The following is a 56,414-nucleotide window of genomic DNA, read 5'->3' on the forward strand; positions in this document are numbered from 1 at the left end:
TGGAGAAAGAGGCCAGGTCATGGTCAGAGCAGAGTTGTCCCTGGTGGCCTGCAGTTTGGTGACAAGGAGATCATTGGTGGGCTTCTCCAGAGCCCTTCCAGGGGAGGGTGGAGAAACGGATTTTTCTAATGTTAAGGGTGGGAGGTATTGGTAAAAGTTTCGAGATAGTATCTGTCAGAGTTCCTGGTTTTCTTAAGCAGCAAAAGAACCCATTGAAAGGTTGTCCGGACCTGCCAGGAGGAGGCAGGACCAGATTTGGAAAATGGGCAGGAAGCGGGCGCCAAGGAGCAGGAAGTACAATTGTCTTCTAACTGGAACTGCCTGGGAGGCTGCCACCGGGGACACGCTGCCAATGCGTGTGCAGTTGGGCATAGAGTCTGGACGCGGGCACTGCTGAAGGGCAGAACGTGCTCCACCTGCAGTGGTCCTGAGTCTGGGATGCAGGGGGATCACCTTCTCCTTCTCACAAAGGACTCTGTCTGGTTGACAAGTCACCCACGTGGTACTGTGTCTGCACTGAAGGACCGCCCTCTTCTAGTTCACATAAGGGTGCTGGTGAGCCTGGGGTGGGGGGCGGGGCTAGCTATAGAAGAGTCAAGGATGCTTTTAAGGTTTTCAGCCTGAGGAGCTGGAAGATTGGATTTGCCACTTACTGAGGTGGGGAAGATGGCCGGAGAAATGGGATTTAAAAGGGAACTGGCAGCTCAGTTTGGGCTCTGATGGTTTTGAGATCTAGCAGACATCTAAATGGAAGTGTCAAGATGTCAGTTGGACTTGCTGCTCTGGTGTTCATGGCGTTCTGGGCTGGAGATGGGGATTTGGCAGTCATGCGCACGGCTGGCATTTAAAGCCACGAGATGACAGGAGATGACCAGGGGAGTGAGTGTAGGAAGGGAAGAGAAGAGGACCAAGGACTGAGGGCCAAGCCCTTCAGAGGGGAGAGAGGAGGGGGAGCCAGCAACACAGGCTGAGAAAGAGGGCCAGTGAGGTAGGAAGGAGAGTGTGGCCTCGGGACAAAGCCAGGAGGAAACGTCAAATGCTTCTGGGGACCAAGTAAGAGGACAGAGCCTTGGCCACGGTGTTGATCAGCGTGAGGTCTTTGGTGACCTTGACAAGAGCAGTTTGGGTTGAGGTTAGGGCAAAAGCCAACTGGAAGGGGTTTAGGACGATCAGAGGAGGGAATTTGGAGTCAGTGACTAGACAGTGTAGCTGTTAAGGAAGACAGAGAGATGAGGCACTAGCTGGAGGAAGAAGACGGCCAAAGGCTTTTTTTTTTTTTTTTTTTTTGCGGTACGTGGGCCTCTCACTGCTGTGGCCTCTCCCGTTGCGGAGCACAGGCTATGGACGTGCAGGCTCAGCGGCCATGGCTCATGGGCCCAGCCACTCTGTGGCATGTGGGATCTTCCTGGACCGGGGCACGAACCCATGTCCCCTGCATCAGCAGGCAGACTCTCAACCGCTGTGCCACCAGGGAAGCCCGAGGGCCAAAGGCTTTTAAAAATTATTATTATTATATTCATTTCACTATTTAATTTTTTTAAACATCTTTATTGGAGTATAACTGCTTTACAATGGTGTGTTAGTTTCTGCTTTATAACAAAGAGAATCAGTTATACATATACATATATCCCCATATCTCCTCCCTCTTACGTCTCCCTTCCTCCCACCCTCCCTATCCCAGCCCTCTAGGTGGTCACAGAGCACCAAGCTGATCTCCCTGTGCCATGCGGTTACTTCCCGCTAGCTATCGATTTTACATTTGGTAGTGTATATATGTCCACGCCACTCTCTCGCTTTGCCCCATCTTACCCTTCCCCCTCCCCATATCCTCAAGTCCATTCTCTAGTAGGTCTGTGTCTTTATTCCCGTCTTGCCCCTAGGTTCTTCATGACCATTTTTGTTTGTTTGTTTCTTAGATTCCATATATATGTGTTAGCACACGGTATTTGTTTTTCTCTTTCTGACTTAATTCACTCTGTATGACAGACTCTAGGTCCATCCACCTCACTACAAATAACTCAATTTCATTTCTTTTTATGGCTGAGTAATATTCCATTGTATATATGTGCAACATCTTCTTTATCCATTCATCTGTCGATGGACACTTAGGTTGCTTCCATGTCCTGGCTAATGTAAATAGTGCTGCAATGAACATTGTGGTACATGACTCTTTTTTTTTTTTAATATATTAAATTTTATTTAAAGGTAGTTTGGTGAATATTCATATCCAATGATTTTGTTGCAGGAAGGAAGACCTCTTCCAGGGCCCGAGAGTGGGCTCTTGTGTAACACTCAGAAATGAATTGTCCGAGGAGACACATGGCTGACAAAGCAAAAAACTTTACTGGGAAGGGGCGCTGGGGCGGAGCTCAGCAGGGTAAGGGACCGCAGGGGAACTGCTCCCCATGACGCTTTGAATTATGGTTTTCTCAGGGCATATGCCCAGTAGTGGGATTGCTGGGTCGTATGGTAGTTCTATTTTTAGTTTTTAAGGAACCTCCATACTGTTCTCCATAGTGGCTGTATCAATTTACATTCCCACCAACAGTGCAAGAGGGTTCCCTTTACTCCACACTCTCTCCAGGTGTGTTTGTTTGTAGATTTTTGGATGATGGCCATTCTGACTGGTGTGAGGTGATACCTCATGTAGTTTTGATTTGCATTTCTCTAATGATTAGTGACGTTGAGCAACCTTTCACGTATTTGTTGGCCATCTGTATATCTTCTTTGGAGAAATGTCTATTTAGGTCTTCCGCCCATTTTTGGATTGGGTTGTTTGTTTTTTGGATATTGAGCTGCATGAGCTGCTTGTAAATTTTGGAGATTAATCCTTTGTCAGTTGCTTCATTGGCAAATATTTTCTCCCATTCTGAGGGTTGTCTTTTGGTCTTGTTTATGGTTTCCTTTGCTGTGCAAAAGCTTTGAAGTTTCATTAGGTCCCATTTGTTTATTTTTGGTTTTATTTCCATTTCTCTAGGAGGTGGGTCCAAAAGGATCTGCTGTGATTTATGTCATAGAGTGTTCTGCCTATGTTTTCCTCTAAGAGTTTTATAGTGTCTGGCCTTACATTTAGGTCTTTAATCCATTTTGAGTTTATTTTTGTGTATGGTGTTAGGGAGTGTTGTAATTTCATTCTTTTACATGTAGCTGTCCAGTTTTCCCAGCACCCCTTATTGAAGAGGCTGTCTTTTCTCCATTGTATTCTCTTGCCTCCTTTATCAAAGATAAGGTGACCATATGTGCTTAATTTTTACTTTATCTTTTAATTGCAATATAATTGACATAAAACATACCAATTTGATATTTTTTGTATATATTGGGCAGTGATCATCTCTCATCTCTAGTTAACATCTCTCATCAAACATAGTTAAGAGTTTTTTTTTTTCTTGTGATGAGAACTTTTAAGATGTACTTTCTTAGCAACTTTCAAATATGCAACACAAGGCTTTTTATTTATTTATTTAAGATGGGTGCAATCACAGCATTTGTGCTTCAGTGGAGAGGGGAAAATGCTGGAGAGAGGAGCCTTGCTGGATGGATGCCTTTGGGGTCCGGAGAGCGGGTGGGATCTAGCGTGGGGATGGGGTGGGGCTGGCCTTTACTGGGAGCTGGTCACAGAGAAGGTGGAGTAGCAAGTTTAGAGTTGGTGGGTAGATGGGGCAGGGGTGGGGTGGGGGGTGGAGTTTGTGGAATTCCACCGCACATTGCTTTGATTTTTCTCAGCCAAACAGGAAACACAGTCAATAGCTGAGAGTTCAGACTGGGGCCTCCTAAGTGTTGGAGGTTTGAGGAGGGGGAGGAAGTATGAATAAATATCCAGGACACTATTCACAGTGTCTGTTTGGGACTAAGTACATCATCTACTTGTTGGAAATGCAGAATCGCAGGTCCACCCCGACCTCTTTTTTTTTTTTGGCCGCACCATTCAGCTTGTGGGATCTCAGCTCCCTGGCCAGGGGTTGAACCCAGGCCATGGCGGTGAAAGCCTGGGATCCTAACCACTACACCATCAGACAACTCCCCTACCCCAGACCCCTTGAATCGGAATCTGAATCTGCATTTTAGTGCCAGATGACTCATGCACACTGGAGTTGGACTGGCCCTGATGGAGTGGAATGGTAGGGCCACTGTCTGAGGGAAATGTAGATGGATTGCCAGGCAGTGTGAACAGTCTGCTTCAGACCTGACTTTGTTTCTCTTGGTGCTAACTAATGGAATTTCAGCACTTGGCCTTGAAAACTCCAGGCCCCTTAACAGGGTGGCAAAAAAAAAAAAAAAAAAAAGAAAAGAAAAGAAAAAAATCTCAGTATGATAAGGAGAAGATGTTCCTCCGTCTTCTTCTGAAGCAGCAGAAATAAAAGTAGATTCTTTTCTGAATCATAAGACCAACCTTGCAAATATTATTTCTAACAAGGGAGTCTTGTCAAACAATGAATTTAAGAGGCTGTTGCTTTGTCCTGTGAAAGTAACCTTTAACTTTTAAACAGCTTGTACTTCTGATTGCTTGTCTTCCTTAATAATGTGTTGCCCTGGCAATAATATTTAAATTCACATCTCTGTTTTGTAAAAGGTATAAATACCTGGGAGTTTTTCGTGAAGCCAGAAGGGGGGCACTGGCACATGCCTACCCTCCCACGTGTGGGAGGTAAAACAATTGTTGCAGTGACTGCAAGATTTCTTAAACAGAGTTTGAGCGTTAGCTCATTTAAATGAACACAAAGGAGGCAAGGTCACTTGTGAGCACGGAGGGTAGGGAAAGAGGAGAGGAGAATGAGGAGAGAAGGGGAAAGCTGAGAGCACCTTTGGGAATAAGGCAAGGGAGCTGACTGAGGACAAGTACCAGGGTGGTTAGACGGCACCGTGAGGCCCATTGGCTGAGGTCAGGAACCCTGCACTGATTCTGGTGCCAATCTGCAAGGTGGCAGGACTTTTTCCCCAGCAGTGCTTGACTGCCCCTGGGTAGGACCAGGGAAGATGGATGGCTGGTGGCGTTGGTCCAGGGTGGTGAGTGTGCGGTGGAAGCCAGGGGCTGGGGGATCGCGGATATTTGTGGTGTGGATGAAAGAGGGCACGGTTCAAGGAAAAGCCATGGCAGGGGAGAGGGTTGAAGGACTGGGAGAAAAAGGACAGGGCCCGGCGGGGGCAGGGCGCAGGAGTGAGGGTGCTGGAGGTTAAGCTCTGGAAGAGGGGGCAGCTGAGGACTGGGTGTGGCTGATGTGAAGTGGAAAATGAGGTCCCTGGGGCTGAAGAGATCATGCCAACGGCGCTGATGAGTGAGTTACCCAGGTGGGGTGGCAGTCAGGGTTAAGAGGAGGAGAGCATAGCTTTGAAGGTCATCTGGGGGATGGACTCCTCGCTCTATCCAGATGAAACATCTTAACCTCAGTTTTCTCATTTGTGATATAGTCTGAACTGTTTTTACACAACACTTCTGACACCACGCGCGTGTGTTTGTGTGTGTTTATGTGTTGTTTTTTCCCCCTCACTCCAACCAATTCTCTGGACACTAACTGGGGGTCCTACAATTCAATTCAACTCTGACACTAGCTACCAGGAGTTAGCACAGATACTACGAGTGAAGGGCTTGTTCCCCCAAGACTTGTCCCCATTTGAGGTGCCAGTTGCAGGTCCCAGGTTGTCACAGGTCCTGTAAATTCAGAGTGTTCCCACAACTCCCTCCTCAGGTCCAGTTATTCTTTAGGATAACTAGAGACAACCAGGACAACTCAACTCAGGAAAGTGCTTTACTTAGTACTACCAGTGTATTAGAAAGGATACAACTCAGGAACAGCCAGACAGAAGAGATGCACGGGGCAAGGTGTGGGGGAGGGAAGGTGTGGGGAGCTCCTATGCCCTCCCTGTGCGAGTCACCCTCCCAGCACCTTGCTGTGTACACCGACCTGGAAGCTCTCTGAACTCTGCTGTTCAGTGGCTTTTACAGAGGTTCCATTGCCTAGGCGTGATTGAAGACATCATTGCCCATTAGTGATCAACTCAGTCTCCGTGGAGGTCAGTGATGGGGCTGAAAATTCCAGCCCTCTATTCACATAGTGGATTCCTCTGGTAACCAGCCCCCATCCTGAAGCTATCTAGCTCCCCGCCCCTGGAATGCCCTCATTAAGCACAAACTCAGGTAAGGTTGAAATGGGCTCATTGTGAATAACCAAAGACACTCCTCTCACCTCTGTCGCTCAGGAAATTCCAAGGGTTTTAAGAAGCTCTGCGTCAGGAACTGGGGACAAAGACCTAATACATATTCTTTCCCTGGTGGTCCAGTGGTTAACAATCCGCCTTCCAGTGCAGGGGATGCGGGTTCAATCCCCGGTTGGGGAACTAAGATCCCACATGTCGTGGAGCAACTAAGCCTGCGCGCCACAACTAGAGAAGCCCGCGTGCCGCCACAAAGACCCAGAGCAGCCAAAAAATAAAAATAAAAAGAGAGTTTGTTCACATGTCAGAGGGGAAGAATGCTAATAGGAGTCATAGAAACCTATGGGCTTCCTGTCTGGTTCCCAGTCGTCTAAGGCAAAATATAATAATAAGGAAAAATATAATGTACTAATGATCATTTATTGTCTACTGTGTCACAGACAATGTGTCCAGTACTTTACTGATCCTGAGGGGCTGTGGTGTAACGTGTGTCCCCCCGCCCCGCATCCCCCCTCCCCCGCTCCCCGCCACCTGGCTGGGCAGAGGCAGAGGAGCGTGAGAAAGGGAAAGTGAAATGCTTTCACCCACTGCAGGCATGGGGAGAAATTCCTGAGTGTTTCATGTGCGACAGGCCCAGCATGACTATACGCCTTTTACAGATGAGGAGGGGATTGGATTAATAAAGCGATTTGTCCAAGTTCACAAACTCTGGCTCCCAAACTCTTGCCTTGTAATTTCCTGAGTGAGAGGGGTGCTAGGAGCACCTTTTGTTTTTTTCTTTTTTGCGGGACGCGGGCCTCTCACTGTTGTGGCCTCTCCCGTCGTGGAGCACAGGCTCCGGACGCGCAGGCTCAGTGGTCATGGCTCACGGGCCCAGCCGCTCCGCGGCATGTGGGATCTTCCTGGACCGGGGAACGAACCCGTGTCCTCTGCATCGGCAGGCAGACTCTCAACCACTGTGCCACCAGGGAAGCCCTAGGAGCATCTTTTGTTCTAGTATTTGGTTTTCGATCCTGGTTCCTGACACAGAACTCCTAAATCCCTCAGAGCTTCCTGGGTGATAAGGAGGAATGTCTTTTGTTCTATTGAGGTGACTCTAGACAAGCCCTGGATGGCTCTAGGAAGGGGCCTGCTCATCAGAAAGACCAAGCTGTGATTAGATGCTTGGAACTTTCTGCCCCACACCTCATCCTCCAGGGAGGGGAGAGGGGCTAGAGATTGAGTTAATTAACAATCGATCACACCTACATGGTGAAGCCTCCATAAAAATCCCTAAAATCTGGGGTTCAGAGAGCTTCTGGGTTGGTGAACACATTCATGTGCTGGGAGGGTGGTGTATCCCAACTCCACAGATACAGATGCTCCCACACTTGGGACCCTTTGGACCTCGCCCTTTGTAACTCTTCACCTGGCTCTTCATCTGTATCCTTTATCATATCCTTTATTATATAACTGGTACATGTAAGTGTTTCCCTGAGTTCTGTGAACAGCACAGCAAATTCTTAAACCTGAAGTGGGATCACGGAACCTCCGATTTATAGCCAAAGCAGAGAGAAGTGTGGGTAACCTTGGGACTCACTACTTGGGACTGGGGTCTGAAGCGTGAGCTGTCTTGTGGGACTGAGTCCTTAACTTGTAGGATCTGATGTAAATTTCAGGTAGATATTTTCGGAATTGAATCATAGGACACCCCCCGGCTCATGTTGGAGAATTGGTTCGTGTGGGAAAAAAACCCCCACATATTTAGTGTCACAAGGTTTGTGAGTAGAGTGTAAAGGAAACAGAACTTTTTCCTTTTTAGGGTGAGAATACTCCAAGCAGAGGAGTAAACACATGGAATGAGCTAGAAGCCTGTGTGAGTACCAGGAGAATTGCAGAGGCTGGGAGTAGGGTCTGTGTGGTGAGGTGTCACAGACAGAAGAGGCTGAGGAAGGAAGCAGGTCTTAATGTGAAGGTTGTTGGAGGCTAAGGAGCTTGCTTTTTTTTTTTTTTTTTGCGGAGCACAGGCTCCAGACGCGCAGGCTCAGCGACCATGGCTTACAGGCCTAGCAGCTCTGCATCATGTGGGATCTTCCCGGACCGGGGCACGAACCCGTGTCCTCTGCATCAGCAGGCGGACTCGCAACCACTGTGCCACCAGGGAAGCCCGGAGCTTGGTTTTTAATCTCAAGCTGTTGGGACTTCCCTGGTGGTGCAGTGGTTAAGAATCCGCCTGCTAATGGAGGGGACATGGGTTCGAGCTCTGGTCCGGGAAGATCCCACATGCCACGGAGCAACTAAGCCTGTGAGCCACAACTACTGAGCCTGTGTGCCACAACTACTGAAGCCCACATGCCTAGAGCCCGTGCTCCGCAACAAGAGAAGCCACCACAACGAGAAGCACGCACAACGCAACGAAGAGTAGCCCCCGCTGGCCACAACTAGAGAAAGCCCATGCGCAGCAACGAAGACCCAACGAAGCCAAAAAAAAAAACCACAAAAAACAAAAAAAGTCTCAAGCTGTTTTTGGCTAGCTGTTAGCAAGGAATTGACAGCGTCAGATCTGTGTGTTGGCAAAAGCCCTTTGGCTGAAGCATGGCGAATGGATGGGGGTGGGACCGATTTAGGCAGGGGTGGGCAAACTATGGCCTGTGGGTCTGTATCCCCTGTGAGCTAAGAATGGATTTTGCATTTTTAAATAACTGAGAAGCAAATCAAAAGAAGAGTAATATTTTGTGTCATAGGAAAACTATATGAAATTCAAATCTCAGTGAAATTCAAATCAAGTTTTACTGGAACACAGTCATGTTCGTTTACTTATGTGCTGTTCATGGCTGCTTTTTGACCCTAATGGCAGAGTTGCGACAGAGACTGTATAATATACAAGTACCTAAAAAATGTCCTTCATTTTACCGCTTGGCTCACAGAGCCTCAAATACTTACTATCTGGCCTTTTATGGAAAAAATTTGCTCACCCTTGAAGTAAGAGATTATTAGCAAGAGGCCTGCATTAGGATAGTGACAGAGGGGAGTGGGGGGATGGAGAAAACTGAATGAATTTGGGAAATATTCAGATTTCTGGGTTGAGCACTGCATGAATGGTGGTGCTAGTCAGGCCAGAAATACCAAGATGAGGAGAAGTACAGGGGCCAGGAGGGAAGAGTGAGAACAGTTCTCAGGCCTCCTTTGTGTGACAGTCTGATTCCTGGAGTTACATAGTGTGTGTGTGTCACCAAAGATGCTAAGAACAAAGGCATCACCTCAAACAGCTGGAGGCTGGTGTGGGGCGCCTGGCATTCAAAAGGCTTTTGTGCTATAAAGGTGAGCAGGGGACTTCCCTGGTGGCGCAGTGGTTGGGAATCCGCCTATCAATGCAGGGGACACGGGTTCGAGCCCTGGTCCGGGAAGATCCCACATGCCATGGAGCAACTATGCCTGTGCGCCACAACTACTGAGCCTGCGCCCTAGAGCCCGAGAGCCACAACTACTGAGCCCGCACGCCACAACTACTGAAGTTCACGCGCCTAGAGCCCATGGTCCACAACAAGAGAAGCCACCGCAATGAGAAGCCTGTGCACCGCAACGAAGAGTAGCCCCCGCTCTCCACAACTAGAGAAAACCCGTGCGTAGCAATGAAGACCCAATGCAGCCAAAAAGAATTAAAAAAAAAAAAAAAAAAAAGGTGAGCAGCTACCTGGGAGAATTTACAGTTTGGTCAGCACCAGTTCTGGGAGAGGCCCAGGAGAATATGGCGTTGTCCGTAGATGCCAGTCTCCCCTCATCCATCTCCTAGTTGTCTGGTGAGGTTGGCATACTGGACGGAGGCAGGGCCTGCCTCAGCGTAGTATCAGCCAAGTGAGCTGATCTTTCGGGGACCTAGGGTTCCTGCTGAAGTGTGGAGGTAGGAGCTGAGGTGGCCAAGACGATCTACTCTATCATTTGTCCTGTTTTCCTTCCTATTCTCTGGGAAGCAGTCCAGGCCGGTTCTAAGGGCCTCCTTTCTTGACAGGGCTATTCCCTTGACTGCCTGCAGATGGCGCTAAAGCGACACGATGGGAATGGAGGGGTGGGGGCCGGCGGGAGGAGAAATACTCCTAAGTCACCCGCTTCTCTAGGTCTGCTCCTGCCCGGAGGAGGTGGCATTCACAAAACCACCCCATTCTTTCCCTACTTCCTGCTCTGGCACAAAACGCCCTTGTTTCTGGGGCAGAGAAGTATTCCCTCAAGGCGGGAGGGGGTGCAGTGTCTGGGGTGGACGATGCCATGTCCAGCCATCCTCTCCTGTCGGGCTCCAGCCATCTTCTCCAACTTCTGGCAGCTGGCTCTGCAGGAATCTCGCTTCAGTGGTTTTCAGGGCACAGATGCCATCTCTGGGAAGGCTTCTTGGATTGCACACTCTCCCCCACCCCTATTCCTTTCTCCAAGCCCTGTTTCTTCTCCCTGGGCTGGGGCGATGGGACTCTGGACTCTTTTAGAAGCCCAGGCTGGAGGAGAAGGGAAAGGTGTGGGCCTGAAAATGGACTTGGTGTCTGGCCTTCACCTGCGAGCAGCCTGGTCCTATGGTAAAAGTCACTCAGGTGCTTTTCCTACAGCCTGTCTCATCCTCTTAAGGCTCCTGGAGGGCTCCTTCCCCTTTCAGAGCTGAGGACCCGGAAAGTAAGAGACATGCCTGAGGGGAGGGGGCACGGGCCTGTGCCTGGGACAAGGGACACGTGACCTGCTAGCCCCATTCCTCACCCGAATACCAGCTTTGACCGCCTCCCCCCACCCCCAACTCCTGGCCTCCAGTAGAGGTCAAGCCAGTCTGATTCCAACACCCCCGCTCTCCCAATACTGCTTGGCTTCCTCAGTCTCCCCTGCAACCCCTCATCCGTGTCCCAGGACCAATGCCTTCAACACAGGGCAGGGCATTTAACACGAAAGGGGGCTCAGGGCTAAGCGGTGGCCAGGGAGGGACCCTCTCAAGGTCTTGATCTGACAACCCAGGAAGCTGTGCTGTGGGAGAGGGGGATGGGCTTTGTGTCCTACAGTCATTCTCCACAGTGCAGTGCCCCTGGCAGCCCTGGGCTGGGCTGTCCTGTCCGCCTCCTGAGTGGATTGCCCCTGCCCATAGCGTCGGAAGCTTCCTTTTCTAAGGTTTCTGGGAGTCCTGACAGCTGTGTGTGGGGTGAATCCTCACTCTCTTTCTCTGTAAGGGTTTAGCCCCACCTGGGACCTCATTCCTCTAGGCCAGCATTTCTCAAACTTTAGGCTTCATCACAATCACCTGGACGGCTTGCTGAACCAGATGGCTCCGACCCACCCCTAGAGTTTCTGATTCAGTAAATCTGGGGTGACCCTGAGAACTTGTACATCTAATAAGCTCCCAGGTGATACTGATGCTGCTGGACAGGAGCACTGTGCACTGAAGGATTAACTCAGCAGGTCCGGGTTGTCCAAACGCCACACATTCCGAAGAAAGGTTTGCCCCTTGCCTGGCTCCTGGGAGACGGCCCCTAAACCCTTGGAATATCTTGCCTGGTAAGAGTGTCTCTGCTTATCTGGGGGCCATGGGCCTCTTCGTATCAGTTTAGCCTCTGGAGGGGCCGGAGACTAAGTAAGGGCAGCTATGTGGGTGGTCAGGAGCCTCCGTTAAACGCTGGACACCAAGACTTGGCTCGGCTTTGCTGGCTGGCAGTACTTCGTACAGCTGGAAACTGTGTTTCCTGGCTGGTGACTCATTGTTGCTGGGAGAATTAAGTGCTGTCCCCATAACTCCACTGGGAGAGGACAGTAGAAGCTTGCAGCTGGTCTCTCCTGGACGCTGCCTGTGCACCTTCATCCTTTGCTGACTCTAATTTGCATCTTTCACTGTAGCAAAATATAACCGCTCAGCAACTTTGCTTCCGGGAGACGGCTCTGCCCACTACAGCCCTACTCACCTGAGCCGGGGACCCTAGGTGCTGGGCCCACAGCTTTCAGTAGATCCAGCCACTCTGTGCTGCCCCTCCTGAGACCACTCTCAGGGCAGTGACCCAGTTCTTATGGTGCTTGGACCCTCCCTGCCCCATCCTGCCCTGGCTTCAGACCAGGTCCTAGAGGGAATTCCCGGGTGGTCCAGTGGTTAGGACTCCTCGCTTCCACTGCAGGGGGCATGAGTTCCATCCCTGTGGGGAACTAAGATCCCGCAGGCTTCGAGGTGTGGCCAAATTAAAAAAAAAAAAAAAAAAAAAGAGCCAACACAGGGAAGAAGGCCCCTTAGCGCCCGCTGGTTATGTGGCTTTATTCACAGACTCAGCACTTGCTGAGGTCAGGAGGAAAGAACATTTGGGACCTGGGCCTGGAGATAAGGGTGGCTGGGAGGCCATGCATGGGTCGGATTGGGGAGCTCACAGCAGAGAACCTGTTGGCTGGGCCAGGCCGGTGTGGGGTGGGGCCGGAGGCAGGCAGCATGCGGGAGGCCTGGCTAGATCTGATGGAACAGATCTCTCCAGGTGGCGTCTGTGAGCCAGGGAGGGTGGGACTGAGGGTTTCTCTGGGGCAGGGGGTATAGGTGTGGGGCTGGACAGCAGGCACCCCTGCCCCTCACTCCCAGGGAAATGACACAGTGGGACAGGTGGGACACCTGGCGCCTGGTCCTGATGCTGCCTCGGGACTTGGACGGGGTGACTAACCATGCTGGTCCCCTCTGGTGTCATTGTCCTGCTGATGCTTGGACATGTGCCTTGGGGGTGACCCACCTAGGGACACTCTGGGGACATGTGTAGGGAGGCTGGATAATCCCAGAGAGTGTGCCTAGGGCCCAGCAGAGTGGGCTGTGCCTGGGGAGGGAGGGGGTCCCCGGGGAGGGCGGGGGATGCTCCCTTTGAGCCACGCTTCTGTCTCAGTGGTTGGTGTCAGTTCCCTGCTGGCAGGGGGTGCCGTCTCCCGCTCAATCCAGGCCAGCCCCTGGGCCAAGGATGACTGCACAGCTAAATCTCCTTTCTCCTGGCCCGCACTGCTGGCCCTGGATGGACTTCCTGTCTAAACACAAACAAGGAAGCCAAAGCCCGGACCCTCCTCCTGGGCCTTCTTCCTGGTGAAGGGCCCATTCCCACCCAGCAGGGAACAGAAAAACCAGTTCCCCGGGTGCCCCTCCCTGCCTGGGAACAGCAAAATTTGGAAAGTTGGCAGGGTCTCCCTGGGCTGTGCAGGAAGGTGACCTAGGGGCCCGGGAAGGCTGGTGGGGCCCGAGCAGGGCCCTGGCTCTGAGGTCACAGCGCCTGCCCGCTTTCCACCGGGGCCTGGGGTGGAGGGACGCAGGCGAGGGGCCCTCAGCATTGGCGGGAGGGGGTGCGGTGCACAGAGCCGGGGCGCTTGGGGATCTTGCGCCAGCGACGCTTGTCCCAGCGGCAGAGCAGCAGCAGGCGGAAGGTGTCCCGGAAGGCCTTGTTGCAGAGCGCGTAGCACATGGGGTTAATGGTGCTGTTGACGTAGCACAGCCAGTAGCCCAGCTCCCACAGGGTCTCGGGGACACAGTCCTTGCAGAAAGTGGACACCAGCACCATGATGTTGTACGGTGTCCAGGTGAGGATGAAGGCCAGCAGGATGGCGCTCAGGGTCCGAGCCGCCTTCTTCTCCTTGACCAGCGAGAAGGTCTTCCGCTTGGCCAGCTGCCCCTTCCCACGGGGCTTCTGGCCCTTGCCCGCTCGCTCACGCCCCTTCCGGGTCGGCCTCTTGACCGTATTCGGGGAGCTCCGGGGCGGCTGCTTGGGGGGGGCCTGTGCCCCGGGGTCCACCATGGGCATCTTGATCACCACCTCAGAGCCGGGCTCCTCACCCTCCGAGGACGTGAGTGACTCCATGGAGGCTTCATCCTCCTCCTCCTCTTTCCAGCTGTAGGCCTGGAGCAGCCGGGGGGCCCGGCAGCAGCGGCAGCAGCGCCCTGGAGGGGTCTCCGGGGAGCCCTCAGCCCCTGGCTGGGACCTCTCTGAGCTGCTGCTGCTGCCGCCCCCCTTCCCCGGCGTCTCGGAGCCCTGCAGGGCTGCCAGCTCCCGGGCCCGGTTCTCTGTCTCCCGGTAGATGCGCCAGTAGAGCGTGCACATGACCGTGACGGGGAGGTAGAAGGCAGCCATGGCTGTGCCAAAGGTGATGATGGGCTGGGACAGGAACTGGATATAGCACTGCCCGGCCAGCACCGTCCGCTCCCCTACCAGGTACTGCCAGAAGAGGATGGCTGGGGCCCAGAGGACGAAAGAAACCAGCCAGGCCAGGCCGATCATCAGGGCCGCCCGGCGGGGTGTGCGCTTGGCGCGGTAGCTCAGGGGCCGGGTCACGGAGAAGTAGCGGTCAAAACTGATGAGCAGCAGGTTCATGACCGAGGCGTTGCTGGCCACGTAGTCCAGGGCCAGCCAGAGGTCACAGGCCAGCGTGCCCAGAGCCCAGTGGCCCATGAGCAGATACGTGGTGTAGAGGTTCATGGAGAAGGTGCCAATGATGAGGTCGGCACAGGCCAGGCTCAGCAGGAAGTAGTTGTTGACCGTCTTGAGCTCCGTGTTGACCTTGAAGGAGATGAGTACCAGCAGGTTGCCGGTCACCGTGGCCAGTGACAGGAGGCCCGTGGTGATCCCGATGAAGGCCACTTGCCAGGGACCCTTTCCCGGTGCCAGGACGGTGATGTTGGGGCTGACGGCGGGTGGGGCTGAGGTATTCATGGTGGCTGGGCGGGGTCGATGGGGGACAGCCCCTTCCTCTAGTCACAGTACAGGCCTTCCTCGGGGGCGGTCATCACCTGAAAAGAGAGGACACGGGCTTGGGTTGGGCTGCTGGACGTCTCCCAGAGTCCAGAGTGGAAGGTGCCGGCAGTGAAGCCTCTGCCTTCTCGGAGCTGCAGGCCAGACAGCGTCACACCCCCCTTACTGGTGCCCACACCAGGTCACTTTTAATGCACTTTCCCAGCCTTGAATGGATTTACCAGCAGCGCAGGGGGAGGGGGATGGCTTTGGAATCCAGAGATCTGAGTCCTCATTCCCACTCCACCATTCAGACGCGGAGCCTCAATTTTCTCATCGGGAAATCGCTACTAACGCTTGTCTTGATCACGTGGCAGGAGTGGGGAGACTCGCTTTGTATACGGGACTGCCAAATTTTCAAAGCATTTCACTCAATTTTATTAAAGCTCTCATTTACTGAGTAGTTACTACATGCCAGAAACAGTGCTAAGCACTTAACTGAATTACCTAATTTAATTGTTGAACATTTGTAGGAGGAAGGTCTCTTACGGTCCCCATTTCACTGAGGCGACCGTGGCTCCGAGCAACTCCAAGACCTGGCCGTGGCGACACAGGTGGTGCATGTGATCAGAACCCACCTCCCTCGCTCACTCTCGGAGCACGTGAAGACCCGGTGGGATTCTTCCATCAAATAAGGAGAGATGGGAAGGCGGGGGAGGGCTCCAGAGAAGACAGGGGGAAGAGGTGGGAGCAGAGGGGTGCTGCGTGTGTGCGCCTGAGTGTGTGTGCTTGTGCGCAGTTTGGGGCTGGATCGGACCCTCAGTGGGGGCAGCGGGGGACGTTGTGCTGGGCCTGGACACTTGCCGGTGGTTGACGATCCGGAGTAAAAGCAGGCAGCAGGCGCGAGGGCCTCAGCTCCCAGATAAGCGGGGGTCTGGCCCTAGAGGAGGTGTGGGAGGACTCCTCTACCTCCCCACTCGGTTCCTGGGCCCCAGCTGAGTAGAGGGCAGCAAGGGGAACCAGAAGATGCCCCAGACTTTTCCTGAAGCTGGAGTGCAGCTCGGGCACTCAGGGTGGGACGAGAGAAAAGCCACAGCTCTTAGTGACCACTGGCCGGGCAGAGGCCTCGACCGCTCAGCCACGGCCTCGCTGCTGTATGTGTTGACTGCTTCCTTCCTGTTCTGGGCTTCAGGCATCCTTCCGTGTGTTGAAGAGATTGGGGTCTCCTCCTACCTGCAGCTGCGGCTTCAGGGGCTGTATTGTTGGAAAAATTCCAAGGGAGAGACGTTGGGCCCGGCAAGCCCTGATGTTTCTTGGGACCTGGTCTGTGACAGAGAGTCTGTGGGGGGGTCGCCGCATGACGGATGCCTCGGCGGTGTGTGACTTGGGTGTACTGTCAGTGTGTGTGACAGCGACTCTCAGCATGAATTCAGAGTGTGACAGAACAAGCACGAAAAGCTGTGGCTGTCAGTGCTTGTGTGTCTGGGACAATTTGCACGTGAGGGGGCACAGGTGACGTCCCGGATGAAGGACCCAGACTCTGGAGTCAGACTGTCCGCATCTGAATCCAGGCTACACCACATACTGGGTGTGTGGTCTCCGCTAGCGATGTAACTGTTATGTGCCTCGGTTTCCTCAACTGACAAACGGGGATAATGTTAGTCCCTAGCTAATACATCGAGGAATTATCGCGAGGCTTAAAGAGTCAATAGATATAAAGTACTTAGAACAGCCCTGGTCCATGGTAAGCACTAAGTTCCCGTTGACTCTTAGCACGGGTAGTAGCGAGGGCTCCCTCCTGCCTAGAAGTGTCTGCTTCTTTTTTTTTTTTTTTTTTTTTTTGCGGTACGCGGGCCTCTCACTGCTGTGGCCCCTCCCGCTGCGGAGCACAGGCTCCGGACGCGCAGGCTCAGCGGCCATGGCTCACGGTCCCAGCCGCTCCGCAGCATGTGGGATCTTCCCGGACCGGGGCACGAACCCGCGTCCCCTGCATCGGCAGGCGGACTCTCAACTACTGTGCCACCAGGGAAGCCCAGTGTCTGCTTCTTTGATTAAAAATTTCTAATACTATGGGGAATTCCCTGGCGGTCCAGTGCTTAGGGCTCTGAACTTCCACTGCAGGGGCCATGGGTTCAATCCCCGGTCGGGGAACTAAGATCCCGCATGCCAAGTGGCACAGCCAGAAGAAAAAAAAAAATCTAATACTGGGACAACAGCAACAAATAATAACGGTCATTGCTATTATTTAGCATCCCTGAGGGCCAGTCGCCGCTCAGAGCACTTATGTGCCCTATCTCACTTAACCTTAATGGGGAACCTATGACCTAGGGGTTGTTTTTCTCTCCATCTTACAGATGAAGAAACTGAGGCTGAGAAAAGCATGAGAATATGCACAAGGTCACACAGCTAAGGTAGGAACCAGGATTGGAGCCCAGGCAGTCTGTTCCTATGAAACTTTATTTATAAAAACTGATGGTCGGCCTGGGGGCCATAGTTTGCCAATTTGAACTAAGAAATATTACATTAAAATATGATTTATCTTGCTTACTGAGTTTTGTTGTATCCTCCGCCTTTAACCAAAGTCAGGCGCTGGGCGGGAGGCTGAGATCAGACTGCGGGTGCTGGGCCTTTTCCCCGTGAGGCCGCTGGTGGGAACCACCCTTGACAAGGTGACTCTGAACAACTCTTGTCCCTTTGATCTTCTGGTCTCAGTGCTGTTTGTGCCCATTGCAGAAATCGAGCAACTGAGGCCCAGAGAAGAAAGGGAAGAAGGCATTGTGTAGCTCAAGGCCTCCCGATTCCTAGACTGGGTGCTGCCTCACCCCCCAGCCCCTGGGTGCCCCGGAGCAGCTCTGTAGCCCCCAGAGGCTTCCTGGGCCAAGATGTGCAAAGGCTGGGTCAGAAGAGGAGCTTTAGGGCGTGAGAGGCTGTACCCTCCACAGCCGTAGGGGCCTCCCGTCTGTCTGGGCGCGTTGTGGCCAAGTGTTCTGCCATTGTACATGGCCCTTATGCCACAGCAGGGCTAGGACTAGGGCGGGGGGAGTGAGGCACTTGTCTTAGGTGCAAAATTTAAGGAGATGCCCCAAACTCAGTCAATCAAGAAAATAACATTTTAATGAAATATTTAAAGAATAGAAATCAATGCAAAACATCCATCATGAACACAATTTTAAACCAAGACAGGATCCAACCCCGCACTTGCACAAACACCCCTATCACCCTTGCCTCGCACTAATCCTGGCCCTGGTTCTGACAAAACTTGATTTGCAAAAGCAGACCACCTGTGGGCTGTAGTTTGCTAGTTGATTTTTAAAAATATTACATTACAATATTATTTATCTTGACTAGTGAGGTATTTTTGTGAGCCCCCCACCTTGAAATTTTGCTCCAAGGCGAGTACCTCACTTGCCTCACCCTAATTCCTGCATTGCGGACCACAGCCCTAGGTTTGAATCTCCAAGCTGTCCCTTCCTAGCTGTGTGATCATCGGCAACGACTTAACCTTTGCTTCCCTGCAGCCCTGCATCCCTGAGCCGATGGGGATAATAGTATCCAAAGTGCCTGGCACTGAAATGACACTCAGTCAAAGGCCTCTGCTATTATTCCCATCTCCTCATTCCGATCCACTACTCAGCGAACTCTTACCTGCCCCTTCCCCTCCAGACCCCAGGCACAGCCCCTCTCTGGTCCCCAGACTGCTCATCTGTACGGTGGAGGAGTTGGAGCAGGCTGACATCTGGGGAGAGTTTACAGGCTCCTGAAACCAAGATCTCAAGATGGCTCGAGAGCATCAAGATCTCAAAATAGCTTGAAAACTAGCCAAGAATACCCTCATCTGTGAAATGGACCACATCCTAGAGGTGAGGCTGCAAAGGCTGAAGGCTCACTCAGCTCCTCTCAGCCCGGGACCTGCAGGCTCCAATGCCTGCACTCCTTCCGCTTGGTGGACCCTCTCTGCCCCACCTATGGGCTCCCACTGGGGACAGCTCGGGGAAGGAGAAGGGCAGAAGTTCTGGGGAACTGGACCCTGGTTCTTGCCACCCCCTGGACCTTCTGAGCCCCTGAGATTCAGCCCAAGAACAGGGCTGTCAATGACTCTGCCCTTCCTCCACCATCAGAAGTGGGAGTCCTCCCCCAAACCCCTCTTGGACAGTAATTTGCTCCAGATAAGGTTCCTGCTCTGGTCCTTGCTGTGTGACCTTGGGTGAGTCTCCTTATCTCCTTATTGGGGGCAATCCTCTGCCTCTTCAAGGCTACTGAAGGGTCAGCGAGTTGATGGCTGAGAAGGAACATGGCTTCCGGTGATTGTGGCTGATTCCCCTGCGGGGACAAGCTCTGGGCTGAAAGTCAGGGTGCCAGGGTTCAGCCGCAGCTCCAGAATTTCTACGAAGGAGGGGCTTAGGGTTAGCCGTCTGGTTGAAAGGGGGGCTGGAAGCTGTATTTGCATAGCATATTCTGTGAAAACATCCATGGGGTTGGGGGAGTTGGTAAATGAGGATTGCAGGGCCTGCCGGGGAGACTCCTCAAGGAAGTCCTTGCACTGCCTCTGCTTCAAGCCCCATCTCTGCTCTTGTCTTGCTGTGTGACCTTGGGCAAGTGATTGTCCTGACCTGGTCACCCTCCTGTAGGATGAGTGTTTGTATGTGAGGGTGTGTGCATTGCTGAGTGAGAATAAGAAATAATGAGGGTGAGTCTTGGTGAGGATGGGTTGGGACTCATCCTCTGAGGGTGTCTGGGGTACAGGAAGGCGGAAAGGAAGCAGGCGGTGCTTTTCTGCCCAGCGCTGTGGCTTCCTGATGAAGGTTGTTGGGAGCTTTTAATAATATTATTAATAATATCACAGCAACTAATATTTACAGACTGCTTACTATAACCAGACACGGCTCTAAGCATTACATACATGATTTAATTGACCTGTTACAAACCCTTGGGAAGTAGGTTCTGTTATCTTCAATTTGCAGAAGGGGCAGTGAGGCTTTCAGACCTTAAGGGCCTGACAGCTCATCAGCGGTGCAGCCAGGATTTGGACCCAGGTAGTCTGCCTCTGGGGCTAACCTCTTGGGCCCCTACCCTAAACTGCTGTGGGGATTGGGGGGTGCAGAGCCTCCTTGCCCACTTTGACTAGCTAGATTGGCCAAACCCTAGTTTGAATCAGTCAATAGGGAGGAATCAGTCCTTCCTTTAGAATCTGGCCTCTGTGTGTGTATGTGTGTGACAGTGTCTGTCATCTCTCTAGGGATGTATGATCACAGTGCTATGGGAAGGGGGTGGCCCAGCTGTAGCTCTTTGCTTGGCACACATCAGTTGCTCAGTAAATATCTGTGGAGTGAATCCATGAATGTGTACACGGAATTCTCCTGATTGGCTTTGGGACTTCGGGCACGAGGATGAGCCTGCGGCGGTGGGGGTGAGGGCATGGCAGTTTGAACTGGCTGCAGAGTGTGGTGTCTCTGCTCTGTCCAGTTCCTGCATCCCTTCACCTGCCAGGTGCCTGTCCCCTCGGTGAGGCCCTACCTGGCTTGAGAGCAAAATACCCAAGAACATCCTTATCTGTAAAATGGACCAAGGAAACCCTGCTCACCTGCTGTGGGGAAGTCGAGTGAGGTAACAGGACAGGCATGGGCATGGGATGGCGCCTGTCAGCGTTGGGGAGGAAAACTTCAGCCTGGGCTCAAAGAGTTAAGGGATGAGGTCAGAGCCTCTAGCAGAGCAGGCCAGACTGTTGACCGCCAGCGTCCTGGACCAATCCCCGGGGGCCGGGCATCTGGTTGGTGAGAGGAAGGGGGAGGGGAGAGATTGCTGGGGAGAGGGATTCCTGAACACTAGGGCTTTCTGAATCTTACCACTGGCCAAGGAGAGCAGAAGGGGAGGCAGAGAATGAGGGGGTGCTGGGGAAGAGATTCAGGAGTGGGGAGTGAAGCCATCTTGTGATTCTGGACGTGGAAGACGGCAGAACCCTGGCTGGAGAGAATGGACGATATTGGGGAGAAGGAGGTACGAGGTGAGGGATGTGGGGCTGGGCACCTGGGACCTCACAAGTGCATCGAGGGCGCTCCTCTGGCCAGGCCTACTGGCCTGTCCCTTCTGCTGGGGCCTTAACCCAGAAGCCAGCCTGTCAGAGGTGGCTCTCTCCCCCGGGCTTAATTTTTCTCTGAAGGTAGCACCATTAAAGGTACATAAAACTTCCACCTCTGATGTCTGGCCTTGGAAAGGAAGGGGTGAACTGATACAATCTATCACCTTTTCAGGCTCAACAGTCACCACTGGGAGTGCCAACTAGCCCTGCGGAGGGCAGCAGCCATCAGTTAAATTTTCATAAACGCACGGCTGAACCGGAAAAGGAGCGTCAGCCTTAGAATCAGTGCCACATACCCTCCCTGTTGGTGGACCTTAACCAGTTGCCCAACTTCAGCCGGACCATGTCAGAGCCTGGCAGTTAGCAGGCTGGGCCCTAGACCTCACTCTGCCAGGTGGCATCAGAAGTGCCCTGCCCCTCGTTCTACACTCCGCATGCCCCCTGCTCTTCACTCCTTGCGCTCCCCTCCCCGCTCCCCTCCCCATTTCCTTTCTTGTCTCTCCCTCCCTCCCTCCCTCCTCCATCTTTCTAGGCATCACCATGGCATCACAGCAGAACGGAAACCTAGGGAGATATTCACCCACCTCTCCCCCGCCCGCCCAGAAGCCCAAGCTCCCGTTCACAGAGCTCGCTGCTTCCCCCACCCTGTCATCCTGATCAGGGAGGTAGGAGTTCAGCGCTGTGCTGAGGGTGAGGAGTATGGTGTCCAAGCCCCAGCTGCACCCCTAAATATCCCTTCTGTGACCATGAGCACATCCCTTCCCCTTCCTCAGCCTCAGTCTCTCCATCTGTACAATGGGGAGGCTCCTTTTAAGTCTGATGTGACCTCTACCTACTCCCTTCTTGACACTCTGACTCCTCTTCGCACTTGGGAATCTAGTTCTCAGACCTCCAGGCCCCAGCCGAAGAGCCAAGAGTCACACCTTCTGCAGCCCCATTTCGTCATTTCCTCCCCTGCCTTCCGGAATGCAGTGGCGATCATGGCTTGCCTGGTGGCTGAGGTCAAGGGGCAGAGAACTAACTCGTACCTGACAGCTCAGTGAGCAGCTGATTTCTCAGGGGCAGGAGACTGTCCGGCTGCTTCCGGCCAGTTGGGCAGGAGGCCCTGGGTCAGTCCGCAGGTATGTTTTGTGGGAAGCAGTGAACCCCTGTCCACTGGCACTGATAACCCCAGGCAGCATTTGTCTGAGTGACCCAGTGAACGCCGCCCGACCCCTCCCCAGCTGCCAGCTCAGGAGCTGGCACTCTGTGAGAATCAGAGCTCCTGGCCTCCAGCCCATCCCCACATTGTGCTCTGGGGGTCCTAGGATGGGTACCTGGCATGGGTACCCATTAGTAACTATGCATCACCCGGACTTAGGGTTGAGACCTGCCCTGCGGGAGCCCAAGGTGCTATGAACATAGGGAGGGCCCTCTGGGTGGCTGCACACACCGGGACCGTGTTCCCTGGCTGGCACGGCCATCCATGTGCCCATACGCCCCAAGAGCCCGGGAGCTCTTGACATGGTCTCCTGCTGGCTTCTGGCCCGGCACCCACCTTGGTATCCTGCTTGTCCATCGGGCCAGCAGCCTGGTTCAGTCCATCTTGGAGGGGTTGAAGGTGGATGGGGGTGGTGGGATTCAGGGTTCCCTGAGGGAGGAGAGGAGGAGGTTCTGGGACTGGCACCCCAGTTTTTTTGGGGGTCAACTTCCCACAGGATCCTGGTGGCAAGGGCTACCCCCTGGCCCCCTGCCCTCCCCACTCTGTCCCTGGGATTTGGGGATTCTGCCTGCTATGTGGCAACCTAATCCCCTCTGGGCTCCAGGTCCAGTTTCCTAAGGGGGTTTCCATCTCCTTTCCCAGCTGAATCCCAGAAAAACATTAGGTGTATCCATCCACTCGAAGCCAGGAGATGGGGTACTTGGAGCAGCCAGTGTGCAAAGCTACAGAGCCCCCTTGGCCTCTAGAGCCCTCCCTGGCCCCCTCGTCTGTCTGGGGTCCATCCCCATTTCCTTCTGGTTCTGGTCCCTGCGTTGCTCAAGGACCCTGCTTCTCCTGCCCCCACCTCGGTGGAGCCCCTCCCAAATGTACTCACCATGGGGCTGGAGAGAGGTCTGAAGGTTCCTCAGTTCCACTGCCTCTCCGGGGGCCGACGGTGTCTCCAGGGACCCAAACACCTGGCTCCTGGGGGGAGCTGTGCCCTGTGCTGGCAGCCGGAGAAGCACAGCTAGTGATTGGCATGTCCCACCCCCTGGCACGCCAGCCTGGGGGGGGGAGGGAGGAAGAGAAAGAGAGGGAGGGAGAAAAGAGAGGAAAGGAAGGGAGGGGGAGCTGGAGGGAAGCCTCAGGCAGCGTCTGGGGTTGGACTGGGTCCTGGAGCGTGGCCCCCTTCTCCACTAGGGCACCAAATTCGAGTCCTGAGAGGGAGGGTGTAGGGCATGAGGAAGATGAGCCCAGGAAGGCTAAAAGTCCAGAACAGGAGAGAAGGCAGATACAGGGAGACAAACACCCACACCCAATGCACACAGACTCGGCGGCGCACGCACACGCGCGCGCACACACACACACACGTACACCCTCACAAAGGCATACTGTTTCCCGGGCTCCTTCCCCCACCCAACCTTAGAGACCCCAACCCGCGTGCACCATGCCCCACCATACACACCCCGGCATTCGCATGCCTGTTTCCCTCCACATACGCCCTGCCCCCTGCACATGCCCACGCGCCCGCCCGCCCAGCCCCACACCCTGCTCTTCCTCCCTACTGCGAAGGAGCTAGATTCCTTCTGTTTGGAAATGACACATTGGGCCTCACGTGAGAGGCTCCAACTTGGAACAGACCCAGAGGGCTGGCTCACCCGCCCGGGGCCGAACGGATGAGCCCGCATGCTGGGCGGTGCGCTGTTTTCTGTCCCTGCCACACAGCTGGGTGTGAGGGCACACGGGTGTCTGGTTTGCGGGGACGAGTGGGGGGCCGTATGCCTGCTCCACGCGTTGCTGAGTGCCCCGCACATGTGTGTCCCTGAGTCGCATGTCATCACGCAGCCGGTGTAAATGCAGGTGTCGCCCTGTGGGTCTGGAGCCGGGACGTGTGTGTGTCTGTATTCGGTGTGTGTCTGAGTGTTGCCCAACTGTGGGACTTGCTAATTCTGACAAGGGAGGCAGCCTCTACCACCCTGCCTGTTCCACCCCCAGCTTCCACTTGGAAGACAGACAGGCAGACAGACAGCTCTCCTCCCAGCTTGTCAAACTCCGTCTCCCCTGACTCCCACTCGGGGCTCACAGGTGTGCACCTGGGAAGTGATGAGCCTGCCCTTCCTCTCCACATCCCTTAGCCCAACAGCTTGGCCAGCACCCCTCTCCCCCAGGCCGGTTTGGATTTCTGTGTTGAGTTTCCTCAGAGGTAGAACCCCTGGGGGCCTTGAGCTCTAGAGACCTGGGTCCTGCCCCACCCTCACCTGGCCCTTGAGACCTCCTGGGGAGCTGACCGTGGAGCAGACATGGGGAGGCTGCTGCTGGGCTGCCGGCCCTTTGCTTCACTGGGCCATGCTGAAGCCCTGGGATGGAAGGTGGGAAGGACCAGGGTCAACTGTCATCCCCACGATGTAGATGAGAAAACCGAAGAGCAGAGAGGCGTGTTTAAAACGTGGTTGGCAAGTGTCTGCACTCCGGTCCCGGGCTCTGAGCCCACGGCTCTGGAGTGGGTCAGGCGGTTGGGACCTGCCCCACCGCTTGCCCCCTGCCCTTTCCGCCACCCAGCACCCCCTCTCAATCCTGATGCCTGAGGGTAACCTGGGGCTTCCTCAGGCTGGAGCCCGGTTGCCAAGGGAGGCCGGTGGAGCAGAAACTGGAGTCCCTGGGGCGTGGCCAGCAGCCATCATGCCAGTGGTGGGCACACGTGGCAGGTACATGTGGGGGCATCTCTGCTTCTCGAAGCCAGCTGAGGCGAGAGCAAGCGCCCAGTACCCCTCCCTTCCGAAGTCCAGGAGATGCTGCCGCTTGGAGAGGAATCTGAGCAACCCCTCCCACTCCGGAGTCAGCTGGCGGGTCAGGGGCGGGTCAGAGCTCCACCAGTCCCTGCCCGCGGCCGCGGACTCCCGCTGCCCCTGCCGGGTTGTGCTCGGTTTGCGGCTGCGGCTTGTGCGCGCGGTGGGGCTGCGTGTACTTGTGCGCGTACACGTGGCTGAGTGTGTGGGTGTTAGGCCTCCACGCTCAACATCCATTTCCGAGTCTGAATCAGGCTCTCTCCTTGCCCCCTCCCCCCAGTCTCCTTGGTCTCCCTTCTCTTCTCCCACCGCCTCTGCACACGTCCCTTTAGAAATAAAAACACTTATTTTGTAGGCGGGAGAGGAGGGTGTCCAGCTTTCCCTTGCCTCCTCCTGAGCGCCCCTCTTGTCCCAAGAGGTTTTTGCGCCTTAAGTCCGTGCAGCCGCGGAGGCAGGGGGTTGATGCCCCCCGCCCCAACCCCGATTGTATGGCTGTTCTAGGCCCAGGCTTGGCTAGGTCCCCTTACCAGATGGGGAAACTGAGGCAGGAAGGGAGAAGGGAGGTAGGGCCGGGAGAAGCTCTCCCACCCGGCTCTCTCACCGCCCCCGCACCCGCGCCGGATTTAGCCGCAGGGAGGCTGGGAACATTGTCTTTATTTTAAGCCACCGAGTGCTGCACGAACGCGGCTGCTCCCGACAAAGGGCTCGGCTAAGCAGCGGCAGGCGGCGCACGTGGGGGTCCAGCCGCGCCCCCGCGCGCCCCCCAGCCGCCCTCGCGCGGCCCGGCCTGACCCCAGCCAGTTCTCTTTTCTCTCCGGCCGCGTGGGACCCCGGTCGGTACAGGACCCCTGGGCATCGGCTCCTGTCGGCTGCTGTTTTTGGTCGCTGGGCGGAGGGGTCACTCCTCCAGGCCACCGAGGGAACACGGGGTCGCCCCGCGTGGCTGGGCCCCTCTCTCAGCTTCCTCACGTGGGCGAAGAGAGAAGCTGCCTCGGGTGCGAATCCAGGTTTGCCTCTTGCCAGTGGAACCGCGCAGAGCAAGTCGGTGCCCCTCTCTACGACTGTTTCATCAGCGACGGCACTAGAACTACTTTCCTGACAGCCCTGTTTGATCATCGGTTGCAGGTTAAACTTGGCACTGGCGTTTGCTACAAGTGACAACCATTATCATCGTTATTTATAACTCGTATTGAGCACTTACTACGTGCCAGGCGCTGCTAAGGGCTCCTAATTCATTACCTAGTTTGTTTCTCACAACAGCTCTCTGAGGGAGGTTCTATTATTATTCCCATTTCACAGATGAGTAGATGTATAAGCGGCGCGCATCCCCCGGGGGTTTCGTGTGGGGTGCGGTCAGTGTGCCTGGGGGCATCCTGGGACGGGGGTCGGGGTGGGAGCGTGGAGGCTGCAGTTTCAGGGATGCCAGAAACCTGTGACAGCATTTTTAAAAGGTCGGGGATCCCGTCTGAATGCCGCGCGGGGGTGGGGAAAGGAAGTGAGCGCGCTCATGTTGCGCGCTCGCAGCCCCTCAGTTTAACCCTCACCCTCGGCTTGAACTCGCCTTAGGACCTCAAACCCAGATAAACTTGCCGCTTCTCAGAGCTGCTTCCTCTGTTCTGGGAGAAGGAGGCGGCAGTGGGCTATCCTCTTGGCCCCCACCAGACCTAGGAAGCTGAGCTGGTTGGTCCTCAGTGCCCTCTGGAACGGGCCTGGGTTGGTGGTTTCACCCGCGGTGGGAAGTGACCTCCATTCCGACCCCAGGAGGGAGGCAGCCCGTTGTCCTCAGGGCACCCTTCCTTGATCCGCCCCCATCCCGCCCCCCACCTCCCAGCCCCCATTGCTTTAGGCCCCCAGTCTCGTTACCCCCTCGGTCTCACCTTCCCGACGGCGGGGATTCCGGGAGGGACTAATTCCCAGATTTAAAAGGAGAAACTAAAATCCAGGGCGGGGCTGCGGATAGAGCAGGCCTAGAAAGGGACCCCCGCAGTCCCTGCTGCCCGAAGGCCGGGGCGAAAGTGGCCACAACAAAGGCATCATCTTGGACAGGAAATCGGGGTTTTCCGAGTCTAGTTCCGAAGTTAAGCCTCTTAGAAACAATCTCCCCTTCACCTCCCGGGCGCTTCACCTCCCCGGCCTGGCTCTGTGCTGGGAGCCTCGGGGCACGTGGAGAGCCCTCAAGAGCCCCGCTCCACCAGCCCCGAAGCCTCGAGGTCAGCTTCCGAAGAAAGGATGGGTTCGGGCGGCCCGGAGAGGGGCTCCACGAGCCGCCTGAACCTGCGAGGCGCTGCCTAGTCCTTATGGCGGGTGGGGCTGAGTGAACAGGACGCCCGGGGTCGGACGGTGGTGGTGATCGCTGAGAACCGAGGCAAAGCATCCTGGACGAAGCTCTGGATCCCGGCCGGACTGGGCCGCGGGGCGGAACTGTGTTCCCACAGGGCGCCGGTTAGCATTCTTTGTCCTGCCTATGAGGACAGGACCTCGGAGTCCAGGTCACTTGCTGTCGCCTAGGAGTTGGACGCACTGTGGATGTGCGGCCCGGATGGAGGAAAGGCGCACTTTTCCTCGCACTATGGAGGCCCGTGCCTCTCGCTCAAATCTCTATGGCCAAAAACAGCTCGAAAAATCTGATTAACAGAGTCGACTTTGCTATGCTTGGTCAGTGGACATTGGGCACCCATGTCTCCCGCCACATGGTATAGGGGCCCCGGCCCAGCACTAGGACGACATGAGGTTGCTGGAGAGAAATCGTATGGAGCTTTGGGCGGAAACTTCAGGCGGGATCCCGGCCCTGAGGACCGGATGCCCAAGGCTTCTCCCAAACTCTCTGTAGCTGAGTCCGCGCGCCCAGGGAGTGACCGGGGGAGGCAGACCGATTTCGGGGTCCCCTGCCCCCGACACAGCTAAATTTGCTTCTTTTCCTGGTAACACCCCTCCCTCCGACTCGCGTGGGCGTGTACGCTTTGTCTTCGAGTTCCCCAGCGAGGCGGAGACCGAAGCTCGAAGCCCACGAAGGCGAGGAGTGGGACGGAGCCAGGCGAGTGGAGCCTACGCCGGCTCACTCTCCCACCAACCTCTCGGCGACAGCCTAGCCCCCGCGCGGGCGCAGCACGTCCGTCGGTGGGCAGGGGGCTGCCTCTCGCCCTTCCCGCCTGCCGCATCGCGGACCACCCAGGCTCGGCTCGGGGTCCTCCCCTCCTCAGCGCCGGCTGCCCGGGACGCTCCAGCGGTACCCACTGCGCTCCGCACCTCCCGCAGCGCCCCCTAGCGGCCCGCCCAGCTCTGTGCCCGGGAACGGGGCAGCGAGAGGCCGGGGTGCCAGGGGCTGGCGTGTGCCTGGTGCCCAGCGCCCATTTTCCTTCGCAGGGAGAGAAATGATAGTACACATTCATCCTTCATGGCCTACAGTGCGGACCGTTCTTTGGCAGGGGTGGGTAAAGGATGGTGCAGATCCGGCTCTAGGAAGAAACAAGAGCTGGCTGCCCTTCCTTGCAGCGCTCGCTACTGGCTATCGCATTCGTAAATGCTTTCATGAACTTTCTCATTTAATCCTCCTAACAACTCCGTGCTATAGGCGCAGTTATGATGTCCATTCGACAGAAAACTGAGGCCCAGAGAGGTTAGGTTAACTCATTCTGCCCTCCTGACTCCACCAGAGTTTGCAGGTTTTGCAGTCTAACCAGATGAGAACTCTTTAGGCCATTTATAAGGCAGAGGAGGATTGCCGGAACTTGCTAAGCCGGTGTCTCTCCCAGTCATTCATTCTCTTGTCCCATTTATTTAACAAACACATAGCCCCAACTGTGTGTGGGCACCGTTCTCAGTGTTGTACCTGTTTCCACTAATTTAATTTTCATAGCAACCCGAGGAAGTAGGTAGAATTATTATCCCCATTTTATAGATGAGGAAACTGAGGCACTGAGTGTTTCTGTAATCTGTCAAGGTCGAATGGCTACTAAGTCCCAGAGCTAGGCAGTTGATTCCCGATCATTGCTTTTGCCCCTATCCTACAGATCCCCCAAATGTCAATGTCAGTGTACCCACATCTCTCCTTTCCTCCTCACCCATATCCCTGGATTGTGGGGCAACCAGACTTTCTGCCAGGGTCTAACACGACCCTGGTTCCATGGCCCTCCTTCCCCGCCCCCTTGGTGCCTCCTGCCAGCCCCAGCGCCAAAGGAGGCCTGACCAAGGCAGGGATTGATGAGTTTGAGTGGACCTCGGAGGCCGCCTGTTTACTCCACCGGCCGGCACAGGCACACGCTGTGATTAACGGTGCACAATCGAGTTAGGGCCCGTAGCTCCAGGGCTGAGGCCAGGGTGGGGGAGGGGCCTGCTGGCTGGAGCTGCCTTTCCCTCGGGCACATCGGTGGTTTGCTTGAAGCTGGAGTCCCCTGGGGAGGTGGAGAAGGGGATGTGCCCAGCCAGCAGGGGTAGGGAGCACACAGCCCTCAGCGGTGGGGGACCAAACTTCCCCACCCTTCTTGCCCTTCTTCCCCTTCCCACAGAGGACCAGAGACTCAGAAAGGGAGGGATTGGGTGCATATCAGAGGAAGGAAGCCCTTGTCTGAAGGGAGACCTCCCAACAGAAAATGGCGGCAGTGCAGGGAGGGAGGGAGGAAGCCGGGCTGGGTCTGGGTTTTCGATGGTGGGAAGCAGCCTTGCTTGGGCCTCAAGCTGCCTCACTTCTGGGGTGAGTATTTATCTCTGTGTTTTTCTCCCAGGGATGCGAACCTCTTCCTTGAGCACACGCTCAGCCTGCTCTAGCTTTCCTGCCACCAACAGCCAGTGGGCTGACTCTGCAAACCACCTGGGGTGGGGGGAAGACAGGAAGAAAAGTCCACTCCAGTTCAGCCCTCCTCCTGGGGATCTTTTGCTCCCTTGCCCTACATTCCAGGGATAGGCCTCCAGAGCTGTCAACCAGTAGTTCCTGTTTAAAAACCACACAGCGCAGCCTATAACATATCCTACTTCCTCCTGATTGATAATGCAGCCCCATCCTGAGGGAACAGTCTGGAATCTATGCCCAGCACTGTGTTCAACACTGGGGAGGGAACAGGAGAAACCAGGACCCAGAAGCCGTGGGGTTGGTGAATGAGCTGAGGAGATAAAATGATGCTGAGAAAGGTACCAGGACAGACCAGAGTCCATGAACTTCCTAAGAATAGGAAAAAAGGTGAAGAAAGGTCGAGGGACGGTCAGGGGGAGCTGGCCGTAGTGGGGCGAGTGTAGGCCTGGCTGGGGAGGATGATCTGGTTCCAGAGTTGTCAGGGCACCAGCCTGAGTCAAGTTGGGGGCCCAGTCTAGACCTTGTGGGAGAGAAATAGTCATGGCCCCTCTCCCAGCCTCAGTCTACCCATCCATAAATGGAACCGAGGGCAAAGGCAAAGAAGGACTAGATGCACTAGATGGTCCCAGAGGACTTTCCCAGCTCTGATGTTCTTTGAAAATGGGACACCTGGGGTTTTACTCAGCTCTGCCTCTCCTGGTCATGAAACCCTGGGCACATTACTCTCCTCCTCTGAGCTTTGGTTTCCTGGAAGTAAAATGGGAGGCTAGTCTACTGTTCCTCAAAGTCTATGTTGCAGGACATTGGTAGGTGTAAGTTATAAGAAAAAAGACTTCCATGATAAAACGGAAAATTCATTAGGCTTTCTTTACTGTAGGAACCTATCAGAACCTTTAAATGGCAAATGTACACTAAAAATCTCTGAGAGGCAGAGAGAACATGCAGTTTTCCAAACTGACTTCACCACAGAACCAGTTTTCTGTAGAGCATATTTTAGGGCTGGCATCTGAGGAACATACTTGACTCACTCTGGACTAGCTTATCTAGAAACCCTCCAGGTCCAGTATGTGATCATTTTAGGCATTCCCTCCATCTTTCAGTCCCCTGGACTCCTGCCCCTTTGAGGACTTGTCTCCTTGCCCCAGCCTTTCCTGGACACTTCCATCTCTGGGCCCTTGCTTTGCTCACCTTAGTGTGTCCTTTGTGCGTGGCCTTCTGTGACTTTCCCTGGCTCAGCCCTGGAGAGCTCAACCTCCATCCAGCTGCCCCTTCTCTCCTCTTTTCTGGTCCCCAGAGGCCTGAGGGGTGCTGTCTGGGCCCTCCTGGCAGGGTTCAATGTGATGGCTTCCTATAGCCCCAAGTTGTGTTTCTCTGGTTCCCAATCCCATGCCCCAGCCTCAAGTTTCCCACACCCAGCCTCCAGCCTCCAGTCCTCAGTCAAGAGACCTTATTCCCCAGCCCCCTATGAGGCCTCTGGCCCCAAGTCTCCTGGTTCCCAGCCCCAGACCCCTGCACCTTGAACCTCAGCTCCCGGCCCTCGTCCCACTTCCCACCCATGGCTCCCAGCCTTCCCCTCTGAAGCCACGTCTGAGATGTTGGGTTCTAGGCAGTTGAAGTTGAGGCAGCACCTTCTCTCTCCCTAGCTGCATCTCTTGAGTCTTTGGGCCCGAGCCAGGGTCAAAGGAGAGCCAGGGCCCAGAGGAGAGGTAGGATGGGAGGTGAACCCTACAGGTATTTAAAGTAATTACCCTTCTCGCCCCATCATAAGCCTGGTTCAAGATGAGGGAACACCTTGGAGGCAAAAATATAGATTATGGTCTAGAACATTCTAGTGAGGCAAGTGGCAAGGGGTGGGGAGATGGTGGGAAGGTCAGTGCAGAGGGATGAGGGTGGTAAGCCTAACTCAGCAGGTGGCCCTGGGATGGGACTGGGCATAAGGGCCAGTCACAGGTGTAAAGATCCGTTTTCCAGATGTGGGAGCTGACGCCCTGTGACCTGTGGTGGGCTATGTAACCACTCAGTGGCTAGTGACTAACCCCAAATTGTCTCCTTGTATTGAGATCTCAATTTGCGCTTTCCAAAGTGCTTTCTCTTTCTTCATCACTTCTTCCTTCTAGAAATATTTTCTGTACAGCGCCTCTAAGGACACCCCCCCATTTTTTCTCCTGCTACGTCCCTGGCTGTTGTTCCTCAAACTCCTTTGCTGATTTTCCTCATCCTCCCACTGCCTAAACTTTGGAGTATCTGGGCTCAGTCCTTGGACCTTCACACCCACTTCACAGGTGACTTATGCCACCCACACATTGATGGCTTACACATTCATGTCTCCAGCCCAGCCTCTCCTCTGATCACCAGACTCGTATATCCAATATTTCCTCATCTGTAAAATGGGGATAATAATAGCTCAACATCACAGGGTTGTTATGAGGATTAAATGAGTTAAGACATGTAAAGCATTGGAAGAGTGCCTGCCTCCGATTAGTACTACGGCTGGAGCTATGATTATTGTTATCGCTGTCATTATTGCTGCCTGCCAGCTCCACTTGGATATCTAGAATCATCTCAGACATGACTCATCCCTAACCCAAAACTGCTCTATCTTCAGCCTTGCTTATCTCAGTAGATGGCAACCGTCTCCTTCCAGTAGCTCAGGCCTCAAACCTTGCAGTCATTCTTGACTTTACTCTTTCTCTTACATCCTGAATCTAATTCATTAGAAAATCCTGTTGTCTCTTCCTTAAATATATCCAGGGTGCGGCCACTGTGGTCTCGGCCAGGGTCATCTCTCACCTGGATAACTGCCTCCACACTGGTCTTCCTGCTTCTATCCTGACTCATTGTGCAGTCTGTCCTCAACGTAGCATTCAGAAGGTTCCCTTTGACATATAAGTCAAATCATATCCCTCCACCCTTTGAGATGCTCTATCAACTTATCTTTTTCAGAGTAAAGCTCCAGGCCTTATAAGTACTTGCAAGGCCCCTGTGTGATCAGCTTCTTCTCCCTCCTTGATCTAATTTCCTTCCACTGCTTCCTTGCTACTCTGCTCCAACCACGTGGGCCTTGTTATTCCCAGAACATGCCAAGCACTTTCCTTACTAGATGACTTTGCACTACTGTTACCTTTGCCCGTTAATAGTAAAGAAACCATCAAGTTTCTGCAAGATAAAGATGATAATGAGATCATACAAAGGGCTAGGGCTTGGGGCAGTGGGCACAGAGAGGAACCCAGAGACCTTGGCAGGGGCCAGATCATGAATGTCCCTGAATGCCTCCTGAGCAGTGGGCAGCCAAGGAAGGTGGTGTGTGCAGGGCAGGGCTGGACTCCCCTCAGGTGCAAAATCTCAGGGGTGCCAAAAAACTCAGTCATCAAAATATGTAATATTTTAACGTAATATTTAAAAGAATCAAAATTAATGCAAAAAAAATCTACGATGAACAAAATGTCAAACTTGAAAAAGAATTTATTTATTTAGTTTTGGCTGCATCGGGTCTTTGTTGCTGCGCACAGGCTTTCTCTAGTTGCGGCAAGGGGGGCTACTCTTTGTTGTGGTGGGCGGGCTTCTCATTACGGTGGCTTCTCTTGTTGCAGAGCCCGGGCGCTAGGTGCGTGGGCTTCAGTAGTTGTGGCACGCAGTCTCAGTAGTTGTGACTCACGGGCTCTAGAGTGCAGGCTCAGTAGTTGTGGTGCAGGGGCTTAGTTGCTCCACGGCGTGTGGGATCTTCCCGGACCAGGGCTCGAACCCATGTCCCCTGCATTGGCAGGCAGATTCTTAACCACTGTGCCACCGGGGAAGTCCCAAAATGTCAAACTTTGAAGGGAAGACAGGGGCAGGGTGAGGCAGGAGAGGTGACTCCAAGTGCCTTTCATCCTAGTCCCAGCCCTGGACTCAAAATCCTTCTGGGAGGATGAACTGGACATGGATACCACTGGGAAGGCCCAGGGAGAAAAAGAGGTGCAGAGACCCGGCCCAGGGACTGGACAGGACTTTCCTGGTTTGTAAAATGCGGGTAGCAGGTCTTGTCCCGCAGGAACCCCGGAGGATTAGTGAGATAATGGAGAGAAACCCTGCGTTGGTGGTGGTGCAGGTTGGGTTGGGAGGCAGGTAAAGGCCAGAGAGGGGTGGGGCATGGCACAGGGGCGGGGCTGCGAGGGGGAAGGGGCACTCACCTGGCTCACTCAGCTGAGGACGGTCCCGAACCAGTCATCCGGCCAGGAAGGGAGGAGTGCAGCAGGTGAAGGAGCTGAGAGGTGGGACCAGGTGATGAGGCCTCGAGCTCGAGCTCGAACCTGGGGCCAGGTCTCAGGGGCAGCACCAAGGCCGAGAGGCGGGGCCCGGGCCGGAGACGCAGCTGAGGCTCTGAAGGCTGGGTTGGTAGGATGAGGGGGGGGCCAGAAGCCGGGGTCGGGGCAGGGCCAAGGCTAAGCGTTCGTAGAATCAGAGACCAGGACGAGTGGGATTCCGGCGGGTACCTGCGGTTTCGATGCGCGGTTGCACATTTGCGCCAGCAGCTTCAGAGCCAGGTACAGGTCGCACGGGCCCTCCTCCGCCCCTCCCTGGGACTGGGGCAATAGGTGCCTGTCTGTGGATGCGGCAGGAGGCAGGCTTCCTGGGCCAGTGTAGAGTCCCATTAGCTCAGGAAGGAGCCAGAGCAGGCCTTGGGTAGGCAGCTGAGCATGGATGAACTGTTGGCTTTCCGGGCTGGGCAGCCACAGCTCGCGTCCACCCGCTCCTGCCTCTCTGCAGCCGCTGCCAGAGCCCCTCATCGCCTCCACCCCCAGCCCAGGACGGGTACAAGGACCAGGAATCCTGGGTTCTCTTCTGGACTGCAGATCATGCCATCCTCCATCCCTCTTTCACGTGGTCTTCCCAGTGCCATCAGTACCGGTTCCTGCCATCCCGGGAGAGGCAGGCAGAGGCTGAGGAGGAAGAAGGGCCTGAGGGATGGAGGGATGAGACCAGATCTCAGTGACTCCTCTTGCTGTGTTTTGCCTTCTTGGGCCTCATCAGTGCCAACCCGAGGCTCACTGGAGGCGGAGAAGAGGAGGAGAAGCGCCTGGAGTCCAGCAGGAAAGCTTGGATGAGTTGGGAGGCTGAACTTCCTGGACAAGAGCCCAGGTGTAAGAGGCACACTGCTCCAGCAGCCAGGATCCGGCCTGGAGGGCTGAGACTAGCCTGCTTCAGCATTCTTCTTCCCTTTCTTCTTTTCTCCTTTGTTTCCAGATGTTAGCATCTGCCTCAGGGAGGGGGAAGAGTTTCACAGCCTCCTGATTGGCTGCGTTCATTTTAGTCCCTTCTCTGCTTCCAGGAAAGACTGAATAGGGAGGTGGGGGAAGCAAGAGGCATAAAGGTTTTCAGTGTAACTAAAAGAAAGCCGTGAAGGGAGCAGAGGAAACTGGCGAGAAACGTGGGAGCGCGGTGTGTGTGTGTGTGTGTGTGTGTGTGTGTGTGTGTGTGGTGTGTGTGTACACACATGATTTCTGCTGTCAAGTCAACTGAGTCCAAGTGGGGACTCCGTTGTTTCTTAGCTGTGTCTCACAACCTTCCTCAGCCTAAGGATAATACTACTACTTACCTTGTAGCTTATCAAGCATTTTGGCACATATAATGACATTATAGTGTCATATAGGATAGTTTTCCTGCCCTAAAAATCCCCCGTGTCCCTCCTATTCATCCTTCTTCCCTCCCTCTGAGTCTTGAGCAACCACTGATGTTTTTACTGTCTTCATAGATTTCACTTTTTTTTTTTTTTTTTTGCGGTGCGCGAGCCTCTCACGGTTGCCGCCTCTCCCGTTGCGGAGCACAGGCTCCGGACGCGCAGGCTCAGCGGCCATGGCTCACATGCCCAGCTGCTCCGCGGCACGTGGGATCTTCCCGGACCGGGGCACGAACCCGTGTCCCCTGCATCGGCAGGCGGACTCTCAACCACTGCGCCACCAGGGAAGCCCCATAGATTTCACATTTTTGATGCTACTGTAAATGGTATTCTTTTTAAAATTTCAAATTCCGGTTGTTTATTGCTAGTATATAGAAATACAATTCTTTTTTTAAAAAAATGTATTTATTTATTTATGTTTGGCCGTGTTGGATCTTCGCTGCTGCGTGCAGGCTTTTCTCTAGTTGCGGCGAGTGGGGACTACTCTGTTTCGGTGCGTGGGCTTCTCATTGCGGTGGTTTCTCTCTCACTGTTTTTTTTTTTTTAAAATAAATTTATTTATTTTATTTATTTATGTTTGGCTGTGTTGGGTCCTTGCTGCGCGCAGGCTTTTCTCTAGTTGCGGTGAGCGGGGGCTACTCTTCGTCGTGGTGCGTGGACTTCTCATTGCAGTGGCTTCTCTTGTTGCGGAGCACAGGCTCTAGGTGCACGGGCTTCAGTAGTTGTGGCACGTGAGCTCAGAAGTTGTGGCTCGTGGGCTTTAGAGCGCAGGCTCAGTAGTTGTGGTGCACGGGCTTAGGTGCTCCACGGCATGTGGGATCTTCCAGGGCCAAGGCTTGAACCCATGTCCCCTGCATTGGCAGGCGGATTCTTAACCATTGCGCCGCCAGGGAAGTCCTAGAAATGCAATTCTTTAAAAATATTGATCTGACAGCCCACAACCTTGCTAAATTTGTTTTCATTGTGGTAGCATTTGTGTAGATTCCATTGGATTTTCTACATAGACGATCGCTGCATGAGTTTTTGGTCAGAGAGTTAGCTGAAGTGGAGCGGCCTCTGTGGAAACAGTGGGAGAAGTTGTGCATAGCTACTTTTAATGGAATGGTAGGGTGGATCTGGCTAGGAGTGGGGGGCCCAGGGGAAGTATTCCCTGGAACCACAGGTCTAGTAGAGGTCCCTCCCGTCTTCCCCTGCCTGCCATTTCTCCATTCCTCCACTTGGTGTGGACGTACAGGAGATGCAGGGGCTCTGGCCACTCTCTGCCCCTTCTCACTTCTCAGGAGGACTGGAGTGGGACCATCTGCTGCTCTGCTGCATGTGCCCCGATTTCTCTTTCCACCTACGGGGGAAGGAGAAGCAGGGTGTGGGAGTAGAGATGGGGGATGCTTTTTAGATGTTTGTGCTCAGCTGTCCCATTTTATGCCCAAATCTCCCACTATTTCCAAGAGTCCCAGAAAGGATTCTAGGGGACTCAGCCTATCTGTGAGAACAGGACCAGGAGCCAAAGGAAGCAGGAAGCCTGGATTCTGGCTGTGGCTTCACCAGAGTCCAGCTGAATGACCCCAGGTAAGTCCCTGTTCTCCCCTGGGTCTGGCCTTTTTTTGTTTAATGGGGCTGGATCAAGGATTTGTGAGGGCCTTATAGCTCTGAGTGTAGGGAGGGGAGGGGAACGGGCAGCGTACCTTCTCTCCACGTCCTGCAGTGTGTTGGGCAGTGGCAGCCCCAGAGTCTCTGGCAGGAGAACAGGGATGGGGCAGGCAGCCACAAGGACTGCTCCGTAGGTGAAGGGAGGCAGGGAAGGGTAGAGCTCAGAGGTCATGCCCACCAGTGGGCTCAGAATGCTGCCTATGTTGGCCAAGGTGGTTGTCACACTCGGACCTCTCTGCCTGTGGAGAGGAAGAGCACCTTGGTGAGGCCGGTGAGGCTTGTGGGTGCCCTAACTCTGCCTGCCAATGGTGTTTTCTTTTTTCACATTCCGTACACAGCCAAATGCTTGCACTTACCTTGGCTAAGAGGAAAGTTGGAAGCAAATGGTTTTGGAACCAGGAAGCCTGGGTTCCAGTTCCAGTTTGAACCTGCTGTATAACTGAACATGTCCCCAACCAACCTCTCCCCCAAGCTCCAGATGCTATATCTAGCTTCCTACTTAACACCTTAATTTGGATGTCCAAAGGGCCCCTCAAATTGTAGATGGCCAAGAACTTTTCGTTTCTACCTCCAAATCCTTGCTCAGATTTCCCCATCCTGGCACAGGGCACTTCTAACCACTCAGTTGCTCAAACTCAAGTATCTGTAATTATCCCCGATACCTCCTGTTCCCTTATTTCCCCACATCCAAAATATGAATTTGGTTGGCTCTTCTTCCAGAACACATTCAGAATCAGTTCCTCTTCTCCATCTCTACAACCACTGCCCTCCAGTTCATGCGAAGCCATTTTCACCTCTATTTATTGTTTTAAAGATTTTTTTTGGATGTGGACCATTTTTAAAAAAAAATTATTTATTTTATTTTTATTTATTTTTGGCTGCGTTGGGTCTTTGTTGCTGGGCGTGGGCTTTCTCTAGTTGCGGTGAGCGGGGGCTACTCTTCGTCGCAGTGCGCGGGCTTCTTGTTGCGGTGGCTTCTCCCTAGAGCATGGGCTCTAGGCGCGCGGGCTTCAGTAGTCGTGGCTCGTGGGCTCCAGAGCCCAGGCTCAGTAGTTGTAGCGCATGGGCTTAGTTGATCCGCGACACGTACGATCTTCCCAGACCAGGGCTCGAACCCGTGTCCCCTGCGTTGGCAGGCGGATTCTTAACCACTGTGCCACCAGGGACGCCCAGATGTGGACCCTTTTAAAAGTCTTTTATTGAATTTGTTACAATATTGTTTCTGGTTTATGTTTTGTTTTGTTCTTGGCCACGAGGCATGTGGGATCTTAGCTCCCCGATTAGGGATTGAACCCGCACTCCCTGCATTGGAAGGCAAAGTCTTAACCATTGGACTGCCAGGGAAGTCCCCATTTTCACCTCTTGACAGTACTATTGCAGTAGCCTCCTGACTGGTTTTCCCATTTTCACTCTTGGTCCTTCTATCCCCAGCCTATTCTCCATGAGGAAGCCAAAGTGATCTTTAAAACTGTAACTCAGATATTTTCACCCTCTGCTTAAAAACATCCTGTGATATCTCATCATGCTAGAATAAAATCTGACCTCCTTCTAAATCCCTACATGATTGCTCCTTGCCTACGAAGTTCTTATCTTGTGCCCTATCCCTTTGTTTCCTCATTTATTCCTTAGTGTTTGCCTTTGATCTTTACCAAGGAGACCTACCCTGATCATCTTATCTAAAGCTACCCAGTCACTCTCTTTTTCTACTTTTTTTTTGGATCTCAGAGGCAGAGGGTTGAGTTACTCATAACCCTCAGTTCATGACCTTACCCTCTATTATCATTTGTCCTTGAAAGGCTCCCTTATTCCCCCCCCCTTAATTGTTTACTCCTTTTATTATCATTACCCACTCCTAATCCCCTCCTTGCCAAAGTCAACCATTCTATTGTGTTTGATGTGCATTTTTTTTAAGGTTTATTTATTTATTTATTTATTTATTTATTTATTTATTTAGTTGTATTGGGTCTTTGCTGCTGCATGTGGGCTTTCTCTAGTTGTGGCGAGCGGGGTCTACTCTTGGTTGTGGTGCACGGGCTTCTCATTGCGGTGGCTTCTCTTGTTGCGGAGCACGGGCTCTAAGCACGTGGGCTTCAGTAGTTGTGGCACATGTTCAGTAGTTGTGGTGCACGGGCTTAGTTGCTCCAAGGCATGTGGGATCTTCCCGGACCAGGGCTCAAACCCATGTCCCCTGCACTGGCAGGCGGATTCTTAATCATTGCTCCACCACGGTAGTCCCTGCATTTTTTATTTGTATATGTTCTTGTAAAATGTGTATTGTTTTGTGTGCAAATATTTTAACTTACCTAAATGGTAGAGGTAATAGATCATTCTATTTCTCATTTCACTCAGCACTCTGTTTCCTGACCAGGGATTGAACCTGGAACCTGGCAGTGAAAGCGCCGAGTCCTAACCACTGGACCGCCAGGGAATTCCACTCTGTCTTTTAAATTTGTCCATTGTGTCCTTCACTAAGCAGAAGTCCTTTTTGATATAATGAAATTGATATAGCTACCATGTTTCTCTCTTCCTCTTCCTCCCTCTCCCTTTCTTTCCCCCTCCTTTCCCACTCCCTGCTCCCCTCCATCTCCATCTCCATCTGCGTCTGCATCTCCATCTCTATCTATCTCCAAGCCCTCTCTTCAATTCTGCTTGTCTCTTCTTGCACCAAGAAAGCCATGGCTTTGTTGTATGTCTTAATAGATGGTAGAGTGAGACTCTCTTCTTTGCTTTTCTGTTTCACAATTGCAATAGCAATTGTGGTCTTTTTTCTTCCATATAAATTTTAGAGTAAGTTTTTGGAGTTCCTAAAAAATGATCTAATTGAAATTCTGATTAGATTCTGTTGAATTTCTATAAATTTCTAAGAGTTAACTTCGAGAGGATGGACATCTTTATTATGTCATTCTAAACAAGAGTGTGGAATGTCTCTCCACTTACTAAAATAATCTTTGTGATCTTAAAAATGTTTCAGAAATTTTCTCCATGGAAGTCTTGGCTGTCCTCTGTTAATTTCCTGATAATATCTAGCTTTTGGTGTTATTCTGAATGGTGTCTTCATTTTCAAAGATTTTCTATGTCATTTTCTGGATTATTTCTCTAGATTATTGCTTCTAGGTTATCGCTATTGACATTTTGGTAATTTGATTTTGTATCCAGCATCCTGCTGAACTCTTTTATTAGTTTTAATTGCTTATTGATTTTATTGGTTTATCTAGGTCAATGATCATATACTCTCTAAATAATGATGTTTTAAACGCTTGTCCTTTAAATTGCTTATTTCCTTCCCAGGAGAGCTGTGCTGTCCAGGACCCCCAGTACTGTGTTAAACAGTTGATTCTAAGATCAAAGCGAATGCACATGACTTTCTTCATTATGTATAGTGTTTGTTCAGGTGCTCTGCTTAACTCTCTGGGCTCCCAATTTCCCTTAGATGGTTGGCCTAGTTTTCCCTGACTCTTATTCCAGCTCTTTGGTGGACGTTTAAAAATACTTTAAGGATATTTAAAAATACTTTATACTTTTTGGGGGTTATTGTCAATGTTATTTTTTTATTTTAATGGAAATAGAAGTCCTTTTTTTCTAATAGATTTCCAGAAGTTCTTTATAAATGCTGCATACAAATCCCTGTAAATGCCTTCTTTTTCTCTTTTCACCTTGTTTATAGTGAAACAAATGACCAGGATTAAAAAAAAATCCAACGTAGAAAACTTTATCAATGTGCCTTTTTTGGTTAGCCTTTTTTTCTTTATGTCTTCAGAAATCCTCCCCTCTTCAGCAGAAATTAACTTTTCTTTAAGGTTGAAATATGATTGCATTTTATTTATTTCCCAGATGGGTTAGTAGATGTCCTGGTACTATTTGTTAAATAGGCCACGTTTTATCCTATCATCTGCAGTGCTTCCTCTGCAAGTTTTCCTACGTGTGGGTCTGTTTTGGAGCTTACTATTCTTTTCCACTGGACAATTTGTTCTTTCCTGCTCCAGCATCCACTATCTTAATTACTACAATTTTATAATAAGAGTTTATAATATGCCTTGATTTCTGGTAGGGCAAGTCCTTCCCCTCTGTCCTTTTTAAAAAAGTACCTTGGTTATACTTGGTCCACAGCACTTTTACATACATTTTAGAATTTGCTTGCTAGTTTCTTGAAAATATCTATCGGGATTTTTTTTTTCGGTACGCTGGCCTCTCACTGTTGTGGCCTCTCCCGTTGCGGACCACAGGCTCCGGACGCACAGGCTCAGCGGCCATGGCTCACGGGCCCAGCTGCTCCGCGGCATGTGGGATCTTCCCGGACCGGGGCACAAACCCGTGTCCCCTGCATCGGCAGGCAGACTCTCAACCACTGCGCCACCAGGGAAGTCCTATCTATTGGGATTTTGATCAAAATTGCATTGAATTTATAAATCAATCTTGGAATCACTAACATTTTAATATCATCTTATGTCAATTATGAGTTGACATATTATGAGATTTCCTCTCCGTGCACATAATACATTTATTTACATTTTCTTTAATACCTTTTAATATAATTTAAAAATTTTTCTTGAAAAAAGTCTAATTTTTAGAAGAGTAGAGAATGCAGTTGATCTTTTGTTTATTGACCTATCTAGCCACCTTGCCAAACTTTACTATTTCTAATAATTTTAGATTTTTATATAGATTTTTAAAATTAATTTTTATTGGAGTGCAGTTGATTTACAATGTTGTGTTAGTTTCTGCTGTACAGCAAAGCGAATCAGTAAAGTTATACCTATATATAGATCCACTCTTTTTTGGATTCTTTTCCCACATAGGTCATTACAGAGTATTGAGTAGAGTTCCCTGTGCTATACAGTAGGTTCTTATTAGTTATCTATTTTATATACATACAGTTATATCCTCTCTAAATAGTGGTAGTTTTGATTTTTCCTTTCCAGTCCTATTTCTGTTATTTGTTATTCTTATCCTAGGCATTGACCACACTCTCCAGGATAATGTTGAATAGAGGAGGAGACAGCAGGCACATTGGTCTTATTCCCAAGTTTAAAGAGAATGTTTCTAGGGCTTCCCTGGTGGTGCAGTGGTTAAGAATCCGCCTGCCAATGCAGGGGACACGGGTTCGAGCCTTGGCCCTGGAAGATCCCACATGCCGCGGAGCAACTAAGCCCGTGCACCACAACTACTGAGCCTGCGAACCACAACTACTGAGCCCGTGTGCCACAACTACTGAAGCCCATGCACCCTAGAGCCTGTGCTCTGCAACAAGAGAAGCCACTGCAATGAGAAGCCCATGCACCGCAACGAAGAATAATCCCCGCTCTCCGCAACTAGAGAAAGCCCGCACAGCAACGAAGACCCAACGCAGCCAAAAATAAATAAAATAAATTTAAAAAAATACAAAAAAAGAGACAGTGCTTCTAATGTTTCACCATCAAGAAGTAATATTTGCTGTGGATTTTTGGTAGATGTTCCATATCAACTTAAATTTCCTTCTATTGTTGTTTTACTAAGACTATTTTTAATGGATGCTAATTTTTATTAAATATTTTTTGTTTTTATTGGGATGATAATCTATTAATATAGATTAATAGATCTATATTAATATATTTTAATTTTTGTGATATTAATATATTTTCTAAAGTAAAACTACCCTTGCTTTCCTGAGTCAGCTCTCCTTGGTCATAATGTATTATCATTTTTTATACATCACTGGATTCATTTTTCTAATATTTTGTTTAAGATTTTTGTATCTGTTTATGAGTAATACTGGCCTGTAATTTTATTTCGCAACTATCCTCTTTTGGTTTCAGGATCACCTGACCTCACAGAATGTATTTGGCATAATTTCCCTTTTTCTCTTTTTTGGGGCAGCGTTTGTATAACATTGGAAGATTTGTTCCTTAAAAGTGTGGTGGAACTCACCTGTATTAATATCTGGGTCTGGTGTTTTCTTTGAGGCAAGATTTTAAAGTTTACTCTTCAGAATTATTTTTTCTTTTTCTTTTTTTTTTTTTTTGCTGACGCAGGCCTCTCACTGTTGTGGCCTCTCCCGTCGCGGAGCACAGGCTCCGGACGCGCAGGCTCAGTGGCCATGGCTCACGGGCCCAGCCGCTCCGTGGCATGTGGGATCTTCCCGGACCGGGGCACGAACCCGTGTCCCCTGCATCAGCAGGTGGACTCTCAACCACTGTGCCACCAGGGAAGCCCCCAGAATTTTTATTTATTCTAGAATCAGTTTTCCTATATTTTTTTTAAAGGAATTTGTCAATTTCATTTAAATTTAAAATTTATCAGGACTTCCCTGGTGGTCCAGTGGTAAAGAATCTGCTTTCCAATGCGGGTTCCATCCTTGGTTGGGGAACTAGAATCCCACATGCCATGGGGCAACTAAGCCCACAGCCTCAACTACTGAGCTAACGCGCCTCAGTGAGGGAGCCTGCATGCTGCAAACTGCAGAGGCCACATGCTCTGGAGCCTGTGTGGCCCAACCAGAGAGAGAAAACCCACATGCCACAACTAGAGAGAAGCCTGAGCCACAACGAGGACCCCGATGCAGCCAAAAAAAAAAAAAATTTATCAGTATAGACTGGTTTATAGTTTTTTGCATCTTTAATTACTTAATTAAATTTTTGCATCTTAATTTCTCTAGATCTATAGTTCAGTTTTTTTAAATTCCTAATATTTATTCGTGTCCAGTTTTCTATTTTTTTTATTATTATTACTAGGCATTTGTCCATTTCACTGATATTTTCAAAGATTGACTTTTTGTTTTGTTGACCCTCTTTTTTATACATTTGTTTTCTATTTAATCTGTTTCTGGTACTATTATTATTGTGTTTTATAGATAAGATGACTGAGCATTTGGACTAGTTACCTTTTATACCAGAGCCATATTCTTTTTTTTTTTTTGGCCATGCCCTGCGGCTTGTGGGCTCTTAGTTCCCCAACCAGGGATTGAACCTGGGCCCCAGCAGTGAAAGCGCCGAGTCCTAACCACTGGACTGCTGGGGAATTCTGAGCCATATTCTTAACCATTGTACTTTTTTTGGTCTTAAAGTCTATTTCGGCTTCTATATCTACCTAACTTTCTTCTGGTTAACATTTGTCTAGTATAACCTTTTCTATTTCTCCACATTTAAGATTTTCATGGTCTAACATTTTAAATGGGTCTCTTGTAAACTTCATGAACTAGACTTAAATAAAATCAACTTGGACAATCTCTGCCTCTTAACTGGTAGGTTTAATCTATTTATATCTATTGTTGTGACATATATTTTGAGTTATTGATACCATCTTACTTTTTGTCTTTAATTTGTTCTAATTTCTGTATGTTTTTGTTCTCCTTTGTTGCCCTAAAAAATAATTGATTGACCTTTGTGTCCTTTCTGGCTGGAAACCTTTTGGCTCTAGGACCTCATTGTTCCATTCCAGGACCCCTCCCCAACACCCCTAGGAGAAAACAATGTTTTTACCTCGCCATAGGTCCTCTTCCCCTCCTTCCAATTCCCTGCCCTAAGGGACCTGCTTTTGATAGGCGCATACTTTGATTAGTTGTTTGCACTGGGAGAGGGTGTTTTGGAGAGACCCCTCCTCATGGGGAGGCTTAAGTAACAACTGATGAATTATAAGAAAGAAGCATTCATTAATGCCAAGAGTTTTGCTTTGCTGAGTGATGTATGCAGATATACAGCCAGAGATGAATTCCTAGGAGGAGATTTTAGCAGTTATGTGGAGGAAGTATCAGGAGAGAGAAAGAGGAGAAGAAGTGACTGTTAGCCAAGAATGGATTTTTTTTTTTTTTTGGCGGTACACGGGCCTCTCACTGTTGCGGCCTCTCCCGTTGCGGAGCACAGGCTCCGGACGCACAGGCTCAGCGGCCATGGCTCATGGGCCCAGCTGCTCCGCGGCATGTGGGATCCTCCCGGACCGGGGCACGAACCCATGTCCTCTGCATCGGCAGGCCGACTCTCAACCACTGCGCCACCAGGGAAGCCCCCAAGAATGGATTTGAGGGACAACAGAAATGCCTATTAAGTGTTTTGGCTGTGTGGTATGTGATATGAGCATCTCTTCCATCCCCCAAGGAGTCTTCATAAAATCAACAATGTTTAGTGACACTTTTTAGGGCATTTTTCTCCTTAGAGATGTGCCGAAGTACAGTGTCCTGTCTCAAGGTTGGTAAAGGGCACAGTGAGAAGCTGTCCATAGAAGACAATCTTATATGAGCTACACTGAAATTAATTAAGAATTAAACAATATTATTGGCACCAGAATAGACAGACAAGTCCATGGAACTGAATAGTCCAGAAACAGTATAAGATAAGGGTGCCAGGCAGGAAAGTTTGGGTTACTCCTAGTGGGGGAAGGTAGTGGGTGTTCTAGGTGTTCTAGGAGATGCTATGCCCATCTGTGACTTATTTTGAACCCTCTACCCTACCCTGAGGTCCCACGCACCTGGAGTAGTTGAGGATAACAAAGAGGGGCAGAGAGACCAACAGCTGCAGGTGGCACCAGTGGGGCACAGCATAAGCCATGCCAGCCAGGAAGAGCTGGCCTACAGTGGGGACAAATCCAAATAAGAGGCCCAGACCTGGCCGGGCATGGGTGGGCAGCCACTCCAGATCTGGGGAGAAGAGCAGAGCTTAGGTTGAAGTCAGGGCTGTGTGAGTACGTGTGTATTTGGGGGTGGTTGTCGCTTCCAGAAGGAGGACGCTCCTCACATTGGAGTAGAAGGGCTCTTCTCTTGAGCGCAGTCCTACTCTGCACCCCTAGGTCCCTCACAGGGTAAAGCAAGGGTGGTTTGATCTCTGGTTAGGTTCCGTGTGTGTGGAGAAAGGAATGGGCTAGAAGACTCTGAATTCCCAGGCATTCTCCTATTCAGTGTCCCCAACCCCAACATTCATGTTTCCTCACTTCTCCCAAACCTCTTTTGAATGGCCTCCAGCCACTCCCTCTGCACCTCCTTCAACTCATTTTAATTCAGCAGTTATTTAGAGGTGACGACTCTGTGCCATGCCCTTTGCTTGACCTGGGAAATAGAGATGAATGAGCCTTACCCTCAGGCCATTCTGCACCACTGTCGTTTCTTCCAATGGGTCGCTCTCTGGCCTCTGGGCCTTGTATATTCTTTTTAAAAATAATTAATTTATTTGGCCACTCTGCTTGGCTTGTGGGATCTTAGTTCCCTGACCAGGGATCAAACCCAGGCCCCCTCCAATGGAAGCTTGGACTCCTAACCACTGGAATGCCAGGGAAATCCCTATTCTTTTTGTCTAGAACTCTGCCCCAGAACCTTACTCCTTTCTTTCTGTCTCACTTTTCGTTCAGTTCTGAGCTTAGCTGTCACCTCTTCTGGGGAGAGTTCCTGGCTCCCCAAGTCCTGATTGAACACTCCACTTCTGAACTCCCACATCACCCAGGATGGCCCTCATCCTAGCCTTTAGTAAACCAATTTGTAACTGCTTGGCACTCTCTCCAGTCAACTATTAACTCTTTGAGGTCATGGGTAGTGTCCTCTTGTTCACTTGTGTATTCCCAGTGCAGGATGTTACACAAATTAAATGCCTTTCAAAATTGTATTGAATAAAGAAATGTTGAATTCAAGACTCCCTGTGTGACTGGCTTCTCTAAGCAACCCCACTCCAATCTCTGAGCCTTTATTTAGTTTATCCTTACAATGATCCCTAAATATCTAGGATGAATTCCAGCCCCCAGTAATCAGAGCTACCAAAGAGGTCATGATCTTATCTTTTTTTTCTGCCCGGGGCACTGCCTACTCCAGGAGAGGCCCAGATAGGTCAGGATCGGCTGGAACAGGTAGACTCCACTTTGTACTCAGGGAAGGAACTGAGGTTTGACTTTGTCAGGTCTGCTGGTTCACTGGATCCCTGTGATTGAGGAGTCCCCATGAGCCTGGCCCTCCCGGGTTCCCTCCCACTCAAAGTCATGGAAGTGCTGCTGGCGCCCGACAGCCATGCCTGAGAGGAAATGGAACGCGCAGTAGGTTGGGAAGTTGAGTGCGAAGGCAGCACAGGTCCCTGAGACTAACTGCAGGTAGCTCCAGATCAGCACCTTCTGACAGCCCAGCCTGTGAAAGGAGGGGAAACCTGGGTCTGGAGAGCACATTGCTTGCTCCCCTGCCCCATGTCCCTGGCTGTCTCATCCTTGGTGCCCTGGGCAATCTAACAGCTGCTTGTAAGGCTGCCCACCTGTGCCCATCAGGTAGATGCTGAGATGGGAGATAGGGAATAATTGGGTGAGGGCTGGCATCTAGGGGACCTGGTGTTGGGAGGATCCTTGGGTTGCTGCTGTCCAGGGTCCTGACGCATCCCAGCATACCTCTGTGGAGAGAGCCACGCGCCTTCATCAGTATCATAGAGGGTGTGTTGAAAACAATCCACATACCAGAGCCCCACTTAAGGCCTGTTGGATATCTGGAAGGTAAGCTAGAAACCTGATTTTTTTTTTTTTTTTTTTTTGCGGTACGCGGGCCTCTCACTGTTGTGGCCTCTCCCGTCGCGGAGCACAGGCTCCGGACGCGCAGACTCAGCGGCCATGGCTCACGGGCCCAGCCGCTCCGCGGCATGTGGGATCCTCCCGGACCGCGACACGAACCCGTATCCCCTGCATCGGCAGGCGGACTCTCAACCACTGCGCCACCAGGGAAGCCCTAGAAACCTGATTTTTAACAAGCTCCCAAGGTTTGGGAACTACTGCTCTGGGGTGTGGTTGATTGTTTGAATGTTGGTCGATGGTGACTCCGGTTAGGAGACAGCCTTTTGAGAGCTTTTTAAAAACATTGAGGTATAATCAACATACCACAGTATAATAGTTTTAGGTCTATAACATAATGATTCTATATTTGTATACATTGTGAAATGATCACCACAATAAGTCTACTTAAAATACACCACCCCATGTAGTTACAACAATTTGTGTGTGTGTGTGGTGAGAACACTTAAGATCTACTCTCTCAGCGACTTTCAAATACGCAATACAGTAAGAGTCACCATGCTGTACATTATATTCCCACGACTTATTTCGCTTATAACTGGAATTTGGACTTTTTGACCCCTTTCATTCATTTTGCCCACCCCTGACTCCCTGCCTCTAGCAACTACCTATCTGTTCTCTATATCTATGAGCTTGGTTTATGTGATTTTTATTTCTGGGAAACCTATGCAAGGCTTATCATTTTGCAAAATGCATATGATTGTGGCTTGTATTTTATGAATAATAAAGCCGATTGTGTCTGCTGAAATGTCTGCTGTGACATTTATAATATTTTTAGATATTATTCTTTAGAAAATTGCCTCCTAGTATTCATCCCATGATCTTTTTATGGTCTTGGAAGATAGTCAAGGTTAGGGTATTAACACTGAGTTGCAGCTACTAATTTAACCCTCACCATAACCCCTATTTTATAGATGGAAAAACCAAGTCTAAGAGAGTTTGTATAACTCCTCATGGGCACACAGTTGTGGCTGATCTGAGCTTGTCTCTAGCTGTTATTGGTTCCTAGGTCTTTGTTTCTGTGACACTCACATGTCACATATAAGGCAGAGTGGTGGGAGGTGACTTCTTCAGGATGTTGGAAAATCCGGATTCTTGTCCTGCTTTGGCCACTTATTAGCTGTGTGACTGTACTTTTCAAAAAAGTAAACATTAACTATTTACGTTATACAATTATAAAGGTAATGAATTATCATTAAAGTTCAAATAATATAGTAATGAAAAGTGAAAAGTTCTCTTCTTTTCAATTCCACTCCTCAGAATTAACAACATCATTTTCTTGGGTTCCTTCTAGGCAGTTTGGGCAAGTTATCCAACATCCCTGAACCTAAGCGTCCTCATTGGTAAAATGCAGTTAATAGTACCATTCATGCTGGCTTCACAAGGGTATTGTGAGGAGGAATTGAAATGAGGCAAGACATGGAAAGTGCTGATGGACGGTTGTGGGATTCCTACAGAATTTCCAGACGTGGTCAGGCTTGGGTGGATCAGTCCTGTGTCCCTCTCTGGGTTCTCAGGGATGCCAGTCTCCCCTCTGTGTCCAGCCTAGAGGGCTTATGCCTTTGCTCCTTGAGCCAGCTTTGTTCACCACTGACCTGTCTGCCATGATCCCCAACGTCAAGTTTCCGACCAGTACTCCTGCCATGATGATGGACTGACTCAGCTGTGGCAAGGTCTTGTGTGTGCACAAGAGGTCCCACTGTGAGGAAGGAAGAACTGGGGTCAAGGAGAGATGGGCCGGCCCCACAGCAGCCCATTCCCTCTCTCCTGGTGGGCTGAGGGTCTTGGATTAGGACAGGCACATAAGGAGGGCTTGCATCCCTAAGTCACACACTCTTTCTCATCATCTTCTCCTAGTGAGAATGATTTAAGTTATTTCAAAACATGTAAGAGGTATCTTTTGGGATGACAGCTCAGACTACTCGCCCTTTTCTGAACACTAACCCCTCACCCTCTTTCAGGGCTCTTTCACCTGTCCCTCCCCGGGTGCAGCTGAAGAAAACTGACCCTGGAGCTGGACAGAGCTAATTAGTCTTTTTTTTTTTTTTTTTTTAAATATGTATTTATTTAGCTGTGCCAGCTCTTAGTTGAGGGATGTGGGATCTAGTTCCCTGACCAGGGATTGAACCCGGGGCCCCCAGCATTGGGAGCACTGCGCCTTAGCCACAGGACCACCAGGGAGGTCCCCAGGTTCGTTTTCTTACAAATTTGGAAAAGCGACTCAGAGAAGCAAGCTTGGTTAAGGACACCCAAAGTTGGGGTGGGAGGACCAAGTTTGGAATGATGAAGGGGAGCTGAGAAATCGTGAGACAGAGAGTGGGAAAGGGAGAGGGAGAGGGAGAGGGAGAAAAAGATGAGGGAGGGGGAGAAGGAGGGAGGGGGGAAGGGGAGGGAAGGAGGGGCATAGGGGAAAAGAATGCAGTAATTTAGTCAGAGGGAAGTGGAGGTGAGATCTTAGTGCCCGAGAGGTGAAGATAGAGAGTTCAGCTCTCCTGGTTTTCCTCAACCACCTGATCCCAGTCTTTCATAAGGCTGGGCTCAAGTTCTTGACCTTGGGTTCTGTGAAATACCTTTGCATTCTTCCGTTAACTTTCCATAAGCAAATTTGAGAGGGGTGTAGTTATTTGCAATCCTGAATAAATGGCAATTGGATACCTCAACTAATAGTTTAAATTTTGTTGCTCTTTTTAATGAATATAAGAAAAAAAATTCTCCTTTTAAAAGTACTTCCTTTCTAGGTGGAGTAAAACAGCTCCACAGCCTGCAGGAAAATCATACTAAAATCAAAAGTCACACTGACGGATGTGACTTAAAGGATGTGACTTAAATCAAAATGACAAATAGGTGTGGTATTTCCTTTACATAAAAGCGAATTTTTGTATACTTTTGAGTGGATTTTAAAACTCATTTCTTTTGTTAACAGAAGAAAAAGGAAAGGGGGCAGGGATGACCAGGACGTTTAGGGAATGCTCCCTAAGATGTGTTAATATATATCCAAATGAATTCATCCTTCAAGTGTAATTACTTGATAATCTTGATTTGATTGGAGAGAAATCCTTATTTGTGAATTTAATTATTACAGTGAGACTTTTAATACCCTGTGCACACACCATATGATGTAAAGTTTGGGTGGTTGGCATTTGAACACTTTCTCCGAAGAGCAATGGACTTTATTGCTGTTTTATTCAAATAACTGCTATTCTGTAGTTCTCTGTGTTATCCGATATATTTTTTTTTTTTTTTTTTTTTTTTAATGCGGTACGCAGGCCTCTCACTGCTGTGGCCTCTCCCGTTGCGGAGCACAGGCTCAGTGGCCATGGCTCACGGGCCCAGCCACTCCGCGGCATGTGGGATCTTCCCGGACCAGGGCATGAACCCGCCTCCCCTGCATCGGCAGGTGGACTCTCAACCACTGCGCCCCCAGGGAAGCCCTGGGAATTCATTTTTAACAGTACTTTAATGGAAACTTGTGAATGAAATACTACCGCGGAGATGCATGTGGGACACACTGTAGTGTGGAGTTAGGGATATGATAGACCAGAACTGAGGAATGGAAATATGAGAAGCAAGAGGTATAGGAAAGAGGTAAGAGGTCAGAGGAGCGCTGGAGGAGGGACGGACTGGGAGTGTGGGATTGGCAGATGCAAACTATTGTATAGAGGACAGATGAACAACAAGGTCCTACTGTGTAGCACAGGGAACGATATTCAATAACCTGTGAAAAACCATCATGGAAAAGAATATGAAAAGGAATATACACATGTGTAACTGAATCACTCTGCCGTACAGCAGAGGTTAACACAACATTGTATATCAACTATACATCAATAAAATTTAAAAAAATAAGTGTATCGATTTTAGAGAAAATGGAAAAATAAGGATTTCTTAAAAAAAAAAAAAAAGAACCAAGGCGTGCAAAGAGAACAAAATCTGTATGCAGTCTGGTGATGAAATCTGGGTGTCGTCCAGAATAGGAATTGATAAATGAGTATACAATATGTACTCAGAAAGAATTTTTCTGCCTCTGTTCTGCCCTAAGGTGCTTGTCATCCATAAAAGCAACAATTGGGTGGGGCTTACATCACCTTAGGTTTAGCACTGGCTTTTACTATATATATTCTCTTCACGTGCACCTGAGACTTGAGGACCATATAGTTGTGTGCTCCTGGGCCTCATGTATATAGAATTACTTTCTCAGTAACAGGAACCAAAGTCTAGGAATAGGCAGTGGTGGATTTGAGGGAGACTCAGAGAACGGCTGCCTAGGAAAGCTCTGCACTGCTAACTTGATAAAGGCTGTGATAAATGACAGATGCTGTGAGACTGGCCTCGGGGGAAAGAAGAAGAGGAACTGAATGACAGTGGCACCAGGAATTAGAGCAGTGAAATGGTAACTTGTTCATCTGCAAAACAGAAGTGAACGGGAGACTCAGGCCGGTCATTCATAACAACTCACGCCCTCCCTGCCCTACAGTCATTGGACGCAGGGGTGGGCACCTGACCCAGGCCAGCAAATAAGTCTTTCCTAGAATTTTTCAAAGTTGAAGCGGAGAGACAGTTATTAGGAGTGAGCCCAGAATGGTCAATGGCCACATTGTGAAGGATCCGTGGCAGAGTCACATGCCCAACATGCAAAGGAAAGTAAAGATGAGAGCCAGCAAGGGTCCTGCTCGCATGGCCCTGATTCCCACAGCTCCTAGAGCAAGCCCTGCCTCTGCTCATCTCGTGGTTTGGTTATGGGAGCCTTTATACACGCTCTTCATGCTCAGATTAGCTTGAGTTGAATTGCAGCCACTTGCAAACAAGAGTCTTGACTAATATAGTTCAGATAGAAGCTGCTGGTTACTACTTAGGATACCTTAATTCAGAAGAAAAGAAGAAGAGCTCAGACAGAGTTTTTATCGGAACCCAGAGACAGCACCTTTTTCTTATTATATGTATTTATTTTTTGCTTTGCATTTAGAGTGCAGAAGTATCCCTTTGAGATACTGGGCCATTTGGGAGTTCTTTCCAAGAGGCAGGCTGAGACTTATGTTTCTCAGGTGACCTGTGCCATTGTGCCTACCAGATACAGCCCTGTGGTCTGGGGGGAGTATCTTCACTGCGACTAAGCTTCTTGCTTATGCGACCCCTGATAACTTGCGAGCCGTTTCATTTGCTTCACAACTCGGAAGGCCCAGCTTCACATTAGGTTATGCATGTAAGCTGCCTATTATCCTAATGAAATGGTCGCTGGTGCAGCCTTTGGCATTATTGGCCCAAGGAAGAAGTATCCCGGTTGTGTTTATGAAATAGACCTTTTAGTGCCCTGTGTCCATGTGTGGTGGTGGAGAATGGCCCCATTCACAGTGCCTGTTGGAAGAGGATTGGGTTATCCTTGGCATCTCCCCACAACTCAGGAAAACTGTGTGCATCTGGCTTTGTCAGTCATTGAAACCAAACATGATGAGGTTACTACCAAGCCTCCATCTAGAAGGAAAGTTAAGGTGCACACTTACCCGGATTCTTTGTTCCAGAGGGCAAGAAATTTGAGCTTTGGATCAAACTGCCTGCTGTTTTGAACAGAAGAACAGCAGCCAGGTTGATAGTTCCCGGAGTATTGTCAGACTTGGAAAGCAGAGTGTAGAGTTCTAAGAAGGGAAATGGAAAAGCAGAATTGGAAGCCTTGATAACATACACGTTAAGGTGGGTGGAGGGGAATGTCGCAGGATTTGGGTTGAGGCTGGAGAATAATGAAGAAGGTTCTTCCCCAACTCTGCAGGGATGGGATGGCCTATGATGCCTGCACGCCCAGAGGGAGGACTAGCCATCCTTCGTCACCTTCTGCTTCTGCAGCTTGGGTCTGTCTAGTGGGAAGTGTGGCTTAACTTTTATCACTTTCAGACAGATGCTGCGTCAGGCGAGTTTGGGGGCTCTGCTCGACCACAGCCTCTTCTCAAGGCATCTTTTCTGCAGAGCCCTGACTAAAGGACAAGGGACCACGTAATCCCACTGTATTGTCCGTTGGCATGGTGATTAGATGAAGTGTGGACACCTGAGCCAGCTGCTGGGCTGGGGATGGGCTGCTCCCCAGTGTGTTGAGCTGGGCCAGTTGAAGCCTTTTCTGAATTAAGATTCACAGACATGTTCTGGTTGGTGGTAGGCCCTAAATCTGAGGGGTAATGGATCAGAGCTGGGACCAGTGGTTGTCTTGCAAATGGGCACACAGACGAAATGGGGTGAGGAGAGACTTACAGAGTAAGTGTGTAGGGATGTCTCTGGTGCTCCAATCCCTGGTTCCGGTTTCCATGAGGCCTGGACACACTTTGTTTCCTGCCCTTGCGTTCCCTGAAATCCCTTTTCTCGTGAGCTGACTTGAGAGAGTTTCTCTTCCTTGCAACCAAAAGATCATTGACAAGCACAGATGTTAAGAGCACGATCCATGTGACAGCTACGAAGTGCAGAATTCAGCCGGATGAACCACTTAGCAGGCCAGGGAGACGCTACAGTCGACTGTGTGTGTGTTTCGGGGGAGGGGTGTTAAATCACTAGAGATGAAAGGACCCTCCCATAACCCTGTTCTCTTTCCCGTCTTAGTTCCTTGGCTGCTCTCCATCTCCTGGCCCCAGCTGCCGAGAGCTATTTCTAGATGAAGTCAGGAAATTGTTTTTGTCTCTAGGACTCTGAGCCCAGAATCCCCTGCTCAGGAACACCCTCCTTGCCCTCCACTATCTGCATGCCTCCTTTCTAGCTTCCTCTGAACCACCGCCCCACCTCCCTACCCTGTGGAATTGCAACCTCTCAGGGAAACCAAAGTAGAATATCAAACTCCAGTAATAGTATCTCTCTCTCTGGTGGAGGTGGAGGGGCAGGGAGTAGCTTTCTGCAAGGAGTTCCATAACCTCCTCTACCAGGAAGACCTCAACTCCAACCCCTGTTCTCTTACCTGCATTTAGGCAGAGCTCTTCATAGCTCCAGGGTCTTCAGACAAACTCAGGTCAGGTTCACACAGTCTGTGTGTGTGTGTGTGTGGGGGGGGATGGTAAGATGGGGACACAGGGGTTGGAAGGAGGAGGTCCAGGTCTCCTCACGTCAGTCACGATGGTGGAAGGGAAGGTGCTATTGTCATAGATCCAGCCGTGGGTGCAGGGCTCTGTGGCCCCCGTGCCGTTGGTCTCTGTGCCGTTGGGAAAGGATGGTCCCTGCTGAGGGGGAGGTGAAGAGGAGGCAGATCTTGGACCGCCCCTGCCCGTCCCGGGGCAGCCAGGCGTCCAGCTCCCCGTCCTTGCTGAGGTTGGTGTCGGCAGGTGAGCGGCAGTGGTGGGTGGGGATGGCAGTGGTGAAGTTCTGCAGGGTGTTGTGCAAAACCGTTAGGAGCAGGGGCACAATCAAGAGTGGTCTGGATCTGCTGGAAGCGGCCGATGTCCCCCAACCTGCAGCAGGAAGTCATTGAAAGCCGTGGGGCAGGATCTCGCAGGGGCACTGGAGCTGAGGCCTCTCCCTCCCACAGCCTGTTTCCTGTCTTTCGGTGCAGGGGGAGGAGACAGACTGCCCTTTGCCTCCTCAGCTCATCAGTTCCTGGGTCTGCTGTGCCCCTAAGTCACCTGAGCTAAAGACTCGTGTTTATAACTTCTTTTGAGGCACCAAGTTAAACTGTGACTTGAAAGTAAGACGTTCAAGTATTAAGACTCATCGGGTCAGTGATTTGTTCAAGGGGATCTAAAGGGCAGGTAAAGTTGGATGGGGTGGAAGAAACCACCTTCTTGTGAAGGAGGGATATGCGTGATGCCCCAAAGTTTGGTGGTTTGACTCTCCCCACCCCAGGCCAGAGCAAGCGACCTCCTTCTTGGAGGAGATAGGAGAGAGCAGAGGGAGGCCCAGGCTGGTTTGAGCGCAAAGCCGCAGCTGAATTCCCTTTTCTCAAGGCCACTTGGGCCACATGGAGTTGGGTGAAAGCTCTGAAGAGCTCACGCAGAAATGCCATTGTGCTGCGGTTGTCAGCACGCCCCAACCTGTGAGCACTGCCTCTGTGTTAATCCCAGAAGCTGGGCCTTCAGCTAAGCCACAGCTTAACCTCCCCTCAAAGAGTGAAGCCTGGGAATTCTCTGGTGGTCCCGTGGTTAGGACTCGGCACTTTCACTGTCGGGGGCCAGGTTCAGTCCCTGGTGTGGGGAACTAAGGTCCAACAAGCTTGACCTGCGGCCAAAAAAAAAAAAAAAAAAAAAAAGTGAACCCTCCTCAGAGGTAAATACCCACAGGGCCTCTTTTCTCATTATAATACAATCCACTCCCAATTTTTCTCTTTCCCTCAATTGTAACAGCTAAAACCAAGGAAATGTCCACCATCGTCTATCCCATTAGCTGCTTAACCATCCTCAAAACTGGGAAAAAAAAATCTTTATTGAGATTTAGTGTATACAATAAAATGCTTCAATTTGGGGGCTCATTTCGACAAGTTTTGACAAATTTATCCACCCATGTAACCACTATATAGAACATTTTTATCACCTCCAAATTTCCTGGTACCATACTCCAGATAGCTCTACCTAGTCCTAGGCAATAGATTTGTCTTTTCTAGAGTTTCAAATGAATATCATACAGTGTATACTCTTGCGTCTGGCTTCTTTTATTTATTTTTTATTTTTTGCGGTACGTGGGCCTCTCACTGTTGTGGCCTCTCCCGTTGCGGAGCGCAGGCTCAGGACGCGCAGGCTCAGCGGCCATGGCTCACGGGCCCAGCTGCTCCGCGGCATGTGGGATCTTCCCGGACCGGGGCACGAACCCGTGTCCCCTGTATCGGCAGGCGGACTCTTAACCACTGCGCCACCAGGGAAGTCCGCATCTGGCTTCTTTTATTGAGCCCAATGTTTCTGAGATCCGTCCATGTTGCAGTGTACCAACAGTTCATTCTTTTTAGTGCTGAGTAGTGGTTCAGCATATGGACGTACCACCATTTGTTTATTCATTCACCTGTTGACGAACATTTGTGTT

The 56,414-nt window shown here is 51.1% G+C and overlaps 1 protein-coding gene and 1 pseudogene across 2 annotated transcripts; both read right to left on the reverse strand.

The window, feature by feature from the left end:
• Positions 1-13,421: 13,421 nt before the first annotated feature.
• On the reverse strand, positions 13,422-14,801 carry CHRM1 (cholinergic receptor muscarinic 1; the record flags this gene model as incomplete). The annotated part of the gene is made up of 1 exon (XM_082659874.1): positions 13,422-14,801. The coding sequence occupies one exon, from the start codon at positions 14,799-14,801 to the stop codon at positions 13,422-13,424; it is 1,380 nt and encodes a 459-aa protein (XP_082516000.1).
• A 21,778-nt stretch (positions 14,802-36,579) lies between these two features.
• Positions 36,580-55,769, reverse strand: LOC309826160 (solute carrier family 22 member 6-like; annotated as a pseudogene). The gene is made up of 7 exons: positions 55,676-55,769; positions 54,515-54,945; positions 49,040-49,143; positions 46,870-47,019; positions 45,387-45,555; positions 36,986-37,189; positions 36,580-36,642 (listed from the first exon to the last, which is right to left on the reverse strand). The product of its transcript is annotated as a solute carrier family 22 member 6-like (transcript).
• Between the last annotated feature and the right edge of the window lie 645 nt (positions 55,770-56,414).

Source organism: Grampus griseus, assembly GCF_964374135.1.
Source record: "Grampus griseus genome assembly, chromosome: 8".
Classification (NCBI taxonomy): Eukaryota; Metazoa; Chordata; class Mammalia; order Artiodactyla; family Delphinidae; genus Grampus; species Grampus griseus.